This window comes from Cetorhinus maximus, chromosome 9 (assembly GCF_964194155.1).
Source record: "Cetorhinus maximus chromosome 9, sCetMax3.hap1.1, whole genome shotgun sequence".
In the NCBI taxonomy this organism is placed as follows: domain Eukaryota; kingdom Metazoa; phylum Chordata; class Chondrichthyes; order Lamniformes; family Cetorhinidae; genus Cetorhinus; species Cetorhinus maximus.
The window spans coordinates 137,920,454-137,992,542 of NC_135887.1; positions in this window are offsets into that span (position 1 = coordinate 137,920,454).

Sequence of the window (72,089 nt, forward strand, 5' to 3'; positions counted from 1 at the left end):
ATACAGAATAATGAATGGTAGCAGAAAAAATGATAAGTGCTTATATATTCCCGTAACTTTCTCCGTTCATTTTGTTAAGTGAGGTAGTGAAATCTGTCTGCCACACTGTGAAAACTGTTAAATACAATGTTACAGGCAGGCATGAGAGAGAACTGAAACCCCAATTCCCTTCCCTTACTGTCCATAATCAGTGTGTTTTTAAAAAGGAAAATGAATGTGTTTCTTAACCCCTGCGTATGCATGGTCAATTTGAATAACCAGGAGCAAGTTTTTTGGGGTTTAAGTAAAGAGGATTATTTATTCATGCATTGACACTGAAGATCTAATGTTATGTCACTTGCTCAGTACTAACACACCCACACATACATACCTTCCCTGGAGAAAAAAATACAGGAAAAGAATAGTGCACTTTTACAAGTTATAAATGAAAGAACAGTTTGACATTCATGTGGTTGACTCATCTAGGAAGAAAGTGTGCATTGAGGTCCCAATGGAAAAGATGTTTTCACTCCTGAAATAGAGTCTAGATAGAATTAACAGCTGGAGTCATATATCAGGATTTTCACAGGATTCCCTTAAAGAGATGGATTTTTAGCAGGTCGCAAAGTTAGTTGCTTGTAGTCATGTTACCAGAAGGTCAGTTTTCCCTACTGTTGGATTTAAGAAAGGACAGGCTTTGAGACCCTAAGATGTTGCAGTCTTCAGTTTTTAAAGGTGTAGATGTTGTTGCCTTTTCTGCTGCTATCTCTGCTGTTGTTGTTTGCAAACTGCTTGGTTTCCCTCAGATTCTTGGAGTAATAAGATTTGTTACCGGAAATCAGTTTCAGTCACATGATCAACACTTCTATTGTCCACCCAGAGTTATTTGAAGTTAGAAGCCATTGCTACACAATGGCGAATGGATGGGGGATATTCACACTTAATTATGAGGAAATTGTTTCTCTACAGCTCTCTTTGTTGAGTTTTGAGTTCGGAGACAGCAGGCTGGAAGTCCATTGATTTTGTGTTTTGGGTAAAGACAGATGTTGGAATTCTCAAATCCTGTCTGTGGCAGGTGGGATGGGGAGAATCCAGCGGGAGGCAAAAAACTGGAAACCCACCATCATAAAAACAAGTCACAATTCTCCCAATGGCAGGTCGGTTATCCCGCCGACTAGAGGTGTGAATTTTGCATTCATTAGCATGTCATGAATGCTTATTAAAACAGCTGCTCGCCAGGATCTTGCCAGGCCTTCCAATCTTCCAGCATACCAGCGGGAAATTACATCGGCGTCAAACCCATTTGAAAAAGGGTGATGTGTACAAGCCAGATCTCAATTCACTGGTAACTTCGAGGTGAGTGCAACATTCCTGTCATAGCGCTGTGCCAGTCTTTTTGCGATTAACGCCAATCTGTTGGGGTTGTAAGGTTGGACTGCTCCTTCCCTTTGCTTTCATTGTCCCGAGGAACAACACTGTGCTGTGGTACTCATGCAGGCCTCCACTTTTAGGGACTAGCACTTCAACCAGGGGGTGGGTCTGTGATTTGAGGAGTCGGGCTGACAAATATGAGGGGAGGCAACAGGGAGGGAAGGCTGTCGAATGGCTGTCAGTGGGCAGGGAAAATATAAGAGGGCCTTTCTGGGATCGCCCTCTAACCTCTTTTTGCCACGGGAGTGAGCAGGAGCCTGCTTAGAAAGAAAGGAGGAAGACCTCCTTGCGATGAAAGCCACTGAAAGCCACTGGCTTCATTAGCACTGTGAAAGGGCTACTCAGAACTCAGTGGCTTCATATCACAGTCGCTGCATCTCAAGAGTGACACATAGGAATGTAAAATTTGGGAATGCAGGCAATAGTGAGGGAGACACAGCTGTATCATATATGGTATTCCATCAATGAAGGCCTTTCACATGTTCTTCAAATGGACCAAAGGGCATCCACTCATTGACCATGAGCAACTGATTGGTCATTAATATGCCACATCAGAGATTGGAGCACAGAGCTAGGTTGGATCATTCATCTCACTGAAGCTTTAGCATCCCACACAGGGCTCAAGATGTTAGATATCTGTGATGCCATCTTGGTCACCTCAATGTGTGAGCTAGTTTCTCAGGAACAAGGCAGCATCGACCACCATGCAAATAGGGCAGGAAAAGCTATGGACCCTTACAGTCTCCAAACGTGTCATCTTCTGAGCTTTACTTTCTTGCTTCTTGAATCATTAACATCTTCAATGCTTCCTTTCAGAGAGCAGACAAAAGCAGATATGGATCCAGGGCTCAGTGCTGCCTTTGTCAGGATCCCAGTGCAATGAAGGAGGTGGAGGCGGTGAAGGAGAGAGAGGCGACTCTACACGCATCTCCAGCAGGAGGGACATGGTCAAGCAGAGCGAGAGCATGAACAGGAGGGTCAGGAGGAAAGACCCAGATAACGGGGGTGACTGGCCAGGCCTGGGGTTTATCGTCCAAGAGTCTGCTATTTACAAATGGGTGAGAGGCAATGCCTTGCGCATCTGTGCCTGTCCTGAAATCTAGTACATATGCCACATTCTTTGTGAAGACCTGATGCCAGTGGCTTTGAAGTGACTGCAGTGCAAAGTTTCTTGGCCTCTGGTTCTTTCCAAGGATCAACAGGCAACTTGTGTGGCATCTCTCAGTCCACAACACATTGATGCATAAAGGAGGTCACAGATGTCCTTTACAGGAAGGCCCATCATTATGTCAGGTTTGCTCTGGGTGAAGATGGCCAGGCTGTGAGATTCACCAGCTTTGCCGCCATCTCAGGCTTCCCAAGAGTGCAGGGGGCAATAGGCTGCACCCATGGGGCTATCCGGGCTCCAAGGCAGCAGCCCCTAATGTTTATAAACCACCAGGGCTACCATTCCATCACCGTACAACTGGTGTGTGATCACCGGAAGCACATACTGCATGTTTGGGCACAGTACCCTGGGAGTTGCCATAACTCCTACATCCTGAGTCACTCCCAGGTGCCTGAGATGTTCGAGGGGCCATTAGGTCTGCAGGGATGACTGCTTGGGGATAAGGGGAATCCACTGAAACATTGGCTGATGACACTGGTGTGTCGCCCTCAAAGCTGCTCACAGCTCCACACGCTCCCTTATAGAGCAGACCATAGGGCTTCTGAAGATGTGCTTCAGATGCTTGGACCGCTAAGGTCCAGTACACTCCCAACAAGGTTTCCCGCAACATCACAGTATGTTACACGCTTCACAATCTGGCTATGCAAAATGTGACCCCCTGCTGGAGTATGATCTGGAGGAGGATGAGAGCTCATCAGAGGATGAAGACCCAGAGGCCCAGGAACCTCACGAGGCTGCTGAGGGTCAGTATGAGCATGACCATGCCATGGAGGAAGGGAGACATGGGAGATGTACTGGTAATACGTTAATCGCTGACAGGTTTCCAGGAAGAGTAAAGTTAAGTGAGGGAAATGGCCACCACTCTCCTAGCCCTCAATGCCATTCCCTTTCATCTCAGGAGATGTCCAACCACTCGCAACGAGAACGAGTCCAGCATTCACACTTGCATGTTCTCACCTCATGAATTTCCAGGCCATGATCTTTGCTTTGGTCCATGAGGTCCTGTGAGTGAGCTCACTCTGGGAGCTGAGAGCTCACTTAGGAACCAGATCGATGCAAGAAAAGACCTGAAGCCTTCGCCACCATCTAATGATGTCAACACTGCTATGACTGAGATGTGGACATGCCTAGGGACCTCCTCCTCCCGTGCAGGTCTTGTCTTCTGCCACTACCACTGAGGAGACACAAATGCTGCTAGATTATCAATGCTGATGAACTGCCCTCACTCGATGGTGTTCCTTGAGGAAGAAAGGTTAGAATCGCTTACATCACACACTTCAAATAAAGATTTAAACACATCTCTCTGACATCACACAAGGGGTGCAGATGCCAGTTCAATTAAGGTTGATATCACAGGAATATGAATCTGACAGTGGGACACTATCACTGAGTATAAGCCTTGAAATAAGAGAACTCCAAAGCACAAAATCATAACACCTTCAGTCGGCAGGAACATTTACACAGTCGCCAAATGTATTAATGAAAGTGCAATTTAGTCTAGCACACCTGTGACCCAAAAGTGACCTCATATTTTCCTTAACTTTCCTAACTCTACCGCTACGTCTGGGTGCAGCCCTGACATCTGCAGCAGAGATGCAGGCAGCCTGCTGACCGCTACGTCCCGATGTCTGTGATGACCTTGGCGGACGTCTTCTGGTGGCCCGAAGTCTGGAGGGCCACGGCCTGATTAGGGTCACCTGCCCAGGGGCAGAAGCGCCCTCGGCAGCCTGAGGAGCTGGAGTGGATGGGGTCACAGGCAGAGGGGGCTGTGAGCAGCTGCACACCCTTGGAGTGTCCTGAGAGGAGGCCCCTGGAATGTCCAGCCCTGCCCTGACTCCTGCAGGAGATGGTGCACTTGAGGACGGTCAAGGTGCCTTGTCCCCATGTCACCTACATCTTGATGATGCCCACCAGGGTGTGTGGCCATGGACTGCAGGGCCGAGTGTAAATCCAGCAAGACCTGCTGGACCAAGGTCTCCATGGTGGTCGCCAGCCTTCCTAGGATGACCTTGAGGCGCGCACACAGCCTCAGACAGAATGCAGATGGACTCCTCCATCGTTTGCTCTTGTCTGCTGAGTGACTGTCGAATCTCTGCCTGATGTTCCACCACCTGTCATTGCATCTCCAGCAGAGATTTGGCTGCTGCTTCCAGAGGCTCATCACCTGACTCGGACTGAGTGGGTGGCTGGTCTCCAGCAACCCTCCGAGTGCTGGAGACCTGGGCAGTCCCTGCCTCTGACTGCTGCGGGGACGTGTCAGTGAGGTGTTCCCCAGAAAGTGAGCCCCACTGCCGTGTGTGTCTCTCAGCTGGTGGAGGGTGCGTGTGAGTGTCGTGATGCTTCTTCTGGAGATTCACCCTTTTTGTGTATTCATTCACGGGATGTGGGCTTGTTGTCCATGTTTGAACCAAGGCTGTAATGAGGTCAGGAGCTGAGTGGCCCTGGCAGAACCCAAACTGGGTGTCAGTGAGCAGGTTATTGCTAAGCAAGTGCCACATGATAGCAATGTTGATGGCCCCTTCCATTACTTTACTGATGATGGAGAGTAGACTGATGAGGCGGTAATTGGCTGGGTTGGATTTGTCCTGCTTTTTGTGTACCGGACATACCTGGGCAAGTTTCCCTACAGCTGGGTAGATGCCAGTGTTGTGGCTGTACTGGAACAGCTTGGCTAGGGGCACGGCAAGTTCTGGAGCACAAATCTTCAGTACTATTGCCAGAATATTGTCAGGGCCTGTAGCCTTTGCAGTATCCAGCACCTTCAGCTGTTTCTTTATACCACATGAAGTGAGTCAAATGGGCTGAAGACTGGCATCTGCGATGCTGGGGACCTCCGGAGGAGGCCGAGATGGATCATCCACTCGGCACTTTTGGCTGAAGATTGTAGCAAATGCTTCAGCCTTATCTTTTGCACTGAGGTGCTGGGCTCCTCCATCATTGAGGATGGGAATATTTGTGGAGCCTCCTCCTCCAGTGAATTGTCTAATTGTCCACCACCATTCATGACTGGATGTGGCAGGACTGCAGAGCTTAGATCTGATCCGTTGGTTGTGGAATTGCTTAGCTCTGTCTATGACTTGCTGCTTATGCTGTTTGGCACACAAGTAGTCTTGTGTTGTAGCTTCACCAGGTTGACACCTCATTTTTAGGTATGCCTGGTGCTACTCCTGGCATGCCCTCCGGTACTCTTCCAGAGGCCCACGCTGGTGCTGGACTGGCTTGGGGGCCTCAATCTGCTTGTGCATAGAAAGTAGAAAAGAGAGTTTCAGCTAATGAGCATGAGCTAGATAAGACTGCATGTGACTCACAATGATTATTAGGATTTGATGAAGTGATGGAGCTGTGATCCCTGTACTAGGTTAGTTGGAGAGGCCAATATCCCCTTCCCCACAGGAGCAACCGCTGTCCTCCCCAGCCAGCTCAGCTGCAGCCTCCTCAAACTCAGTGAGGGTGATGGTGTCAGCCACCCCTCCCCCCGGGTCTGCGATCTCTCGCGACTATTGTGCACCAGCTTGGCCTGTATGAAGAAGAAAAAAAGGTATGTGATGAGAAGGGTTGGAGCAGAGGCTCAGTGAGATGCATGTCCCTTGTGTCTAGTGAGCCCTACCCAGAAGGGCCAGAGGATGGAATGTGATCAACATGATAGAAGGTAAGGTGTTGATGTGAAAGTCTCGGTGAGAGTATGAGTGTTGAGATGTGTCCCACGCTAATGGTTGTGAGAGGCCCCTGAAGAGAGTAGCCATTTGAGTGCATGATGCCGTGATGAGAGTTTGATATTGGAGGGAGTTGAAGGATGACTGAGGTAACTATGGTTTTATCTGATGTGTAGTATACCTCTAAGAAAAATGTTATAAAGGAAGATCACATGATCTTGTGTAACCAAAAGTGGAGTAGTGCGGGCTAACTTTGTAGTTAGTTAGTCAGTTGGAAGTCAGTAGTTAGCAAGTGAGCAGCACATTTGTATCTGTTGAGTACCTTCTAAATAAACAGAATGTGTTCCACCTAAGAAGTACCTGCAGAACTACTCAATCTAAAGCACCAACTCATTCACCCGCAACAAGTGTGCAAGTGTGACTCACAAGTCACAACAAACTGGTAACGAGGATAAAACAAGGATAAGGTAAGGATAAGGTGAGGATAAGATGAAGATAAAACGAGGATAAAGCGGAGACCCAACAAACTTGCAATGAGGACACAACAAACCGTGACAAGGATAAAGCGAGGATAGAAGAAAGGTACAATGAATTAGCATCGAGAGTAAAATCACGGAGGGAATTAAATTAATCAAAATCGGGCTGTACCTTGCACGGTAATTTGAAGCAGAATTTCCAAAGTGTCGAAGCATTCCCTTCCCAGAATGCCTCAATTCGGAACAATTGATCCTTTCGATTCAGCCCCGGACGATTGGTCTCATTATATTGAACTCCTCGCGTTCTATTTCCAAGCGAACGACATTATGTGGGAAGAGAAGAGGCAGGTGGGAATAAAGCCCACGACTTAATTCAGATTTTGATGGCACCCAGGGCCCCAGGTTCCAAAAATGTTGATTAATTGGTCGAGCTCGTGAAGGGCCATTACCAGCCAAAGCCCTCAGTAATGATGCAACGATTCAAGTTTAATTCAAGGAATAGAGTCCTGAGCGAGGCACTTGCTCGTTATGTGGCAATTTGGAACATTGCAAGTTTGGTACATCTTTAAACGACATGCTCAGAGATGGTTTAGTGTGCGGTGTGAATGAGTACACGATTCTGAAGAGATTGCAGTCTGAAACAAATCTGGGACAGGATTTTCCCCCAGTCGGGGGGGGAGTTGAAGAGTGGGCACACAGAGGCACGCCTCTGATCGGTGCCCCCAACCGGGGGCGTGCTGCCATTTTACATGGGCGGGCCAATTAAGGCTCTGCGCTCCCAGTGCGGGTGTGGGGGAGGGGGCATCCTTAAACCCGAGAGTGCGCTCTTTCGCTCATGCGCACGAAAGAGCGACTCATCTCTCTGAGGCTAAGTGCAGCCTCAGGGAGATCGGCTCTACAGTAAAAAATAGAAAGAAAAATCCCTGACATGTCCCCTCATGTGACACTGTCACATGAGTTGGGACATGTCCCTAACTTTTAAAAACACTTTAATTAAATTGTTTAAAACCTACATGAAACCTCATCCTGCCCGTGAATGAGGTCTGATGCTTTTTCTAATTCCCGCCGGGGCTCCCGGCCTGCCCGCCAACCTTAAGGTTGGACGGGCAGGTCCATTAGTTACTTAAATGACTCTGTCAATGGCCTCAGTTGGCCATTGACAGGTCGGTGGGCGCACAGCTGATTTTGCTGAGCCCCCGCCTACCTGAAAATTGAAATGGGGCGGCGTGTTGTCGGGAGTTCCGCCCAACGTCACCGCACGTCATTTTACGCGTCGGCGAACGGGCCCCACCCCCCCCGCTCGCCAACGGGAAAATCCTGGCCTTGGATTTTAAGAAGGTGCTAGAGATAGCACTGACCATGGAAAGTGCAATAAAGAGATTCGAAAGCCATAAATGGAGCACAAAATGGCGCCGTCCTCCATCTTGGGCGGGAAGCCCCAGTCAAAACTGACGCAAAAATTCAAGGCTCTGCCGAGAAGCGGGAAACAGCCGCCGCTAGCAGAGAATTAAAAATAATTGACTTGTCAGTGAAAATAAGGAATAATCGCAACAGAAGTGGAAACATGCAATCTTATAACGATTGGCAATTTAAGAAAAATCGAATGTTTTTATTGCCATTGAAATGGACGCATAATCAGACAGAGCAAGGAAAGAATCAGGCAGATTTTCAAACAAAAGAGAAAACCCCCTGAGATCTGCAGTGTAGAAGAGCCTGAAGCAACAAATTCAGATGTTTATTCATTATTTATTTTGAAGGTAGGAGAAACAGAACCAATTTATGTAACAGTAAAAGCGAGCGACAGACCCATTCGGATGGAAGTGGACACAAGAGCTTTCACTACAGTAATTGGTGAACATTACCTTTAAATTATGGTGAACATAAATTAAATTTGGAAGAAGCTGATGCCAAATTAAAACCTTACACGGGTGAAGACATCCAAGTCAAAGGCCCGAGTAGAGTTATTGTCTATTACAGGAGCCAATCGATAAAACTACCAGTGTTGATTTTGAGAGGCAGAGGGCCAAGCCTCCTAGAGCTAAGCTGGCTGGAGGAAATCAACTTTGATTGGTCACCCTAATTCCAAAAGGAAGCTGAAAATGTTCCTGTGCTGGAAAAGGGGTGTGTAAGGGCTCAACAGCCTGAAAAGTAGCAGGTTATCTTAAGTCAGAAAATGGTAGAATAGCAAAAGGAGTTTGAAGAGATCACGCTCAATGATAGAGTTCGAGACAGGGTGAGCAACCTCCGAAAGGGAAGAGAAAACCTGCTGAAAGACTCTCACATGTGACAAAGATTCCCTCAGGTCAAAGTTTGCACCATTGGAAAAAGTATGAAAAGAAAGAAAGAATTCAGCACCTCTCCAAACAAACTGAAGGATGAGGCGGCAGAGAAGACACAACAATGTTCAATTTTCCAGGAGACAGCAAACAAATACAAAACCGAGACGGAAGAGCTGAAGAATCAGCCACATGAAGCCAAAGGGGTTTTGGAGGCAAGAGTTACAGAATTTTCTAAGAAGCAGACAGATGATGAAATTCTGGGAGACTCAATCACTGAGTTCACTCAAGTTGAGCTTGCATCTGAGAGTAGTCTGGCCAATATGGAGGTCGAAAAGAAGGCCGACATTAAAGTCAGTGTTAAAAAGAATAAGGCCCATCGAGAAAAGACACAGAAACACAAATAAGGCACTAACTCTGGCAGTATACGAGTGTACTTTTATCCATCGGCCTGGAAATCAAATTGCAAACGTCGATGCACTTAGTCATTTGCCTTTGCAAGAAAACGATGAAGATGTCCCAATTCCACAAGAACTTGTGTTATTGTTAAATTCATCACTGGTATGTGCTAGACAGATCAGAGACAGGACAAGTAGGGACCCAATCCTATCTCAAGTACGAGAACAAGTGCTTCATGGTTGGTCACAAGAACCTGTATCTGATGAAATGAAATCGCACTTTAACAGAAGACATGAAGTAACCAGCCAGGATGGTATCTTATTGCGGGAAGCACAAGTGATATTTCCTCCAAAAGGAAGGAGGCCATTGTTAATTGAATTACATAGTGCACATCCAGGAATTTCCCGAATGAAGATCATAGCACGCAGCTATCTATTGTGACCTGGGATGGATGGAGAAATAGAGTGGTTACCGGGTGAAATAAGTGCAGTGACTGGACCTCTATCTTACCCTGTGAAGGTGGAAGGCTGAGTCATAGGCAGACATGTGGATCATTTGAGGAAGAGAGAGACAAATCATCAAGAAATGATTCCACTAGTGTTTATGACCGAGTCAACATTTCCTTGATATAACTCAACATCGTACAGATGTGTCTGAAGTGCCTGTTGTATCTGCAAGAATTGAGGAAACAGATCTGCAGGTGCCCACCAAAGAACCAGATGTTCAGACAACTCCACAAAAGGAGGTTCCTAACAAAGCAGCTGAAGTTGTGGAGCTGAGACGTTCTACATGCCAAAGCAAACCTCCAGGAAGACTGGATTTGTAAATTACTAATGTGTAAATAATTTACTATTTTGAAAAGATTGTCATTGTAAATGTAAAATATGTTTCTGAGTAAAGGGGGAGGGATGTGGTAACTGTGGTTTTATCTGATGTGTAGCATACCTTTAAGAAGAATATTATAAAGGAAGATCACATGATCCTGTGTAACCAATAGTGGAGTAGCGCAGGCTAACACTGTAGTTAGTTAGTAGTTAATTGGAAGTCAGTAGTCTGCAAGGAGCAGCAGAAGTTTGCAGATAGAGTTTGGTGTAGAAACACACATGTAGCTTCTGAGTATCTTGTAAATAAACAGAATGTGTTCCACCTAAGAAGCGTCTGCAGAACTACTCTACCTACAGTACCAACTCGGTCACCCTGCAACAAACGTGCAAGTGTGACTCAGAAGCCACAACAATGATTTACCCTGGCGGAGCGGATGAGATCATTCACCCTCTTCTTGCACTAGGTGGCACTTCGGGTGCGGGTGTGAACCATATTGACCTGCTCCGCTACGGTGTCCCAGGCCAGAGAGGTGAGGCTTCTGTGCTTCGTGCAGCCATCCATAGGGTAGAGCATGTGCCATCGTTCCTGCACCCTTCTGACCAGGGCCTGGAGGGGCTGGTGGGTGAAGCGGGGTGCTTACTTCATCCTGAGGCTCTTGGCCTTTCTCTTATGGGTTGCAGACATCTCTGGTGGGCTGGAGGGGTTGAGATCATGTGTTGGACCGGCCATCAACTATGGTGCCCAGACCTTCGAGCCTGCCGGCTGATGGCGGGCGAATGAGGTCACCTCCCTACCCATCAGGTGATCCAGATCAAAACATGCCTCTGCATAATTAATGAGGCTCCAAGAACAGAATTGGGCACGCGTTCGTTCCCGTTATTACAGACGGTGGGCTGGGAGTTGCCTAAAATGCCCGCCACCACACTTCGTTTCATTTTGGTAGAATAACACCCAGAATGTGTGAATTCTGCAGATGGTTTTTTTGTCTTGGTTCGTCCATTGAAGGGGGCACCCCAACCACGGTCAATCAACTAGGAACTTTCCTGAGATCTGAGGTAGCCTGTGCCGAAATTGCAAAAGTCACCTGACCCTCGGCAGCCTTCTTAGCAGCTGTTTAGTGTCCAGTTTCGAAAGAAAAGGCAGTCCAGGAAATTCTACACTGACACGTTTAAAGTTATGAATATGATATGCCTTTCCCAGGGATTCAAAGGCAAATTGCTTTATTCAGAATCACATTGGGATATATCTACACATTGTTCTTAACATTATGAAATTATAAAACATTATAAAATTAAGTGGACCTAAAACTCTGTGGTAGTTTAGGTAACTAAACTTGAGTGGTTAAGTAAAAAGGAAGAAAGGCTTGCATTTATAATTCACTCTTTATGTCACACGTCCTCTGCTGATGCTTCATCCTGAGTCATTTTCTGGGCAGTTTCTGTCAGTGAAGGTTTAGCGTTGCTTTTCACCCTGAGGGCAGAGGGAGGAGGCAGCTTCCAAGTCTATCTCAGTTGGAACCAGAATCAAACCTGTGCTATTGGTTCAGATCAATGCCCTACGTTAGCCATCTAGCCAACTGGGTGAAGGCATCTTTATAGCAATTGCCTGTTGCCATACTAGTAGATCAGAACTTTTGAAAACTCAGTGAAAATCCACAAATCCACAGGATCAAGCCATTGTTGGGAGTGTTTCTGCATCACTGCTATCTTCACTGACTTATTCTAATTGCTTTTCCAGCATATTTTGTTATAACGTTGTCACTGGAGAATGGGGGAGCACGTCAGCCTGACCTATGGCATAACTTGCCAATACTGCTGTTGCAGATAAATTCCTGGCCCTGTATTTCCTGTAAACAAATGAAATGAGATACTTTTCAATTTGCACATCCAAATAGCCATTGAATCAATAATATTGTACAAACCATTACAATGCCAAGTGTTGCACAGCTGAAGATAGCCCTTTCTGAAAAGAGACATGTCTAAGCTTTTCATCTTGCACTCATCAGGACACTTGCAGGAATACCAATATAAGGGGGAAAAACAACAATTTATGCTATATGTGAAGAGAGTGCTGAATGATTGGCAAGTGGTGTTGCCATGGAGAAGGCACCACTGATGGCGACTGACAGTTAACTGCCAAACATTGTTTGACATTTAAACTAGGCAGGTTGACCCTGATTAGTCAAGGCATTGCCCGGAGGAATGAGTCAGTGAAAGGCTGTCACTTGTTTTGTTTCGCTGAAATAGGCACAATGTATGTACATGTCCTTTCTGTCTGCAAGGAACAGGCCCGAGTACACGCAAATGTGCAGCACCACAAGCCCGACTCTCAACCTTAAATTGGTTGTCAGCATAATTCTTAGCACACTGAGGATTATTTAGCAAATGTTGTCCAATCGTGGAATCACATCTCATGTTGGACACTGTTTTGAGTTTTGCAGGCACGGGCTGGTTGGATACAGTCTGTACCCTGCCCATTGCGAACAGGGGAAGGGACATGCAGTTTGATATGACCCAACAGTCTTCGGGACATACGGCCTACATACTTCACATCACACTGGCACTGGAATTCATATACCACATTACTCATTTGTGTGATAGGCAGAACATCCTTTTGGCTTCACTGCAGCATCCTATTAGTGGTGAATACCACCCGTGTTGCTACTGCATAGTAGCAGTGTGAAACAGCTAGCTTCACCTGCTGCTCAGATTTTTGAGATAGCTTGCCCTTCCAGGGTAATCTGAGGGAGACTGGGCACTTTTCAGGGCCGAAAGTGACGGCCTTAGGCTCAATCATGAGTTTGTGTGATATACAGAGCGAAATGATCTGTTCAGCGTAGCCATTATCCTGCAGGATGCCTTTGATGCCCCTATTTCAGCATCGAGCTTGCATGGTGAGCAAATGGCTCAGGCCCTATTTCCGAGGCTGCCGATAAGACCAATCTTATAGCGTCTGGAGCTGTAAGAATCCCAACGCGTGTATTGACCAGTTAAGGTAGGCTTGCAGTAGACCGTGGTAGAGAAACCCCTGACAGGTTTCTGAACCAGTGCGTCAAGGAAAGGGAGTTCATTTGACTGCTTCATTTCCAAGGTGAATTTGAGCGCAGGATGAAGCCCATTAAGACATGCATGGAAATTATTATTTTTTCAACAATACTCAATTCCTGTATTACCAAACAACTATAGCCCTTTCTATCGATTTCCAAGCATTGACTAGAATTCTGTTGAGCTGCTTGCATATTATGCCACCGATGACCTAGAAGCTCAAAACCTAATATCTGTTTAATGTTTTATGTCATTCTTTCGTAGATACAAGCCAAGCAATAATGCTAATGGCTCTGATTATACTCGCAACCTACTTTCTGATAGAACTGAACAGTAAAAAAAGCATAAATACGTCTTCTGATCCAGGTGCCAAATTGCTGTTGGAAGAAGACTTGGATGAATCGTCAGCGTTCTCACTTGTAAAATCTGATTAGTTTGGGCTCACTATGAACTGCTGCCTTTCAAAGGCCCATCTGCAGCTTTGTGTGCTGAAGAGAGCTGGAAATTGATGAGAGTAATAAGGCAGGATACACAGCTCAGCTCAGGGATACAGCTTAGGAAATGTGATTTAACAAAAAAAAAAAAAAAATTGGATTCAAACCACAACACAAAGCTGCAAGCAGACAGGAGTTGTCTCCTATGTATTAATTCCCATATGGCTTCAATGCCAAGATCTATCGAGGCAGAGGAGAAATGGTAGCACGTGCATTCATGATTCTAAAAGGGACTGAGAAGATTTGGTGTAAGAGGCTTACAAACCTCGTATCAAACACATATGGCTCGGCAGCTGGTTTCTTTTGACGGCTGTTTTTAATAAAGTGTAAACATGTTGTGAATAATTACCATCAAATATTGGCCAAGATAATATTTGAGATCATTAGGTGCACATTATAGCTTGAGGGAAGAAAGTATAGATTCATTCGACTATTTCCATGTCCATTTCCTTTTGTTCTGAGGGAAACGAGAGGACAATAAGAACATGCAACAGCTAAAGGTTATTTGACACATGCTCAAGGATTATGTGGCCAGGGTTTTTACCTCATTGGGCGGGAGCGGCCGTGAAGCCAATCACCATCCGTGAGGGAGTATCGATTCCACACGGGCTGGCCAGTTAACCGCCAGCCAGTGTGAGTCGTGGGCTGCAGTGGGGGGGAATGAAAGCTCCCCGAGGCACAGATCTGCCTCAGAGAGCTGAAGGTTTATAACGTTAAAAATAAAAAAAAGTTAGCAATGTTAAAAACATGTCCCCTCACGTGACCCTGTCACATGAGCAGGGACATGTTATGAATGACTTTAAAACATTTTTATTTTATTTTTTATTTCATCCCGACCATGGATGAAGTATCCTAAAAAAAAAACCCCAAAGGCCGCTTGGCCTGTTCCCCTTGCCCGCCAATCGTCAGGCTGGACGGGCAGAGAAAGATTTCAATCAATTAGAACTTTAATGGCCTTAATAGGCTTGTAAATTGTCGGCAGGCGCTCTGCCAACTCCCGCTGACCGAAATATTGCGTGAGTGGGCGATGCCGTCGGGGTGCTCGCCGACATCATCATGTGTCATTTTACGCTCTAGCGGGTCAGGCACGGGCTCACCCACTCAGCGCAGATTTCCGCCCTCTGTAATTTACAAGGTCATGACTTTGCTTGAATTATTTAAACTCCTGAGGAGGTAAAATAACAAAAGGAAACTCCAAACGGAAAAAAACTCAATACATTTTCCTGGCCATAAAAGATTACAAGGTGAAAACTGATCTAGAATTAGAGCATATTTTTGACCAATTGCATTAATTAATAGATAGCATCCCATGGTTCCAACAGAAATGAAACAACCATGTTCGGTAATGTGTTTCCATCATCCACACTTTTAGTTTCTTTCATCCATTCTCAAGCTGTGAGCATCGCTAGCAAGGCTAGCAATTGTTACTCATCCCTAATTGTAGCTTTGAGAAGTTGCTGGTGAACCACTTTCTCGAACTGTTGCAGTCCACCTGGTTTAGTTGCTTTTTATTGTCTAACAGTTTGATACAGCTGACTGGATTGGCCATTATTGTGGCTGGTTTAGAGTCAACCTCATTCCTTTGGATATGGAGCCATGTGTAGTCCAGACTGGGTAAGAATGGCAGATCTCCAGGGGCAGAATTTTCTGGTTGGTGTGCAGGGGTGGGCCCTGCAGTGATGTTGCGGAGAGCGTTGGGCGCACTCCAGTACCCCTCAGATCGTGTGTCGGTGATAGTGGTTGCATGCCGTGCTCTCCACAATCTTGTGCTGGAAAGGGGCGACGCTGTGGACGATGAAGATGTAGACGCAGTGTCTGCAGCTGCACACGATGAGTCCAGCAGTGAGTCCGAGGATGAGCACACACAGGGAAATGCTGAGGGGGTAGACGCTGACCCGGGCATAATCCAGGGAAGCAGGGACACCCGGGAGGCTTTAATTCAATGGACCTTCAGCTAGCCCACCACAGATGGACCTTCAGGACAAGCCTGGGCTGTATGCCCCATATTCAAGACCTAATTGCAAAATCTGCCTGGTTAAGTAATTAACTAAATGGCCTTGTTAATAAAGCTGAATGTCCCACAATACGCTTATTAGATTATTGGAAACCATCCACCTGCAGAACAAAAGAGGAAACCTCAGCCATGGTGACATGTCTGAATTTAATATTACAATCAAAGAAACTTAATGAAACAAAATGAAAAAGGTGTTAAAAATCACACCAAATCATAAAGACCTCATCTCGGGCCAACACAAAAGCACCAGTGATAAACCTGTGGTGTGCCTAAGGTGCCTTATGTTTACGTTTCCGGGTGCTACATCTTGGTGCTGCCCCCTCGCTGGGAGTGGTATCTGAGCCAGCTGCTCACTCTGCTGTCCTGTTGGCCTTGATGACCTTGGCGGTCGTCCTCTGCCCCGTGGAGCCTGTGCTGGACCCACCTGGGAGGGAGCTGCCAGTTCCACAGCTGGCACCTCCCCAGTCACTGCAGCCTCATCGGATGCAATGGTCACTGGGAGAGGGGCGGAAGAGCTGCCACCCTCATCCGGTGCACCCTGAGAGGAGCCCACAGAGACCACAGGTAGCTGCTGTGCCAACATGAGGTCGCTTCGGACCTCCCTGCTCACCATGGATGGATGGGCACCAAGCTGGGAAACTTGGTGCCCAAACCATCTCCCACATTGGCACTAACCAGCTGAGGTCATTGCTGATGTGAGAGCTTGCTGGTCTGAGCGCATCCCCAGGAAGCCCTGATTGGTCTCCTGGAGGAGCCTCTCCACGAGAGTCGCCACTCTCTCCATGGGGGAAGCATGGCTCTCGGCCATGAGGCTCATTGCATCGGCGATAGTCTGTGTAGACTCCTGCACCACGGACACCAAGCCAAGCATGGCCTCATGTATCACTGCCAGATGCTGCCGCACATCTGGCCGCATTTCCTGCATTTGCTGCATCGCGGACGACTCCAGAGACACATCATCAGGCACCAACTGAGCATGTGCCTGGTTCCCTGCAGTCCTCCGACTGCTGGCGCCATGGGCACTCTCTGTCTCTACCAGCTCCTCCATTGACTGTGAAGTGCCCTCACCACTGTGCCCCGGGACACTAGCCACCCACCGAGGTGACAGTATCTGTGCTGGTGCCTGCCTGGCAGAAAGGGTGTGACACTGGCGAGACTTCAGGGCCCTCAGGTATGAGAGGGGGTCTCTGCTGCTCCTCCTCCCGGCCCTGCTCCACTGATGCTGAAAGGAAGGACAAGGACATTGGATCAGTTAACGTGGAGACAATGTCAACATGTATCCCTGTCCCCCGGATCATTATGTGCTCATCCTTCCATAAGCAATGGTCAAACCATGTTGTAAACTTCAATCACTGAACATTCAGCACTGCCATGGCTGTTGGGAGAACAATGGTGACCTCACTGCTGGGCAAACATACCTGCCCAGGGCACCCCAGCCTCACCGACACCGGTGGACCTGGGCACATGGCGCCTCTCTAAACCTAGGGCCTCCTGCTCGAAACAGCTGAGAATCGGTAACTGTGCCGGCCCTGTGCCAGTCCTCACCCGCTCGGGGGCATTATGTGCATTCTGCTTCTGAAAAGGAGAGAAGAACATTGATTAGTGCGACTTGTACTAATTCTTCACGCACGGCCCACCCCAAACAGAGTGGGACATTGCAGGGCGCCAGTGCCTCCTCACCCCGCTGCTGCTGAACAGTCACACAGAGATGCCAGGACTTTACCCCCCACCCCCACCCCCTTGGCCAATGCTGCCTACATCACATTAGGCACCACACGGTTTAACCTTCCATAGCAAGGAGGTGCAAACACGTGGAGCGCAGAGGGCAGCAGATCGATCGGTGCCAACACCACCTTGAAGCTCCCCTCCCAGCATCTCATCACCCTGACTTTGACATGTCCTGGAGTTCCAGCCCTGCGCCCAGGTGTAGCTCCTCCAGGTTGTCCCCACACCAGTCATGTGGGTCTCAGTGTACCACATGCTGCGGGGGCAGAACCCATCTCTTCACCACCCTCTCAGGGTGACCTCGGCATGGCCAATATCTGCTGGCCCACCCAGCGAAGGACACATGTCGCCAATGATTCAGTGCAGTCACTACACTCAGACTTGGTGGGCGGGGGGAGGGGGTGCACCAGGGGGAAAGCCTACCTGTTGGGTTAAGTGACCAGTGCCAACATGGTGCTCACCCTTCCCGAGCGTAACAGGTTGTTGAAGTGTTTGTGACACTGGATCCAGGTGCGTCGCACTATGTCGCGGGAGCTCACCACCTCCACCACCTCCTCCCAGGCACGTTTTGTCATGTGGGGGGCCTTCTCCTCCCATCCTGGGGAACAAGGACCTCCCCCAGTGCTTCCACCTCCTCGAGGAGGGCAGCAAGGCAACCATCAGAAAAACAAGGGGCACACTGACCCCCCCGTACCCTCCTGCCTGGCCTGCTGACCAGCAGCGCTCTGGGGAGACCTTCCACTGACCGTGATTCACAGCCTCTGAAAGGCTGCAGGAGCTTTTTAAATCAGGCCCCTGGGTCACCATTGGACCCGGTGGTCATAGCAGTCCCACCACCGCCCGCCCACTCCCGCTGTCCTCGAGAGCCGTGATTCACACTGGGCGAGCCTTAATTGGCCCGCCCGCGTAAAATGGTGGCGCGGACCTGACCGTGGCCGCCTGCGCCCGCTCTGCTCCGCCCCGCCAGCCAGAAAATCCTGCCCCAGATCTTAGCGAACCAGATGGGTTTTTAACAACAATTTAGAAGTTTCATGTTCATTGTTGATGAAACTAGCATTTTAATTCGGATTTATTAATTAACTGAATTCAAATTCCTCTAGTTACTCTGGTGGGATTTGATCTAATGGCTCTGGACTATTAGACCAGGCCTCTCGATTACTAGTACAGTAACAGTGCCACTGTGCTAACGTCCCCTGTTTACTTCACCCTAAAATCAAAAATTCCTTTCCACAACCGAGTATCTGTCCTTCTCTGGGATTTCCTTTAATTTTTCACCAAAGTTACAGTGACCAATCAAAAGAATCTTCCAGGAATGTCCTGATAAAATGCTGCGTACTGCAATGTATACAGTTAATACCTGGATAACAAGCAAATCAGGTCCTTTGGAAACACGCTCCCTCTTGTTTCTGTTATTTAATATTAGATACTGCAAAGGCTATGGGCCCTGACAATATTCCAGCAATAGTGCTGAAGACTTGTGCTGTCGAACTTGCCACACCCCTAGCCAAGCTCTTCCAATATAGCAAACAAATCTGGTATCTACCCGACTATGTGGAAAATTGCCCAGTTATGTCCTGTACACAAAAAACAGGACAAATCCAACTCGACCAATTACTGCCCCATCAGTCTACTCTCCATCATCAGTAAAATAATGGAAGGATTCATCAACAGTGCGATCAAGCGGCACTTGCTTAGCAATAACTCGCTCACTGACGCTAGGAATAGTGCGACGAGTAACCTCCCTCCTGATTCCCCAAAGCCTGTCCACCATCTACAAGGCACAAGCCTGGAGTGTGATGGAATACTCTCCACTTGCCTGGATGAGTGCAGCTCCCACAATACTCAAGAAGTTTGACACCACCCAGGACAAAGCAGCCCGCTTGATTGGCACCACATCCACAAACATTCACTCCCTCCACTGCTGTCGCACAGTAGCAGCAGTGTGTACCAGCTACAAGCTGCACTGTAGGATTCACCAAGTCTCCTTAGACAGCATCTTTCAAACCCATGACCACTACTACTATCTAGGACCAAGGCAGCAGATAGATGGGAACATCACCACCTGGAAGTTCCCCTCCAAGTCACTCACCATCCTGACTTGGAAATATATCGCCTTTCCCTTGTTACTTTCTTCCTGCTTTTACAAATAACTTTCAAAACCCTTCTCTTTGATAAGATCACAATTTTCATTATGATCCAAGATAGAATGTCAATTCTAAATTCCAGTCCATTGGTCAGAATTGCTTCCCTCAGTCCCAGAAATGTTTCTGGTTTTATCTTACTTGCCGAATATTTATTTTCTCTGAGTTCTTGACTTTGTTCATTTTCTTTTCTCATTATTTCTGGGCAAGTTTCTTCTGGAATCCCTCTCCTCCGGAATCCCTCTCTTCCGGAATCCCTCTCTTCTGCAATCCCTCTCTTCCGGAATCCCTCTCTTCCGGAATCCCTCTCCTCCGGAGTCCCTCTCTCCTGGAATCCCTCTCTCCTAGAATCCCTCTCTTCCAGAATCCCTCTCTATAATTCCAAGACTGCAAGATGGTTCTGAAGACCACAAAGATCTGTCTTTCTCTAAACATTCCCAAAAGCAGCAAATATGCAGCTAAGCTCCGAGTGTGCTCTTCCTCTTCCCGACAAGAGCATTGTTGAGGTAGAAGCTGCCATGGAAACTTTATCCATTGACATTTTTTTTCAGAAAATTCTTTTCAACCTTGTTAATATTCTGCATTGTAGACCTTGGGTTTTCATTTTAATTTTCCCCCCAAAAAAATAAAGCTAGAGGAATTCTAACCAAATTGCATGATGGAATAATAATAATGGAAGGGAGTGTTGTCATTCCAGATAATTTAAATAAATTTGGAAGAAAACTAAGATAAATTCCATATCACCTCATAACCAGTTTAATGAGGTTTTTATTTAGGCTCTGACTGTTGTGATAATGCTTGAATAAATGGGAGAGAAGGTTTACTTGGTCAAAATCACAGATAGGAAAGAAGCAGATAAAACTCAATTACTTGGTAGTGGAAAGCTTAAATGTATGCTTCCAAAAAATCAGATATGCCTCAGTGATACAAGTATTATTTGCTCCTCGCGCATTGAATGGAGAGATAACAATGGACTTTGTTAAGCTGCCAATAAATTTCATACAAGACTATCCTTTAAAGCAATAATTATAAAAGTTCATGACATGGCTGCCAAACCCTGTTAGCTCAAGGATTATTGATCATGAATGACTTGAGGCAAGGACAATGGTAAATGTAATGTAAATTAGACAGTCTACATCATCACAGCTGAAAGATCACATGACGACAGAGTATGCTAAGAGATAGTACTAAGTGAAGCCTCATGCTAAACCTTATCCTGTACATGTTTAGAAGAATGTTTAATAAAAGTTAAAGTTTACCAACAGCCCTGCCTCCAGCAGCCTCTGTTGATGCTAACCAAGGACAACCTCAGCTCAGGCCCACAACGATGATAACAGAGTAGACATTGTACAGATTTCAGGCTTTATACTGTCTACTTATAGTCCTAATGAGATAATACTGTTGCACTTCTAGTGAGTAGAATTTCTTCTTGTGCTTCAACCCTATTCTAATGCACAACATAGTTTCTTTCATCAAAATCATAGAACATGTAACTTCACTTGACAAAGGTGCACACCATTCTGTGCTATCAAATCAATGTAAATGAAGTCACTTAAAATGAAATTGTGTCGCCTTTTATGTAGGATGTTGGAATCACTCTGTGGGAAACGACAGCCTCACATGGCACCACGCCTCTCAGGTTTGTACCAATAGAGTTCTTCTAAAACAGGCTGAATCAGCACTAAGAAGAGTACATCAAATAGGGCCCGGAATATAAAGTTACAGAAAATGAATCTTGCTTTTAACTGGTAGTAGAGGGGGGGTCAAGGACTGTGTGGTCTAACTTAACATAAACATCACTGGCTGCTTTTGGCAGAGTATTAATATTCCAGAGCATTTTACATTTCATTAATGTCCTTGCCCAGTGTTAAATATGAAGTAAGCATGTGTAACTGCTAAATGACTGGAAGGCAAAATAAACATTGGTTGTATCCCACAAAAAAGCATGACAAAAACAGCTTTATGACAGCATTTTTGGTATTAGAAATCAGTTTTGCTAAAATTCCCTGAATTGTTTTGTAGTTCCCCATTTATTTCTCTCATCTTCACACATTCCCTTCCAACATTTTGGCAAAACAACTGGGATGATGGAATTCATTAAAAGTAAAATTGTCAATCTGCCTTTACATTGAACTGACAGGAAGGATCTTTTTGAAGTGGAGATGGACAGTGCAAAACACTGCAGTCCTGTAACCAATCTAAACACTAGATAACTTAGTAAGGAGATCTCCTGTGATTTTGCACCTGGTAAATCAATGAATATGGCCTCTCTTCCCCTTACCTGTCGTCTTTGTGTTATTGTCTCTTATCCTCTGGTTCTGTCTCAACTTTTGCCATCCTCCCTAACTTTTGATTTCTAACTTTGCCTTGTTCTCAATCTTACCTTTTCTTTAGGAGAGGGGCTCATCGATGGTGTGTAAAGAAACAGACATTGATGGTGGTAGGCTGCAGTTGTGGTTGTAGGAAAAATGTGGTTCACAGCAGTTTCCTTCCTACCTGATTTTCCTTTGAACTATCTGATCTGGAACCATTTACCTCACCCTCCACTGTCACTCAAATCTTCAAACACTCCATTTGATTCCTACTCACGTTTATTAAGGACATCTGTCTGAGGTCAGAGATTACCTTCACCATCAATGTTCTTTCTTCCTCCCTCCTTAAGTTTTTGAAGCTTGCTAAATTGATTCATTCTTTTTAAAAGAAGGGAATCAAATTTTAAATGGGGTAATTTCACTATCTGCCTGCCTCACTGTTCCCTCTCTCTCTCTCTCTCTCTACCCATGTACCAAAATGATGTGTTACTGGGTCTGTTGATCTTAGCTGGGAAGGTGATAGAGGTGTTACAACTGTTCTTAGCATTGTTGGTGTAGGACAAGGATAAAAGAGAGCTACAGTTCCCCCACTGATGGTTTCAGTCAGTTCCTGGATTGGGTGTGTATATGCTGGGTGAAGGACAAGGTTAGTCTTGGCAGTGATACCCCTCCATGATCAAGTAGTGTTCTGACACATGAAGGTTCTGGGGAAGACTGGATACATATTCAATGTACAGAGGGAATGCAAAACTATAACCAAGCACTTTTTAGTTCCAGCCAGAGAGCAGGCTATACCAGACCTGGTTATGTGCAAAGACACAGGACCCTCAAAACATTTAAGTATTTAGATGAGCACTTGAAATGCCATAGCATACAGGGCTATGGGCCAAGTGCTGGAAAATGGGATTAGAATAGATAGGCGCTTGATGGCCGGCACGGACACGATGGGCTGAAGGGCCTGTTTCTGTGCTGTATAACTCTATGACTAATTAATGACCTCATTGTGAAGGTGTCCCTAGGTAGCAGTGATCATAATATTATTGAATTTCACATTCAGCTTGAGAGAGGGGAGTTTGTCTAAGTCTAGTACTTTAAATTTAAATGAGGGGCCATAACCTCTGAGCTCCCCAGCGTGTTGGGGGGTTACCCCAAAGATGCACTGGGGAATCCCCTTTGGAAGTTCTCAGGTAATTACCCAGAAGTGCAAACTTCTCCTGGCCAATTGCCCTGTACTGGGAAACATCCAAAAATGTGATTTAAATCACAAACTTCAGGTGGTTCCAATTGGTTTACATCAATAGTTACCCAGAAAAAGTTAGATGAATTAAAACCACTTCTAACTTCTAGTTAACTATTGTACAGACCTAGACTGACCCTCACAGGAGCCCCACCACACCCCTGACCCTCAAGAGGACTCCCCCTACCTCCCAACTAACACCCCCCACAGGGCTTCCCCACACCCTGACCTCCCAGAGGTTTCCCCCCACCCCCTGACTACCTATCCATGGGAACTCCCCTTACCCCCAAGGGGACACCCCCCACTTGAACAGGACCCCTCACCTTCACCACCTGCCCAGTGGGCCCGACTCTCACTCTTCCCCTCCCCCCAGGCCCGTCCAGACCCAGGACCCGACATTCTGCCCCCCACACCTCTCCGCAAAGGCCCAACCTGAGGGCCGATCCCTCCCCCCCGAGGCCTGACACCCTTCCCACCACTCCTGCGGCCCAACCCGCCTCCTCCCCCCAACAGGCCTAACCCAACCCGACCCAAAGCCCTCCGACCCCCCACCCACAGAGGCCCGACACCCTTCCCCCCACTTCCCCAGAGGGCCGACACCCTCCCGAGGCCCGGTACCATAACCACCCCATAGGCCCGCCCCGACCTCCGACCCGACCTCCGACATCCAAACCCCGCCCTGATCTCAGGTACCCCCCAGTCCCCAAATCCTATCCGCTTACTTTCTCCCCAGCCCATCAAATTTCAATGGACCATTAAACTTACCTGGTTTACGGCAGCTAGTGCTGTAAACAAAAGAGGGGGAGCGTGGCCTCCTTCACTTGCCCTCTCCTGACGTTGACGTTAAGCCCCGGGGCGGTGGGGGGGTGCGCTGCACTGCCTGGATCTCGCCCGTCTTGAGTCAGAAGGCGGGATAGGATTGAAAACAAACTTGAGGTAAGTAATTGGGCACAGAGTGCCCATCCAACTCTGACCGCCACTCCGAGGGCATGAAGACAGAGCTGGCTGAAGTGAACTAGGAAATTAAGTTAAGCCATAGGTCAGCGGAGATATGGTGGTAGACATTTAAGGAGATATTTCAGAAGAGTCAGAAAAGATACAGTTCAGTGAGAAAGAACCGGGGGGTAGATGGGAAAGTGGGATCCGATACACGAGCAGATCAGCCATGATCTTACTGAATGGCAAAGCAGGTGCGTGGGCTCGATTGGCTGCTCCTGTTCCTATTTCTCGTGTTCTCATGAAAGAAAGACTCTAAGGGAAGGACACTTGTGGTAATCTGACGTGTAATGTACCTTTAAGAAGAATATTATAATCAAGGATCACAGGATCTTATCATCCGAAGACACAGCGGCGTGGGCTACCTCAGTAGTTAGTCAGTAGTTAGTGGTTGAGAGTAAGAGCCTGTAATGTAGAGACAGGGTTTTAGTTGTAAATACACAAGTGTAGCTGTTGAGTTCCTTTGTAAATAAACAGCATGTGTTCTACATAAGAATTGTCCACTGATCTGCTATCGCTATGGTACCAGCTGGGTCATTCGGAAACAAGTGTGCAAACCATATCCATTAGCCCAACTAAACCAGTGACCAAGGATCCAACAACACTGTTAAGAAATTAACCCAGTCTATGAAAGGGTTAAAAAGTTAAATCAAATAAAATACAGCTAAAAACCTCACCTGTGAGAAACAAATATATACATTATTTTCAGTGACACAGAGAGACAGACAGAGGCCTTGAGAACAGGCTTTACCACACAGGGAACCATACTTAAGCTGATAAAATTGCACCTGCTACATGTTTTGATTCAGGACAAAGAGGTTTATCAGTATAACAGACAATCGTATGCTATTCAAAAACCAACAGATTTTCTTTATCTTCCAAACTGAAGTAAAAAAGTCAGTCCAATGTCACAGGAACGCAGTTGAGTGGAGACATTAAGAAAGGTTTCCTTGTAGCTGAGCCAAAGACAGCAAAAACTACACTTCATACTCTTAATTATAAGTATAAAACTAGTCTGTTATTGGGATTTGGGATTTGAGGTTTGCATTTACTGTATTTAGATTAATTTCTCTTGCATTTACACATTGTCGTATTCAAAACATTACTATAAACGTAATCAAAGATTTAAACTTATAATTAAGTAACGATTATAAGCAGGTTGTAGATTCATTTTGTATACCTCATAGACCCTAACTCTTCTAGAATTCTTAATTATAGGATTCTATATATTGTAAGAGAGGTTACTCAATAAGAGAAACTATTCTGGTATAGTGTACAATGGTATGTTCTTCCCTGAGGTAACTTTGTCCTGTCTAAAAAGTCCTGGAAGAAAGGACATTTTATCTTAACATCAAATCACTATCTAACATAGCTGATTAAACTCTTACGATGATTTAGAATGTTTTCTTAGTTGAGGTGTTAAATTAGCAATAAATTCAAAAGGAAAGACTTACCCTTGCCGTTGGGGTGGTTGTGGTGTGAAGATAACAGAGCTCAAACAGCACACCATCTGTGGCTACATGAAGAAAATAAAGATAGTATCAAATTGAAAGAAAAAGCATATAATCCTGTAAAGATGAGTGGCAGGTCAGTAGATTGGACAGACCATAATGAGCAGCAAAGAATGGCTAAAAGATTAATAAGGAGAGAGAAATTGGGGTTCGAAAGAAAACGAGCTAGAAATATAAAAACTGATAGCAAGAGTTTCTACAGGTACTTGAAAAGGGAAAAGTGTAAGTAAAGTCTGCATTGGTTGTTCAGAGATTGAGAATGGGAAATTAAGGAAATGGCTGATCAATGGAACAGATATTTTGCGTCTGTCTTCACTGTAGAGAATGCAAATGACACCCCAGTGTTATGATCCCAGCTGATGTTGCTACTGGACAAGTCATATCCCTGGGCGGAGCCTGGTTTAATAGGTCCTAACTTTTATTTTTAGTTTAGAAATGTGGAGCGCGGCTACTGAAGAGAGTCATGGGCCAGAATTTTCCAGCCCCTCACACCAGCGGGATCTTCCGGTCCAGCCGATGTGAATGGAGATGACAGTTGCTCGCTGGACCCGCCGTGGGGTGGGGGTGGAAAATTCTGGTCACAGAGTCAGCTGATGTACTTTTAACAAAAGAATAAAACATTTAGTAAACAAGAGAAAGATGAGTTACATTACACTACCCCTTCACCCACAACCATACGTTTACACATATATACAGATTCGTAAGAATAACACAAGTTACAAAAACTCTATCTTATACTCTAATGTTGACAGTAAGTATACAGTCCATGCCAATGGGCGACCTGTGGTCAGACACATCACACTCCAAGATCAAGTGATAGATGCCACCCCAAACAGATGCTATGCATCTCTCATCAACTCCCCCCAGACACTTGTCACACTCTGAACCAACTGGTCCCATGGAACTCCGTCTTTCTCCCAATCTCAACGTTTGAAGAAGTCACTTTGGAATCTTCTCCCAAACAACACTTTCACTTTGTCAGCTTCCACAAGGAAACTTCTCCAGGGACACAATCTCTCCTTCTGATGTTCCTTTCCCCTGGATCACCTTCCATGCATTTTCTCTCAGATACTCAGCCTTGCCAACAGAACACCACTGCTACACAAGCCCAGAGTAAGGAGTCACCAACCTTTGGCTGCCTCCTTGGATATTCTGGCTTCTCGCCTGGCCATTCTACCTCAATTCTGCTCCCTGCAGCTTTCTCTCTATAATTTGGAGCCTTTTCCTCTGCTCCTTACTTTAACTCCACTGAACAGGACCTGTTTCTGATTCCTGTTCTGTTCCTTGACTCAACTTAAAGGTCTTCTTGGGACCTTCTTCTCTTTTTCCATTTAGGACCTGCTCCCTGTAGTTCCCTCTTCCAGTAGACTGCTGACAACTTAGTATCTCCCTTGAGACCCAGTCACTATTACTTTAACTTTAGAGCAACTCATCTAAGATTCTTAGCCTTATTTTCCTCAGCAATCTGCCAGTATGTCCAGGGAGACTTAAATTGCTCCCTTTACCATAAAGCCTAATCACCAACTGAACACAAGCTGCTTTCTGTTTCACTGGGCAGAATCTTCTGCCTGTTGGGTGGGCTGGTTGGGAGAGGGCGCAGGCGGGGGCGGAGCCGATTGCTGCCCGCGATCAGCTGCAAGCCACCATTTTACATGGGCGGGCAAATTAAGGCCCGCCCAGTGTGACGAGCGCCAGGTAGCGCTCAGCACTACCTGTGCGGGCAGGGGGAGGAGGGAGAATGGGGGCTTGCGTTCATTCAGACATGCGTGCGAAAGAGCGCAGGAATCTCCCTGAGGCACAGAGCCGCCTCAGGGAGATCAAGTTCAGATTGAAAGTTTGAGAAAAGAAAAAGATTTAAATGACTCGGACATGTCCCCTCATGTGACAGTGTCACATCAGCTGGGACATGTTTATGAATTGTCAAAAATGATTTTATTTATTTAATAAAATCTTCAGGAAACCTCATTACGCCCGTGGATGAGGTTTCCTGAAAGATGCGAAGGCTGCTTGAGCTCTTCGCTTGCCCCCCCCGCCAACCTTAAGGTTGGACAGGCAGCCTTGTCAATTACCTAAATTGGTTTATTAATGGCCTTAACAGGCCTTTGACAGTTTGGCCAGCGCGCGCCTGCCGAACTAAAGATCTGAATGATGCGCGGTGATGTCGGGATGCACGTCTGACATCACTGCGTGTCACTTTACGCGTCGGCGTGCAGGGCCCACCCCCACACATTGACATGGAAATTCTCCCCTCTGTCTCTGTGGGCCCCCTGTTGCTAGGTAACAACACTGTTTTTCTTACTTTGTTTTAACTTTCCAAAACCACTTCAAGGGTCATAAAACCTCATTAAAATGCTGGTATACAAACCAACCTTCAGACTTGCTCACTCCATCTCACAGAGAAAAACCCTAAATGAAACCAGACCCCAAGTTTCACCCTTGTAACCCACAAATAAACATATGAATTAAACTTAAACCTATAGCTTATTCCTAAAATGCACAAATACACATATAACTTACTTAAAACTAACTCTAGTTCCTAACGCCAGAAATAATTGTGAATCAGGAGGTGAAAGGGAGGGAGGAATTTAAAACAATCATCAAGAAAAGGCCGCTGAGAAAATTACTGGAACTAAAAGCTGACAAGTCGCCGGGTCCTGATGAACTTCATCCTAGGGTCTTAAAAGAAGTGACTGCTGAAATAGTGTATGCATTGGTTTTAATTTTCCAAAATTCCCTAGATTCTGGAAAGATCCCATCAGATTGGAAAACAGAAAATTTGACTCCTCTATTCAAGAAAGGAAGGAGGCAGAAAGCAGGAAACCACAGGCCAGGTCCTTAACATCTGTCATAATGAAATTGTTGGAGTCCATTATGAAAGAGGTTAGAGCAGGGCACTTAGAAAATCTCATGCCATCAAGCAGAATCAACATGGTGTGGTGAAAGGGAATCATATTTGACTAATTTATTGGAGTTCTTTGAGGAAGTAACAAGCAGCATGGATAAAGGGGAGCCTGTGGATCTGCTGTCCTTAGATTTCCATTTGACAAATGCCACATCAAACGTTACGATGCAAAATAAGATGGTGTAGGGGGTAACATATTAGCATGGATAGAGGATTGGCTAGCTAACAGAGAGCAGAGAGAGGGATAAATGGGTCTTTTTCTGGTTGGCAATTTGTGACTAGTTGAGTGCCAAGGTATCAGTGCTGAGGACTTAAGTATTTATATTGATGACTTGGATGAAGGGGCTGAATGTACGTTGCTAAATTTGCAGATAATTAGGAAAGTAAGTTGTGAAGAGGGCATTAGGAGTCTGCAAAGGGCTATAGTGAACGGGCAAATATTTTCAAATGGAATATAGTGTGGGAAAATGTGAACTTGGGTATTGTTCGAAAAGTATAATAATAGTCATAATATTATTGTGATTTATTGTAAAAGTAGGTTAATAGTGGGGTTTGGATAGTTTCTGTGTGTCTGGAGGGGATTTAATTGAATTAAAGACAGCTGGTCTGGAGGTTTGGAAGTATCAAAAGAAATTAGGTAGAGAGGGGTTTGAAATGCTAAATACATAAACAAGGCTGACGTCTTAGAATGTAAGGTGTGTGGAGAATTTGCATTTTTAGATAAATCGGGGCAGTTTGAATTTGAAAGTGTTAGTAGGATGTTTACACCTAGCCAGATAAGCTAGGCCAAGCAGTGTGTTTATTTTTCCCAAAGGTTACTGACAATATTAGCAGCATGAAAAGCTTTATAATATGGGAAAGTACATTTTCAAAGACATATGGGACAATGGAATTCATCGATTAAAAAGAGAGAAGACATATATAAGGGAGAATGAAAGGCTATGTTGGGAATGGCCCTGTGACATCTAGCAGAAGTTTGCGAAGCAGCCTCCAGCCATGTTTGCATGGGTCTGCTACATCCAGCCCTTAAAGGTGATAACTGTGCTGGCCTGTCTTTCTAACTTTAAAATCTATTTTGGACTGTTGCCTTACAAGGGGGTGTATTTGGGTGTCAGGTTAGGTAGGAATTTTAGTATTTACTATAGTATTAAGTAACTGGAATCTTATGTGTTTGAAATCTTTTCTTTTGTTAATAAATATTTTAATTTAAAGCTTTAAAACTCTAAAGGTCTTAGTGGACTCGTCACTTCTGATTTCAGTGCCCAGTCTTCTCATAATAAATACAAATTGCAAAACCGTTGTGACCGCGGAACCAAATTTCCCTTGTAGATTTGGGTCTGCCTGGCACACATCACTTGTCGCGTCATAACACCACCTTGGCATAGAAAAGCAAAATAAATTGTATAATTCTGAGGTACAGAGGGATCTGGCTTTCACAGCAGGTGAAATTCAACCCAGTGAAGTGTGAGGTAATGCACTTGGGAAGGGCAAGCAAAGCAAGGGAATGTACAATAGATGGGAAGATATTGGGAGGGGTAGAGGAAGTGAGGGATCTTGGAGTGCATGTCCACAGACCCCAGAAGGTGGCAGGACAGGAGAGTAAGGTGGTAAAGAAAGCAAATGGAATGCTTTCCTTTATTGAAAGAGGTATAGAATACAAAAGCTGGGATTTTGTGTACAGTTCTGGTTGCCACATTACAGGAAGGACATAATCGCTCTGGAGAGAGTGCAGAGGAGATTTACAAGAATGTTGCCAGGGCTTGAAAATTGCGGCTATGAGGAAAGATTGGATAGGCTAAGATTGTTTTCCTTGGAACTGAGGAGGCTGAGGGGTGACCTGATGAGGTGTGCAAGATTCTGAGTGGCCTAGATGCGGTAGACAGGGATGCTCTGTTTTCCCTAGCAGAGAGGTCAATGTCATGAGGAAAATCTACTTCACTCAGAGGGTGGTAGGTGTCTGGAATTCGCTACCTGGTTTGGTGGTGGAGGCAGAAACCCTCAACTCATTTAAAAAGGCACTTGAACCTGCACCTAAAGTGCTGTAACCTGCAAGGCTACGGACCAAGTGCTGGAAGGTGGGATTAAAATGGACAGCTAGCTCTTTTAATTTTTCTTTTTCGACCAGCACAGACATGATGGGCTGAATGGCCTCTTTCTGCGCCATAACTTTTCTATGGCTCTATGGTACATGAATCAGGAAAAGTTAGTATCCAGGTACAGCAAGTGATTAGGAAGGCAAATGGAACGTTGTTGCTTATTGCAAGGGGAATGGAATATAAAAGTGGGAATTTTTTTCTGCAGTTGTAAGATCACATCCAGACTAATGCATTAGAAACAGTTCAGAGAAGGTTCACTCAACTCATACCTGGGCTTTGGCGGGTGGGTTGGGGAGCTGGGTGCAGGGGTGGTGAGAGTGGTGGTTAGCTTACGAGGAAAGGCTGGGCCCTGTATTGATTGGCATTTAGAAGAAGGAGAGGTGATCTTATTGAAACATTTAAGATCCTGAGGGGGCCTGACAGGCTGGACACTGACAGGATGTTTCCCCTTGTGGGAGAGACCAGAATTAGGAGACACTGTTTAAAAATAAGGGGTCGCCCATTTAAGACAGAGATGAGAAGATTTTCTTTTCTCTCAGAGGCTTGTGGAACTCTCTTTCCTGGAGAGCAGTGGACCCAGAGCATGAGTAGGTCCTTCTGCCCTTCAAACCTGCTCCACCATTTGATAAGCTCTTGGCTGATCTGATTGTGGCTGTTGAGTCTGGGAAGAGTGTCCTCTGCAGTCACCGTCGCCGTGAAGCACAGTGCTCCCTTGCCCTACCCTCCTGCTTGGCCTGCTCACCAGCAGTGCCCTGGGGAGCCCTTCCACTTGCCGTGTTTGACAGCCTTTGAAAGGCTGCAGGAGCTATTTTAAACAGGCCGCTGGGTTGCCATTGGACCCGGCGCTCATTGCAGTCCCGCCGCCGCCCGCCCACTCCCGCTGTCCTCGGAAGCCGCGTTTCACGCTGGGCGGGCCTTAATTGGCCCACCCACATAAAATGGGGGCGTGGACCCCATCTGCCCGACAGGCAGAAAATTCTCCCCAGTGTGTCTATTTTTCCCAAAGATTATTGGTAAAATTAGTAATATGACAGATTTTTATTAACAGAATGGTAAAGTCCAAAGAGATTGTGAAACAATGGGAATTTGCATTCAAAGGGGAAAATATGTATAAAGAAGCAAAGGCTTTGAGTAAGGGTCGGCATTTTTAAGATCTAACAAGTGTGAAAAGCCTTCAGCATCTATGCCTCAAGTTGCTGTCTACAAGGGCTATGGTTAAGGAATTTCACTTTGAATTGGATTGCCCAGGGCATCATGTTTCTTTGCCTGGGTCTTTTAAAATCTGTGTTTTACTGTTGCCTTAACAAAAGTGTAACTAGGAGTTAGATTAATTAGAGGATTTAGAAGTTATTATAGTAGTAATTTGTAGACATATGTATATGCTTAAAAATATTTCACTTGTTAATAAATGTTTAATCTAGTTTTGTAAAAACCTGTAAGACTTGGTGGTCTTATTACTACTGAATTCAAGGCACACATCTCAAAATTTATACAAACTGCAAAACAAGTTGAGGAAGTTGTTTTAAGTTTCCCTTTGGGATTTGAACAGCTCAAAATTTATCATTAGCTGTGTCATAACACTCTAAGGCATTTTTAATATCTCTTGCATTTCTGTTTGTAGGTAAAATATAACCAGTTTTGGTGTGGACCACCGTGTGCAGCTCACCGGGTGGCAGGAACATGGAGTGTGGACAACGTCGGGACGAAGGGAGAAGAATTTTGACCAAAGACATTATTGCTGGGCCTGAAATTGGACTTTTAATAATGAAGACAGTTTAACTGAACAGGGGCACACATGCACACACACAGACACACACACACACAGATAGGCAGACATGTCAGGATATGTCATTAAGGTGGTGGCCAAAACTAATTGTAACCAGACACTCTGTCTACGACAACTCTCCTAAACAATGGCCTCTCTGGGTATGTGTAAATTGCTCTCTTCCTGCCTCATCAAGGTACAGACTGCTGGTATGCAGGCTGGAGACTATACTCTCGCTTAATGGGTTAAAGGGGGGGGATGGTGGTGTAGTGGTAATGTCACTATACACCTAATCCAGAGAGCCAGGCTAATACTCTAGGTACAAGGGTTCAAATCCCACCACAGCAGTTGGTGGAGTTTTAATTCGATTAATAAATTTGGGATTGAAAGCTAGCATGAAGCTATCACATCAATGCCCTTTGGGGAAGGATATCTGCCTGGTAACCAGTTACCTGGTCCAGCCAACATGTTACTCCAGATCCACAGCAATGCGGTTGACTCTTAACTATCCTCTGAAATGGCCTAGTGACTCACTCAATTCAAGGGCAATTAGGGGATGGCCTTGCCAGTGATGCCCACATCCCATGAAAGAATACATTTAACACAAGGTTTTCCACATAAAGTTTGTTTTGTGTCATTGATGCCTAGCCTGAATCTTAGAGCGAAGTGAGACCCGGTTAAGAGTCTGACAACAGGTATTTTTGAGTTAAATATAAAGGGTTAATTTTATTGCGCTAAAATCCATCCAGGTAAACATATTAAAAACATTATAAATGTACAAATACATCCTACCTCCCACTAATGCACACACTCCGCCAAACATGCAGAAAAGAAATACAACTTTACAGAGTATAGGATGTCAAACTTGTTCGAGTAAAATGCAAATAAAGAAGTAAAGTTAATAGCTGTTTCACTGATTGAGCCTGGAATCTGTTTTTCCACTGAAGTAGCTGCTTCTCAGTCATGGCTGCTCGTCCTTTCTCCTGGAATCCCCACTGTAAAAGATCCAGTGGTTTTGCGGCAGGGACTCTGTTTGCTGCAGGAACGTAAACAGTTTTCTCAGCAAAACAGGGTGCAGACCGAGATGCAATGTCGTAAAGAGAGAGAGAGAGAGAGAGGGAGACCATTGATCAGTGTGGCAACCTGTGTGTTCTCGCTTCGAGCCCAATCCCAGCACCCACACAAAAGGTTGTGTCACATGACCTCCCTCCATGTTGGTTGTACATTCCAAAGAATAGAGAGACCACTCATGTGTTGCATAGCTCCCTTTTAGCTATTGTTTCATTGCTGAGGTGATTAATTGTTTTTTAATGTTCCAGCCATTAACTCCTGAGTGATCCACCCTCCACCTTGACGAGATAGCAAGGAGCTGTTCACACCTCAAGGGGCTGCCATTGTCTCTGTTGAAGAGTCCATATGGACCTGAAGTGTTAACTGTGTCCCTCTCCGCAGATGGTGTCAGACCTGCTGAGTTTTTCCAGGTATTTTTGTTTCTGCCATTGTCTCTGTTGGGGTCTCCATAGACCTTTGTGCGCCCATTGAATGGAACATGGTGCAAATTAGCAGCCACTTCAAATCAGTGTCCCCTGTTTAGCAAAAGTGCTCTTTAAATAAAAGCTCTCTCTCTCTCTATTTTATATATATATATATACAATTTATAATGACCAGCTGATGAAATTACAAATTAAGATTGGGCCTGAATTTCCTCAGGGTGGTAACCAGCGTCGGATTGCCACTCCAGGCCCAATTTCTTACCTTAATTTTATTTTCAATCCTATGTCGCCCGACCTACCGACTCAGGCCAGGTGAGATCCAGGCAGGGCCTAGCGCCAAAGTCCAGCAGAGTCAAAGGGAAGGAGGCCGCGCCCCCTTTTTTACAGCACTGGCTGTCGTAAACCAGGCAAGTTTAAAAGTCCCTTGACATTTAAAGGCCCCGGACAGGCCAGGGAAGGTAAGCGGATAGGATTTGAGGGGTGGGGCATTGGAGTTCATGGGGCATTAGAGGTTGGGGGTTGTCGGAGGTCTTGGAGGGGGGTGTTCGGCCTCTGGTCGGGTTGAGCCTGGGGGGGCGGTGGCGTGGGAGGGGGGCGGCGTGGGGCAGGGGAGGGGACAACGGTGTTAGGCCTCGGGAGGGGGAGGTAGAGAGCTTTGGGGGGTGGGTGGGGGGAAGGGTGGGGGCTGGTCTCATGTCGGGATGGGCCTGAGGATGGTGGGGTGAGAGTCACGCCTGGCACATGGTGGGAGGAAAAGTCCCTGTGGGGTTGGCAGGATTCCTGTGAGAAGAGTGGCTGGGGGTTTGGGGGAGTCCTGTGGTGGCTGTTGGGGGGGGGAGAGGGCGAGTGTCATTGGGGGGGGCCGGGGGGGGGCGGTAGTCGGGGTCCGGGGTTAGACCCCGGCGGGGACAGGGGGCGGGAGGGGTGTTGGTCGGTGGGGGTGGGGGAGTCGTGTGAGGAGTTGGTCTGTATCTGTGCAATAGTTACCCAGACTATAGAAGAGGTTTTAATGCTTCTAACATTTCCTGGGTAACTATTGGTGTAACCCAATAGGAACTACCCGAAGTTTGCGATTTAAATCATATTTTCGGATGGTTCCCAGTGCAGGGCAATTGCCCAGGGGAAGTTTGCGCTTCTGGGCAATTGCTGTGCAAACCCTATCTGTGAACCTCCAAAGGGGATTCCCCAGCACATCTTTGCGGTATCCCCCAATCCGACGCTGGGGAACTTGGAAACGACAGCCCATTCTGTACAGCTCATCTTCGTAACACAATAAACAACATCATTCCATCTGCCTTCCTAATCACTTGCTGTACCTGCATATTTTGTGATTCATGTACCAGGACACCCTGATCCCTCTGTACCACCGAGTTCTGCAATCTCTCTCCATTTAAACAATATACCGCTTTTCTGATCTTCCTGCCAAATTGGACAAGTTCACAATTTCCCACATTATTCTCCATCTGACAAATTTTTGTCCACTCACTTAACCTATCCTCATGCCCTCTTCACAACTTACTTTTCTACCTATCTTTGCATCATCATCAAATTTAACAACTGTACATTCAATTTCGTCACCCAAGAGGGAGTTTAGTTAACTTCACACAGAAGCAGGGTTGGCGATTAAAGACTATGAGCTAAATGTTTGGGAATGGAGGCAGTCAGAGCCTGAACGTTATGAAGCTGGCCAGTGTGCCGGCTTCCTGACCCCCTTCCCCAACATCAGCCATTTTGGCCGATGCAGGTCTGAGGCCCAGAGAGGCCTGCCCTCCCGTGAGCCTCTCCAAAGCCATTCATTGGACAGGGACCCTGTCACCGTGCCAGTTCAGGGCTGGCTCGTATGAAAATCTAAGTTTCCCACTGGAGGTGAGTACGGGATCAGAAAACAACTCCTGCTTCCCGCTTCCATGGGGAAAATTCAGCCCTGTGTAACAAAATTGAATTTCTTAAAATAAAGTTACCATAAGACCATGAGACACAGGAGCAGAAGTAGGCCCATCGAGTCTGCTCCGCCATTCAATGAGATCATGGCTGATCTGATAATCCTCAACTCCACTTTTCTGCTTTTTCCCCATAAACCTCGATTCCCTTACTGATTAAAAATCTGTCTATCTCAGCCTCGAATATACTTCATGACCCAGCCACTGCAGCCCTCTGCGGTAAAGAATTCCACAGACTGATTACCCTCAGAGAAGAAATTCCTCCCTTTCTCTGTTTTAAATGGGCTCCCCCTTAGGCTGAGATTATGCCCTCTGGTCCTAGAGTCTTCCATAATGGGAAACAACTTCCCAGCATCTACCCTGTCAAGTCCCCAAAGAAACTTATATGTTTCAAATGGTTGCCTCTCATTCTTCTAAACTCCAATGAGTACAGGTCCAACCTACTCAACCTCTCCTCATAAGAAAATCCCTCCATACCCGGGATCAACCTAGTGAACCTTCTCTGGACTGCCTGCAATGTCAGTGTATCTTTCATTTGACAAGGGGACCAAAACTGTTCACAGTATTCTAGGTGTGGTCTAACTAGTGCTTTGTAAAGTTTTAGCAAGACTTCCCCATTTGTATACGCCACTCTCTTTGAAATAAAGGCCATTCCATTTGTCTTCGCTATTACCTGTTGAGCTTGTATGTTAGCTTTTTGGGATTCATGCCCAAGGACCCCCAAATCCCTCTGTGTTGCAGCTTTCTGCAGTCTTTCTCCATTTAAATAATATTCAGCTCCTCTATTCTTCCTGCCAATGTGCATAGCCTCACATTTTCCCACATTATATTCCATCTGCCAAGTTTTTCCCACTCACTTAACCTGTCTATATCCCTCTTTAGACTCCTTGTATCACCCTCACAATTTGTCTTCCCACCTATTTTTGTGTCATGCACAAACTTGGCGATAGTACATTCACTTCCTTCATCTAAGTCATTCATATATGTTGTAAATAATTGAGGCCCCAGCAGTGATCCCTGTGACAGTCCACTAGTTACAGGTTGCCACACTGAAAATGACACCCCTATCCCAACTCTCTGTTTTTTTATCAGTTAGCCAATCCTCTATCCATGCTAATATACTACCCCCATCACCATGGGCTCTTATCATATTAAGTAGCCATATGTGCAGTACCTTATCAAACACCTTTTGGAAATCCAAATATATTGCATCTGTTGGTTTCCCCTTATCTATCCTGCTTGTTACTTCCTCAAAGAATTCTAATAAATGTGCTAGGCATGATTTCCCCTTCATGAAGCCATGCTGACTAAGCTTGGTCATATTAAGTATTTCTAAATGTTCTGCTTTTAAATCTTTTATAAAGACTCCAATATTTTCCCAATGACAGATGTTAAGCTAACTGGCCTATAGTTACCTGTTTTTTGCCTCCCTTTTTGAATAAAGGTGTTACGTTGGCCGTTCTCCAATCCTCTGGGTCTTTTCCAGAATCTAAAGATACTTGGAAGATTACTACCAGTGCATCCACTATCTCTATAGTTACTTCATTTAATATCCTAGGATGCAACCCACAGTATTTATATGGCTAGTCCAGCTCAGTTTCTGGTCAATGGTAACCCCCAGGATGTTGATAGTGGGGGATTCAGTGATGGTAATGCCATTGAACATCAAGGGGCGATGGTTGGATTCTCTCTTGTTGGAGATGGTCATTGCCTGACATTTGTGTGGTGCGAATGTTACTTGCCACTTGTCAGCCCAAGCCTGGATATTGTCCAGGTCTTGCTGCATTTGGACATGGATTGCTTCAGTATCAGAGGTGTCGTGAATGGTGCTGAACATTGTGCAATCATAAGTGAACATCCCCACTTCTGACCTTATAATGGAAGGAAGGTCATTGATGAAGCAGCTGAAGATGGTTGGGCCTCAGACACTACCCTGAGGAACTCCTGCCATGATGTCTTGGAGCTGAGATGACTGACCTCCAACAACCACAACTATCTTCCTTTGTGCTAGGTATGACTCCAATCAGCGGAGAGTTTTCCCCCTGATTCCCATTGACTCCAGTTTTGCTTGGGCTCCTTGGTGCCACACTTGGTCAAATGCTGCCTTGATCTCAAGGGTAGTCACTCTCAGCTCACCTTGGGAGTTCAGCTCTTTAGTCCCTGTTTGAACCAAGGCTGTAACAAAGTCAGGAGCTGAGTGGCCCTGGCGGAACCCAAACTGGGCTTCAGTGAGCAGGTTATTGCTAAGCAAGTGCCGCTTGATAGCACTGTCAATGACCACTTCCTTTACTTTACTGATGATCAAGAGTAGACTGCTGGGGCAACTGGTTGGGTTGGATTTGTCCTGGTTTTTATGTACAGGACATACCTGGGCAATTTTACACATAGCCAGGTAGATGCCAGTGTTGTAGCTGTACTGGAACAGCTTGGCTAGGGGCGCGGCAAGTTCTGGAGCACAAGTAATCAGCACTATTGCTGGGATAATGTCAAGGCCCATAGCCTTGGAAGTATCCACTGCCTTCAGCCGTTTCATGATATCACGTGGAGTGACTTGGCTGAAGACTGGCATCTGAAGACTGGCATCTGTGATCTGAAGATCTGTGATCTGAAGATCTGTGATCTGGCATCTGGCATCTGAAGACTGGCATCTGTGATGCTGTGGACCTCCGGAGGAGGCCGAGATGAATCATCCACACGGCACCTCTGGCTGAAGATTGTTGCGAATGCTTCAGCCTTTTCTTTTGCACTGTTGTGCTGGTCTCCTCCATCATTGAGGATGGGGATATTTGTGGAGCCACCTCCTCCAGTGAATTGTTTAATTGTCCACCACCATTCACGACTGGATGTGGCAGGATTGCAGAACTTAGATCTGATACATTGGTTGTGGGATCGCTTAGCTCTGTCTATCACCTGCTGCTTATGTTGTTTGGCACGCACGTGGTCTTGTTTCATAGCTTCATCAGGTTGACACCTCATTTTTAGATATGTCTGGTGCTGCTCCTGTCATGCCCTCCTGCACTCTTCACTGAACCTGGGTTGATCCCCTCGCTTGATGGTAATGGTAGAGTGGGGGATATGCCGGGCCATGAGGTTACAGATTGTGTTCAAGTACAATTCTTCTGCTGCTGATGGCCCACAGCGCCTCATGGATGCCCAGTCTTCAGTTGCTAGATCTATCTAAATCTATCCCATTTCGCACGGTGGTAGTGCCACACAACATGATGGAGGGTATCCTCAATGTGAAGGCGGGACTTCATCTCCATATTGACTGTGAGGTGGTCACTCCTACCGATACTATCATGGGCAGACTCATCTGTGACAGGTAGGTTGGTGAGGATGAGGTCAAGTATGTTTTTCCCTATTGTTGGTTCCCTCACCACCTGCTGCAGACCCAATCAGCACCTATGTCCTTTAGGACTTGGCCAGCTCAGTCAGTAGTGGTGCCACCGAGCCATTCTTGGGGATGGACATTTGAAGTCTCCCACCAGGAGTACACTCTGCGCCCTTGCTGCCCTCAGAGCTTCCTCCAAGTGATTTTCATCATGGAGGAGCATTGATTCATCAGCTGAGGGAGGGCGGTACATGGTAATCAGCAGGATATTTCCTTGCCCGTGTTTGGCCTGATGCCACAAGACTTCATGATGTCCGGAGTCAATGCTGAGGACTCCCAGGGCAACTCCCTCCTGACTGTATAACACTGTGCCGACACCCCTGCTGGGCCTGTCCTGCCGGTAGGGATGGTAATGGTAGGGTCTGGGACATTATCTGTAAGGTATGATTCCGTGAGAATGCCTATGCCAGGCTGCTGCTTGACTAGTCTGTGAGACAGCTCTCCCAATTTTGGCATTAGCCCCCAGATGTTAGGAAGGAGGACTTTGCAGTGTCGACAGGGCTGAAATTGCCGTTGTCGTTTCCGGTGCCTAGGTCGATGCCCGGTGATCCATCCAGTTTCATTCTTTTAGTTGGTTTTAAAACTTTTCCAATCCTTTGGCTTACCACATGCCACATTGTATGTTTTTTTTTCAATTTGATACTGTCCTTAACTTCCTTGGTTAACCATGGTTGGTTTATCCCCTTCCTTGAATCCTTCTTCCACACTGGGATATATCTTTATTGTGAGTTATGAACTATTTTCTTAAATGTCTGCTATTGTTCATCAACCGTCTTGTCTGCTAAGCTCCTTCCCCAGTCCACCCCAACCAACCCTGCCCTCATTCCATTGTAATTCCCCTTATTTAAGTGTAGCACATTTGTTTCCGACCCAAATTTCTCACCCACAAACTGAATACTAAATCTTACCATATTATGTAGTAAAGAGGTTCATGGGCACATTCGTGTGATTGGTGAAAAGTAAGGGCGACGTGGGAGGGTTGTCCAAGGTAGGATAATTATAGATGGGTTCTGGTTAACGTGCATTTGGTGGCCTGAATGGAGTTTTATTACTTTAGATCTCTTTATCTTTTGTAGCTGTGTGGCATCCTGCACCCTGCTGTAAGCTCAACGTCAGTTTGGTTGAAACAAAAACAGAAAATGCTGGAAAAGCTCAGTGGGTCTGGCACCATCTGTGGAGAGAGAAACAGAGTTAACATTCTGAGTCTGTAAGACTCTTCTTCAGAGTTGAGTCTTCAGTTTTGTCGACTGTTTTGTGCTGATTGTCTCTGAAGAAAAGCAAAGGGTGGGATTTTCTGGCCCCGCCCACTGCTGGGATCATCCGATCCCATCAAAAGTCAATGGACTGTTGGCTGGGCTGCTGAATCTCCCGTGGCATATTCCTACTTCGACAGGGCTGGAAAATCCCAGCCAAAGAGTTTCTTGGCGTCATCAATAAAATGTATCCACTCAACCACCGCTAGCAAAACAGATTAAAGATTGACCTCAGTGCTGTTGTGTGGGAACTTGATGTGTGCAAGCTTGGCTGCTGTGTTTGCTTACAAAAATTACAATGTCAACTCTTCAAAAGTAATTTATTGGCTATAAGGTGTTTTGAGATATCCTGAAGTCACGGAAGATGAAATAAAGATGCAATTTCTTTCTCTTTCTTTATTACAGATGCAAAATCCAATGATGCAAACCTTGGCAAAATTTATGGCATCTCTTAAGCACGATGCCATGTTTTCAGCTTGGGCGTACCCCAACACCTTTATTCACCGTCTGAATAGCTCAGTGACACCTTTTAAAAGCAGAAATTTGTCCTTGGGATTATGGATTGCGCTGGCCAAATCATACATATTCCTCATCTGTATCCCTCAGACAGTGATGGTGACCGTTTTCCTTGGAGCTTTAGGAGTTCTTATGATGATGGTGTTCCTTAACGATAGTGAATTTTAGGATTCTGATGCAGCAATGATGAAGACAGGACAATAGATACCCAAAGCAGGATGATGTGTGACTTGGAGGTGATGGTCTTATGACTTTAAGCCTGTGTGTTTTCCTCTCATTTGTATTGAGTTACTGGAGAACTAGTTTTGCAATTAACCATAATCGTGGAAAATTGCTCAGTGGATATGGTAAGAAATACGCACTGCATTCCATGTACATTTTTAGATTACTTTACACAAGTTAAAATTCTATTTTGCATTTATTTGCAAATATAGTATGATTTCCTATTAATTTGGGACTGGAAAGTGGATGTGTGGTAACTATGATTTTATCTGATGTGTTGTATACCTTCAAGAAGAATGTTATAAAGGAAGATCACATGATCTTGTGTAATCAATAGAGGGGTTGCGCGGGCTAACTCTGACGTTAGTATGTAGTCAGTTGGAAGTCAGTAGCCTGCAAGTGAGCAGCAGAAGTGTGTAGCTAGAGTTTCGTGTAGAAGCACACATGTGTAGCTGCTGAGTACCTTGTAGATAAACAGAATGTGTTCCACCTAAGAAGTGTCTGCTGATCAACTCTGTCTATAGTACTAACTCGGCAATCCCACAACAAGCATGCAATTGGGACTCAAGCCTCAACAGGGTCATATGCAGAAGATCCCATTTATTGCTCATTCCCCTTGCCCTGAGAAAATGACAGTTGACCTTCTTGAGGGTTTTAACTGAGTGATGTGCAAGGCCAATTCAGAGGGCATTGAGCACTAACCACAAAGTGTGGAACTGTGTTTTTAAGGCTATCTGATATCTTTTGTGCTCATTTTCTTTTCTAGTGTCTGCCCACTGATGATTACATTTATTGAATCAATTTTTCTATTTCAACTCAAAACCTCTGGGATTGCTGGTCTAGTGACATAACCATTCTAAGTATTGCACCTCCAACATTCGCTGAAGGTAAAACTCAGGCAAGTTACCGTGAAGCACAAACACCCAAGCTTATGTCTTCATGCACGACCACCTGATTGCATACCATGGAGCCCTATAAATGTTTACATCCACGTTCCCAATAATTTGTGTCCATCTCAAGCTGTAGATACCAACAGTTATCAGTTTTTAGATTTTGAATTATTCACCAATAAGGCAATTGCTGAAAACAGCCCTTTACATATTTCAGACCTGTAAAATTCTACAGGACAAACCAACAACTAAGAAATCCAAGCACCAGTGTGACTGATGGACTTCAAGTCAGGATTGGCAAGGCTAGGATTGGGTTGATCCTAGAATCACTGACTCAACTCTCCAGTTATGTAGCATAATCAATACTATACATTGCAGAGGTGGGCTTACAAAGAAGGGCTCCAGAATGATGCTCACTCTGTTGGGGAGCGTGCCAGTGCAGTTGGGCTACAATATTGTAACTAGTTTTCTATGATGTGTACTTACTGCTAGCAATCACGACTCATACCTCCACATATAAACTGGGTAAAGGATCTCCAGCACCTTCGAATGGATAATCTTGGATACATGCTGTTCCAAGCTGGACCAGAATGTCACAATGAACAGAAACTGACAATGGGCTACGCATTCTGACATGTATACATTAAATCCTTTAGATACCAAAGCAGCTTCTGTGAAAATTGTATTTAACAGAAACAAAGTAGACTTTGAATTTCAGTAATTATTGCAGAACGTTAGTCAATATGAGCACTTTTTGAGAATTCAGACATGGAAGTCAACATGTCTGATACACAGCCTGAAGGAATTCCTGTCTACTGAAATTAGTGGTGAGAAAACAGTTTATCCTCTGTGTTAGGTATACTGCCTTCTGTGCCAAAATTCCCACTCTGCATTCTCTTCATGTTAAGTTCTGTAATGGGAGTACAAACTCATAAAATTACACTTTATGCCTCTTTTTAGTGGCATGTCAATTTTACTTTTATCAACAAGCGATAGTTAGAAATGACATTTTTAGATTACCTCTACCAGGGTGAATGCTGATAAAATATTGCATCCAAACATGGTTCAGAAACAACATCAATTCAGTTAATTCAAAGATACATAGCGAATAATTTGATGAGCTAGTAGTTGAGAAATTCAGTTGATAGGCAGCTCCTGTAAAGGGTTAACATCAGGCGCACCCGGTGCTGATATAACCACTGATGTAACTAGGATGCAATGTCACATGATTGAGAGACTGAGATCTGGTGGGAAGCAGCTGTATAACCTTGTGTAGAGCACTGAGATATACATAGATCTGTAAATAAACAAGGATTTTTTTTGATGAATAACATCTATGGTAGCATTCTAATGGTAGCAGGGTTCGTTTAGAGTTTGCCTATCAAGACCCCAAACTTGACAAAACATGATGGCAGCAGACAGAGCATAAAGACCAAGAAAAACCCCAACAGAAGGCTGAAGACCTGAAATACCTACAACTCTCTGGAAAAAGGACACGAAGCAATAAAGAATGAAGACTCACCCGAGACCAGAGCATCATAGGTGCTGCAGATACAAGCAGACACACAGACCAGGAGTCCAGACAGGAGTGAGGACAGCTCACAATCTTCAACCTAAAATACTGAAGTAACAGCAGATCCAGAGCTTAGGGTAAGCATGGAGTCTACATTGCCACTTGCAGAACCATTCCGAAGCGCTGAAGGCTCACAACAGGTTCAAAACTGGGACAATTGGAAGAAAAGATTCTCCAGATACAGAACAGCTTCAGGTTTGCATAAGAAGGACCAGAAGGAACGGGTCAGTGCTTCACTCTACATAGTAAGAACAATAGCAGACGATGTTATTGCAAGACAGGGTGTCAATGAGGCTTTGAGCTCATATGGGGAGGTCCTCCAGGCATTTGATTTGTACTTCAATGTACAAAAAAAATTTGATCATTGAGTGAGTGAAATTTAATAAAAGGGGGCAAAAAAAATCAGGCAAATCCATGGATTCGTTTATAAATGATCTGCACAAACTGACGGAGAATTGTGGCTATAGAATCTTTGGAGATGAATTAATACGTGATCGGAAAAAGGTTGGAGTCTTAGATAAAACCCTATCAAACCTTTTGCAAATGAGGGCAGATTTAATTCTCACAAAGACAATACAAATAACACGTCAGACCGAGCTTAGGAAGCAAAACAGACCAATTGTTCATGGGGAAAGTAACATCCCTTGGCAAAAAAATGAGTGAAAACATTTGAAATGTTGATAAAAAAAGAGAAAGCGCAGTGAAGCAAAAGCCCCCAAAATTTGGAAAAAGCATGCCAACCGTCAACTATCGAGACAGTCTCAGTGTGATGGGGAAAACCCTTCACACGCGGGAAGAGTATCCAGCAAGGGGAGCTGTGTGCCACAACTGTGGGAAGTTAGGACATTTTAAAATAGCCTGCAGATCCGAAATTCCTCTAGCTCATAGGAAGGAAGAGATAACAACTAAACCAAGTAAAATCCAAGAAGTGGAAGAGCCACAAAAAACAAACCTCCTGAGGAGAAGTTAACAAAACAGAAAGTAATTATAGGAGCATTAAATTAGAAGTTGATGTTCATGCCACAGAATTAAAGCTAAATACTGGGGCAGGTGTTATATGATGAATAAAATGGCTTAAAAACATCACATTAAAGGCATCCCCATCCAGTTGCAAGGTCCAGGAGGGCCAATATTAAAAGAAATACGCCAACACTTGGCAAGGTTAAGATACAAGGATGAAGGAATTATTGAAACCCTGTACAATATACAGAACCAGGAGTCATCACTACTGAGCAGAAAGGCATGCTTGTAGTTGAATCCGATTTACAAGGTTGAAGAAGTTGCTGATGAGTAATCCAGTGAGGTATTCAAGAGTACATTCCCATCCCTATTCTCAGGCTTAAGAAAGCTGAAAATGGAATATCACATAACCTTAAGAGCAGATACTACATCTATATGTCTCTTGACTGTGAGAAAGGTTCCTCACCCACTCTTAGACAAAGTCAAGAGGTTGATTGAACACACGTTACACCAAGGGTTCATCGCTCCAGTTACCATAGCAACAAAGTGGTATTTTGGAATAGTCACAGTGCCAGAGTTTAATGGTTCAGTTAGAATGTGTGTGGACCTGACTCAATTAAACAATTTGGCAGAGCACGAGATCCGCCTGCTGGCATCAGTGGATGAAAGTCTCACCAAATTAGCAAAAAGCACCCTCTTCACAAAATTGGATGCTAACAGTGGCTTTTGGCAGCTGCATCTGCACAAATATTCCAGGTTGTTCACTATTGCTATCAGCCCATTTGGTCATTATTGTTTTGACAGGTTACCATTCAGAATTGCTTCAGCACCTGAGATATTCTAAAGAGTGATGTCTCAGACTCTGGAAGGTATGGAAGGCATATGGACGACACTCTCGTACAGGTTCATCAGGAGCACCTGACACTGAAGCAACTATGGTGCAATGTCAATGTCAGAGACTGAGATGTGGCAGGAAGCAGAAGTACAACCTTGTGTAAGGTACTGAGACTTACACAGATCTGTAAATAAACAAGATTTTTTTTCACGAATAATGGTTCTGATGAGAGTTGTACATTTTTATATTTTTGTGAATATGTTGTCTGTGCAGAAAGCTGTGGATACGTGTGTGTCCAGAGTTAATTAAACATGAGGAAGTTACTAGAGACAGATTGTCTGTGAGGCCTAAAAAGATGAAAGATTAAAGGTGTTAAGCTTGTGCATTTTTAATAAGAGTTTAAGGCGGGTTTGATTTACAAGTAAACAGGTTGGATCTGAAATTAGCATTTTGAGTTAAGCTGGGGAATTGATTTTTCAACTGTTGAGTTTCAAAAGGGAATTCCAAGGTGTCAAGGAGCCTTTGCATCTTTCAGGAGTTCCATGAGCAAACAGGGGAAGGTATATTGTCATGAAACTAATATTTTTTTTCCATTATATTATTGTGGTTTATTGTAAAGTAGGTTTATGGATGTGAGTGTAGATGGTTCTGTCTGTGTGATTTAACTGAATTAGAGTCAGATAGACTGCAAGCTTGAAATTATCAAAATAAGTTCGGGGTAAAAAGCATTTGAAATGCTAATGACTAAACATGGATGAGGTCTTAGCATGTGGGGTGTGAAGGAAATTTGCATTTTTAAATAAGTGAAGGCGTTGTTTGGGTTTCAAAGGGATGATAGGATGTTTACAACTAACAAGATAAGTAAGGCCAAGAAGTGTGTTTATTTTCCCCCAAAGGTACTGACTATATTGGGAACATAAGAGACTTTTATGTTATGGGAAAAGTAAATTTCCAAAGACATATAGAACAATGGAATTTACAGATTGAAGAGAGAGAAACATATATAAGGAGGAATGGAAGGCTATGTTGGGGGGCCCTGTAAGATCTAAAGGAACCATGTAAAACAGCCGTGGGGAAGCTTCCAGACATCTTTGCAGAAGTCTGCTGTGTCCAGTAACCAAAGGTGGAGGAAAATCTTTGGAATTGCACTGTCAAGTGGGTGCTGTGGTAAACTTGCTGCCATGATTATTAAAGCTAAGATCTATTTTGGACTGTTTCCTTAAAGAGGGCGTGTAGCTGGGAGTCAGGTTAATTAGGAATTTTGGGATTTGTTATAGTATTATGTAACTGTAATCTTATGTATGTGCTTGAAATCTTTTCTTTTATTAATAAATGTTTTAATGTAGTTTTCAAAATCTCTAAAGGTGTCAGGGCTCTCCTTACTTATGAACTCAGTGTACAAATTTTCTCATCATAAATACAAAGTGCAAAACCATTGTGATAGCGTGGCCAAGTTTCCCTTGTGGGTTTGGTCAACTTGACACACATCAGCTGCCACGTCATAACAAAACTGGGGGCTCTTTGTGGGATTTTTGAAATTCCTTGATTGGTTTGGAGTTGGCGAATCTTACGACGACGAGTACAAGAAGCACAATGAACTCGGGAGTTGGGGTGAGGGATTTTAAAGTGGTGAGGCTGCAAAAATGGCGTTATCCATAGCTAAGACTTTTCTGGGAGTAATACAAGTTGCAAAACCATTGTGATAGCATTGACAAGATTCCCTTGTGCATTTGGTCTGCCTGACACACACATCACCTGCCACATCAAGCCAAAAATCAATTTTATTGACCGAAAGTAGAGGCAAAATAGAAAACAATTTTATATTTGGAGTATTGGAGTTTCAAAGAGGTGTTTGAGGATAATGGAGCCTGAGATGAAAGGGGGAAAAGATATTTAAGGAAAGGGATGTTTAACTGCTGGGAGTTGCCGTGGGGGGAACACACTGAAGGCCGATTTCTTTGTGTGTGAGCTGCTGAGAAGCTGTGAAAGTTTTGAATTGGAAGCAGCCGCCCAGTGTGAAGCCAGGAGAGTCTTTATTTCAGGAAACAGTTTGTTTCTGAACCTCCTTTTGGAATTCCACATCATAGTAGACATGTCTGAGAAGTCGTGAGGTGTACCTTTATTAAAGTGACAACAATTCCTTGACTTGGGTAATATTTACTGGATTTTTATGGTTAAAATCTAGAAGGGGCGGTTGCCAGAAAGGTATTTTAACTGTGTGCTTTTGACCAAGTATGTTTTTTGGTGGTTGTTCTGTTTTAACTGTGTAAATTTATCACATGTGATTAAGTTTTTTTTTTTCCCTTTTTTAATGAATCTTTTAATTTTTAAAATTCTAAAGGTGTTACTGGAGTTTTATGCTTTTTGAGGTCAGTTGCTCTTCCTGCTCGTTTTCACAATTAAAAAAAAAAGGTTTATGATCAGCGAGACAGACTTCACTCTGGGGTCTGGTTTGCTCAGCAATAACATCAGCTGTGGTCTTAACACAATCTATAATAGCATTCTTGGAGTGACAGGCAAACCCTAAAGAAACCCCATTTAGAGCTCAAGATGAAACAGTTCAGATTTGCATTAATGGTAAATCAAACTTAACAACTGCACTGCAACAAGGTTTGTGAACTGACCAGAAAATATGTTTTATTTTGTACAAGACATCTCAGAGTCACAGCTCCTAGTTATAATTTGGAATTACCCACCTACTTATAACGATATGGAACTAAAGGCAAACAAATCATAAAGAGTCGTTAAGTCTAAATATCAGCTAGGTCTACTCGTAAATTCTCATTTTGTGGTTGTGGGTGGGGGAGGTGGAGAGGTTGTGGTTTAGGGAGGTGGAAAGGTTGTGGTCGGGAAACAGATTGTGGTTGTGTATGGGTGAAAAGTTAAAAGAAGCCAGGCCATTAAGGAGAGCACAGAAGTGGGGAAAAGTGAAGGCACGGGGAGATGGGAGTGAGGTGGAGATCGCAGTGGGCTAGAGATTGTGGATGAGGGGGTTGCTGGATCTATCACAGGGAGAGGAGCATGGGAAGCTTGTTGGGACAGGGAGAAATACTCCTGCACTAATACCTACCCCATGGATTGAACTCTTCTCACCTCCTTTTAGCTGCCAGGTTTCCCAGGACTGAAATGAGCAAGAAATAAAAAGCCAATGGAAATAGAGGTACGCAGAATCCTTTAAAGCTTTTAATGGTCAACTGATCATTGCTCCTGAGGGTACATTGGTCACCTTCCCCCATTTCCCACCTGTACCTTAATCACTGCTCGAGGAGGAGTTTACAATTACCCATCCCACCGTCCCCCCACCCCCACTCTTGGTTTCTGCTTCATCACAAATATATTCTTCTCTCTGTTCATACTCAAATCATATGCTATTTGCCAAGGGACAAATGTGGCTGTTTAGTCTGCCAATCCTGCTTTTGTACTGATTTGCTGGGGGGGTGGGGAAGATTGACTGAGGATTACATAATCGGTGTATCTTCTTTCTCCACGAGGAAGGGTAATGCTTTCTCTTGGCAGTTTCCCTGAGGGCAAAGCTGAGATTGCACTGAAATCATTGACGCAGCCTGCAACATTTCTCATGGATCACCACTGTCCTGCACCTCCACATGGTTCTTTCACTAAAATGATATTAAAAACGTCTGTAACATCACCATAAATTCTTCAGAGCAAAATGTTTCCCAAGTTACTTATTCATCCACAAACCTGCTATTATGGATGATTACAAAGCTGCATTTTTCACCTAAGGTGACTCAAATTGGGTTATTCCATTTACTCACAAGTACCCAAGGGACACAATAATGCTCAGTTTCATTGTTGAAGACAACAACACTTGACAAAAACCACTTTGGAAATTAAAGTATGAACTGCAATCATCTGTAACCAGATCAACGATGTTGAACCTAATAGCTTATAGCAGATGTGCCCTGTGAGATTGTCTCCACTGAATGTCAGTAGATTACATGTTCCTAAAGTGTAGTTGCTGGATGTTGTGAAAAATATTATAAAGCAAAGTTTTTCTTCAGATGTGGAACCCTATGAGGAAAACAATAAGGGACTGAAATCCAGGGTCAGTAATTGGCAGTGGGAAATGACTGTTGCCTACATCCTTGGGTGCCAACCCTATCACAAGTCTCAGGGAAGAGGTCATTGGATGCTCATTGTCTCTTACAGTGCAGTAGTGACTCCCATCTAGGTTTGCAAAAGGGGAAAAGGCACAAGGGCTCTCCACTATGGGCATTCAGAGACCTTTGCTGAGCCAAAGAAAAAGTGGCTGCAAGTTATCTTCAACCCCACAAGATGGAAACAATTAACTCTGGTAATTGCTGTTACCTATTCTTTCAGCTGTGAGGTGATATGATTTTCCAATGGCGTTTTCTAAATTGGTGAAGAGTTGAGTTCCTGGAGTAGTATGGCATGTTCCCCTGACATCCGCTCTTGATACCAGAGAGCAGGCAGAGCCTACAATGTGGGGAGCCAAAAATAAAATGGAACCTGGGTATGACCTGGTTCCCTTTAAGTATTTGTCCAATCTACTTCTTCCACCCTTCAGGCAGTGCATTCCAGATCATAACAACTCACTGTAAAACATTTCCTCATGAACTGAATCTTTTACAAATCACCAAAATTCCCCTGACATCGGTATTCTTGCGATTGTCCTGATGATTGCAAGATGAAAAGCTTCGACAAAGTGTCTTTTATCAGCAACATTAAGGTTTTGTACTACCAAACGACTAAATCTGTATCGCTGAAAAAATACTTCTTGTCCTCAGCGCAGTGCCCTGACCAATCAGAGTCAAGCTGCCTGGTTTAAATTTTGAACAATGCTGGGCAATTAACTGGTAGTCACCATTAGCTGGTGCATTCTTTATGGAAATGCTTCTACTAGAGACTACTTTCCAACCAATCAGCACTCTCTTCCCATACAGTATAAAGCTGTTGCTTCCCCTGATACTGATATTCTTGCGATTGTCCTGATGAGTGCAAGATGAAAAGCTTCAACAAAGTGTCTTTTATCAGCAACATTAAGGTTTTGTGCTACCAAACGATTAAATCTGTATCCTCTGGTTACTCAGTCTCTGCTTTTCTAAACAATTTATCCTTATTTACTCAAGCAAAACTCTATATAATTCTGAACACCTCTATCCAATTTTCCCTTCACCTTCTATGTTTTAAGGATGAGAATCGCAGCTATCCCGGGATCACCATGAAACCGAAGATCTTCAGACTTGTACAGTCCCAGCATATTTCTTCTTGGGTAATTTTGGATCTAGCATTGTGTAATGAAACAAGGCTAATTAGTAACCTTATAGTAAATGATCCTTTGGGGAAGTGTGATCCTATGCGATGGAATTTCACATTACGTTTGAGAGTGATGTGGTTAGGCATGAAACTGGAACCTTAAGTTTAAACTAAACCAATTACAAATGCATGAGAGGTGAATTAGTTATGGTACATTGAGAAATTATATTAAAAGATATTGTGGTAGATAAGCGGCTGCAAACATCGAAGGAATAATTCATAATTCAAAATGAATAGATATTCCTTCAGGGATTAAAAGATCCATCGGAAAAGCAGCATAGCTTTGGGTTAACTAAATAAGTTAAGATAGTATTAGACTAAAAGAGTGCTTATGACGTTGCCAAAAATGTTGTAAGCCTGAGGATTGAGAAGGTTTTTAAAAATTAAAAAGGATGATGAAGCAAGTATAAAGAGGGAGAAAATAGAATTTGAGAGTAAACCGGCAAAAAATATAAACACAGATTGTAAGAGCTTTTACAAGTAATTCTTAAGGAAGAGATTAGTGAAAGTAAACATGGGTCCCTCAGAAGCTGAGACAGGTGAAGTTATATGAGAAATCGGTAATGGCAGATATGTTAAACAAATAGTTTGTATTTATCTTCACAGCAGAAGGCACAAGGAACATACAGAAAGCAGGTGGAACTAAGCTTCTAATAAGCCTAAGGAACTTAAAGTTATTACTATTAGTAAAGAAAGAGTACTGAGAAATTATTTCTAAAGAGGCATTTGGTTCATATGATTTGGCAGAGTCAATACAGTTTTATGATGGGAAAATTGTGTTTTGAGAAATCTATTATAATTTTTTGAGGGTGTAACTAGTAGATAATGGGAGACCTGTGATTATAATAATTGGATTTTCAGAATGCTTTCAATAAGGTGCCACACAATAGGTTATTACATGATACTAGGCATAGACGCAGAGAAGTTTGGCTGTAGAATCTAGATCTAGATGTCACGGTCTCAGCATTAGCGGGCAGGCATTTTGGACTGAGATGAGGAAGCATCTTTTTCACTGAGAGAACTGTAAATCTTTGATATACTCTACCCCAGAGAGTTGTGGATGCGCAGTCGTTTAGTATATTCAGGGCTGAGATCAATAGATTTCCTGACAGTAAGAGAATCGAGGAGATGTGAGTAGAATGAGGAAGTGGAGTTGATGGAAAAATCCAAGCACGATCTGATTGAATGGCAGAGCAGGCTCGAGGAGCCGGATGACCGACTCCTGCTCCTATTCCCTGTACTCTGCCGCTCTCCTGCACCCTCACCTGGAAATCCCGCCTTGGAGACCTGATGGCCAATCTAATTGTCCGGCATCTCTGCCATCCCAACAGCGCCACCTGGAGCGGGGCCAGGGAGAGCAGGCCGCCACAGGCCCTGCCCGCGACCTGTAAAATTTCAGATAGGTTAGGGTCGGGCAGGAAGGCCACCAGGGGAATTTTACAACCCCCCCCCACCCCCCACTCTCCACCTTCCTCAGCTCCCCCCGACTGCAAACCTGCCAGCTGAAGTCTATAAAAGTCTGCCATAAAGTTTGTGCATAACTTTGTTTTTTGTACAATATGCCTCCATTGGTAAGGGTCAAGGATCACATATACTTTGCTCACAGCTATCTAACCTGTCCTTCCACTTTTATACACCCCTCGGTTTCCCTGTTTCTGCAGCCCCTTTAAAATTGTATCATTTACTTTATATTACCTGTGCTCATTCTGTCTACCAAAATATATCGCTTCTCTCTTCTTGTTAAACTATCATTGCTCTTCCCATTTCATCAGTCCGTCTATGTTGTCCTAAACTTTCTTGCAATCCTTCCCATCTTTTACCACCTTTTGAAGATTTGTGTCATCTGCAACTTTTAAAATTTTGTCCTATATACTCAGGTCTAGGTCATTATATTTATCAAATTCTCACCTCAAGGAAACAACACAGTTACTTCCCTCCAGTTTGAAAGCAGCCATTCATCACTGCTCTCTGCTGCTCTCTGTCCCTTTGTCAATTATGTATCTCTGCTGCCATGGTGCCTTTAATCTCATGGGTGTTAATTTTGCTATCATGTCTATTAGGTGGTACTTTATCAAATGCCTTTTGAGAGGCAAAGCATCCATGTCACTGACCTCTTCAATCTAATTAGTCAAACATAATTTGTCCTGAACAAATCCATGCTCATTTTAATTACTAATCCAGGTGACAATCAATTTTGCCTCAGATTTGGACTCTCAGTGTTTCACTTACACTGATGTTAGACTGACCGGCCTGTAATCACCAGGTTTAACCCTCTTCCCTTTTTTGAACAAGGATGTAATATTTGCTACGATCCAGTTCTCTGCCACCATCCCATATCTTCCCAGAGCTTCTGCATAGGAACAGGACTAGGTCAGTCAGCCAGCCTGTTGAGTCTGCTCCACCATTCAATTAGGTCATGGCTGACTGTCTACCTCAATGCCACAGTCTACGAGGGACCATAGAGCTCTCACTATTAGAGACAATTGGTTATATAACTTGAGGGGCACCACTATGTAACAAGTGTGGGCAGGCAAGGAGGCACATTCCCACATTTTCCTCAGCCCTAAGAGGAATTGAACCCTTGCTGTCGGCATTATTCTGAACCAGATGATAGCCTTCTAGCTAACTGAGCTAACCAGCCCCCCTATGAGAGGCAGACCAGACAAAAGCACCTGAAAGACAGGCACCTATGGGATTCACCGGGGTGAGTAGCAATGGGATTTTTTTTTTGTAATATTGACGTGTTGCTGGATAAAGTGACTGCGTGAAGCTGTTTGCTGTTAGACCATATTGAATGATGCTGGCCAAGAGGAGTCTGAAATGGATGGATTGGTGAGTCCACGATGGGGTGGTGAAGTTTAATTTAAACAAAGTGAAGTCTCACTATGTGGTCCTTCTTGCTCTGTTCAGTTGCATGTGGTGGATGCGGTTTCAACCCTGCCTCTTCCTCCTCCTCCTCCTCCTCCTCCTCCTTCTTGAGGTGCCCTCCAGATCCGAGGGGGGAGTGTCTGGGCACACCACATGAACACCGTCTCAGGCATGTCCCACAGAGATTTCCCCGGTGCGAGCTAGGCAGTGGAGCCATTGCTTGAGGAGACCAATCTCTTGCTCCAGGTTGTTGTGGATTGCTCCAGGACTCACACTGAAGGCCCTCGACCTGGGATGGCAGAGGGGTGTAATCAACTTCGCCTAGAGGGAGTTACCTTTGTTGCTGAGCATTGATCCTCTGGTCCATCTTGGAAGCTGAAAGTGAGTATTGTGGACAGGCACAGGATAAAATCATTAATGCCAGGATTGCAGGCGTTCACCCAGATGTATTTGTGTGTGTGGTCACACACTGCTGGCATACAGATTTTTAAAAAAAAATTATTCTTTCATGGGATGTGGACATCACAGACGAAGCCAGCGTTTTGCTGTCCATCCCTATTTGCTCTTGAACTGAGTGGCTTGCTCAGCATTTTCAGAGGGCAGGTAAGAGTCAATCACATTGCTGTGGGTCTGGAGTCACATGTAGTCCAGACCAGGTAAAGATGGCAGATTTCCTTCCCTCATGGATGTTATTGAACCAGATGGGTTTTTACAACAATCAATGATAGTTTCATGGTTCCCATTACTGAGACGAGCTTTCAATTTCAGATTTTATTAAGTGCATTTAAATTCTGCCAGCTGCTTTGGTGGGATTTGAACCTGTGCCCTGTGCCTCCTGTGCCCCCTGTGCCCCCTGTGCATTAGCCTGGGCCTCTGGATTGCTAATCTAGTGACATTACCACTAAGCACTGTCTCCCCCACACAATAGCCCTCATGGTTCCTGTATCACTCCCCGATGTTATGGGTAGAGGGGGATGTTGCAGAGCCATATGTGTGTAGTCGATGACCATCAGGAACCCACTGTCCTGGTGAATGCAAGTGCCCTTTCATCCCAGTGAGCCCTCCTCAGAAAGATGAAGATGAAGTCCCCTCTCCTCATGTACAGTGCTGCCGTGACTTCCCTGATGTGTATGTGCATGGCAAACTGCAAGATGTTACTGATATTACTTGCTCCCACCTGGAAGGATCCACTGGTGTAGAATGTTAAGGTGACAGTGAACTTCAGAGGCACTAGGAGGTTTGTGTTGAGCAAATGTTAATTGTCACTTATCAGCTCAAGCCTGGATATTGTCCAGGTCTTGCTGCATTTGGACATGGACTGCTTCAGTATCCGAGGTGTCGCGAATGGTGGTGAACATTGTGCAATCATCAGCGAACATCCCCACTTCTGACCTTATGATGGAAGGAAGGTCTTTGATGTAGCAGCTGAAGATAGTTGGGCCGAGGACACTACCCTGAGGAACTCCTGCAGTGATGTCCTGGAGCTGAGATGACTGACCTCCAACAACCACAACCATCTTCCTTTGTGCGATGATCATTGACTCTGTTCTGCCTGTGCTCCTGAAGAGAGTGGGGATATGGGGGGGGCGGTGAAGTGAGGTGTGGGAGTGGGGGTGGGGGGTGGTGAGAGGTGTTTTTGGCTGTCTTGCCAGCTACCTCTATTCCTGTCGAAGTATATAGCATCTTTACATAAAGTTACCACATCTTCAGTGAGCACCCCAAAACATAAGAACATTAAGAGCAGGAGTAGACCATTCAACCCCTCGAGCCTGCTCTGCTATTCAATCATCCTGTGCAGCTGTGTGATGATGAGGGACTCTGTGATCTATGGGCTGTTCCCAGGGACACATTAACAATAATTCTAAATGTAGTGAGTAACATGCAGCATTGGAAGAAACTCTTTTTTTTTCAACTTAATGTCAAATCTGAACGGCCGTTTAATGTACTTTTATGAATTTTATGAATAAAGTATATTTTTGAAGAAAAATGGCCTTAACTCCACTTTCCTGCCTGCCTCCCATAATCTTTACCTCAGAATGGGTGCATATCGGGTGCACAGCAGAGAAGGGGAGGCTTCAAACTGCAGCTTTGGTTAGACACTCTATGGTCAACTGACATCACTGGTTTTCATGATTTAAAACATTCGATAATTAGCCCGTATTTTAAGGGGTGCATAATGCAGAGGGTGTCGTCAGTGTTCAGGGGTATCCAGGATACAACCTTGTCTTGGACCATCAGGTGAGCTGACTTCTTCCCTGAAGATGACCTGTGCCCTACATTCTCCCTGGTGTTCAAGTTGTTAGACAGAAAGGAGGTTTCCAGTATGGGGAATCCTTCCCGTCAGCCCTGGTAACTCTTAACATAATGGGGCTGAGTTTTCCTGGCCCCTTGATGGTGATCTCAGAGGCGGGGAAACCAGGTCAGGAGAGCTCCCTGATGCATCACCGCTGGTGGGGAACTTGCCAAGGGCAGGTTGTAAATGGGATAGGCTGCCTGTCCCATGGACCTGAGCAGCCAATTATGCTTGTTAAGGCCCCAAATCGGGGTAGTTTATTGCCTCGCTGCCTGCAGAGGCCACCAACCCAATGGAGCAGCCTCCCTGTGGCAGACTGGCGAATCATCGGAGCCACAGGCTCCAAGCCCCATTGACAGGGTCACCAGCTTTAGAGACCACACTCACGGCTGTAGCCAGAGCAACGGAGGGGCTTCCCCGTCACCCCTATCAACCTTGTGCCCTGGATGTGCATGTTTGCGAAGCCCAGCGAGGGCACATCTATGTTGATGCAGTGGGGCTGCCGAAATTCCAGAGCTGGAGACCCTGTAATTTGGCCTCCAGCATTTTGAACCAGACTGCCATCCTGGAATTGGACAATAAGCTTTGTGGTGGCCAATTCAGAGCCTGCCTGCCCCCCCACTAGATTGCGCTGCTGGTGTTGCTGCCGGCAAGTGCAGTTTCGGACTTCCCGCAATTTGTTCCCAACATCAGGGAAGAAGCGGCACAATCCAACCCAAGGGGTCACATCTGGAGCAGATGAAAGTTGTGATTTCCAGAGTACAACCAGACTAGGTGTGAGAAGTGCTCATTGTCATAATGACGTGCAGTAATACTTAAGAATCAATCAAATGGAAGAACTGTTTAGGACAAAGTGTACGTAAACCCTGTCTGTTGGATTTGAAGGCTGAGGGTGTTAAATGTACTTGTGGGGATTTGCAAGTGGTTTGAAAGTGGTTTATGAAAGGCCAAGAACAGGTAAGTGATAATGCTATAGAGAGCTATGACACTGGAAGGTTGTGATGCTTTTTCTTACCTTGGTTGTCCTGGTAATATCATTTAGCTCTTTTCAAGTTGCATTTTGTAGCTTAATGACCTTCACATTGAGCCGCCTGTTGCTATTCCACTTGGGTTACTTTTTGTTAGAGGCCTCCGAGCCTGACTGCCTTCCGCTGGCTCATTTTATTCAGTAGCCTTTGAGAGATTTCCTTCCAACGTGCCTTTTGTTCACAAATTTGCTGTCTTGCTCAGTTGAGTTGCTAGAGGACTTTAAGTCCTAACACAACATACAGTTTCTCACCCAGCATCAGAGAAGCATCAAATCACAAGTGCTTTTCATGCAGCTCACTCCCAGAATTAAAATGAGCTGACCCTGACTATATACACTGGTCTGCTTGTCTGTTCTTAGGCAGTCCCTCGGGATTGAGGATGACTTGCTTCCTCTCCGTTTTGATGGGTTCCGAGACGGCTGATAAGCCCAATGTGCTATCTGCAGAATCTGCCCTATGTGAGGTGCTTGGAGGGTTGGGTAGATGAGTTGTATGGAGATTTGTGCACTCTCTCTGAGGCCTCAAATTCACCTCTGTGTGTTCCCGGTGGAGCCTCATTGATGTGTTCAGTGCCTTCCCAAACGAACCTTATCCATTTTGGTTGGTCACAAGCCAGGGACTCCCATGATTCAGTGGGGATGTTTGACCTCTTCAGGGATGGTCTAAGGGCAGTCCTAAAGAGTTTCCACTGTCCTCCTCGGAGTCTCCTGCCTTGATCGAGTACTGAGCAGAATAGTTGCTTTAGGAGTCTGATGTCAGGCATGTTGGCTTGGGAGAGGATGCTGCTGTTGGACCGCCTATTTTGCCATCGGATCTGAAGGATCTTGCTGCAGGTTGTTCAAGTTTCCAAAGCATATAAGAGCACAGGGGTCACTACTGCCCAGTAAACTATGACGTTAGTCTTGGGTTTGAGATCCTGATCCTCAAATAATCTTTTCCCCATTCAGCTGAAGACTGAGTTGACACATTAGAGGCAATGATGAATTTTGTCATCTATGTCAGCCTTCATTGTGAGGAGGCTCTCAAGGTATGGAAAATTATCCCCATTTTCCAGGATCTTGCCATTGATCTTAATTGACGAAGGGAGGTGTTGGGCTGTGGGAGCTGGTTGGAAGAGGATCTTAGGTTTCTGGGTGTGCAGTGAAAGTCCCATTTTCACAAATGTTTTGGAGAAGGAATCAACAATGACCTGGAGCTCAGTTCCTGAGTGCACACATACACATGTCATCTACATACTGAAGCTCAATGACTGGGATTGGAGTGATTTTGGTTTTGAATTGAAGGTGGTGTAGGTTGAACTGTTTCTGGTCTGTTCTGTAGATTATCTCCATGTCTGTGGGTCATTTTCTGGAGGTGAGGTGCAGTATTGCAATAAGGCAAATGGAGAAGAGAGTTGGTACAATGCCTTGTTTGACTACATCTTTCACTGAGATAGTATTTGTGCTGGTCCCAGTGATGAGAGCCATGTCATTATGGAGTAGGCGCAGGATGGGTACAAATTTCTGAGGGCAGACAAATTTGAAGAGGACACCCCATAAGCCTCATGGTTGAAAGAGTGAAAGGCTTTCATGAGGTTGATAAAGACCATGTACAGCAGTTTGTGCTGTAACTTGTTTCTTGGATTTGCTACAGTGAAGATCATGTCTGTTGTTCCTCCACCTGATGGGTGTAAACAGCACTGGGACTGTAGAAGAAGCCATTCAGCTGTTGGGAGGAGGTAATTGAGGAGGATCCTTGCAATCATCTTCCATGTTGATTTAATGATCCTGATGTGATATGCTATCAACGGCAGTAGGTAGAGCACAATACTCATTTTACATCTTCTGCCAGTGTCAACCTGACCATTCAGTTCCAGCCTCAACCTTGGGAGAATCGTCCGCTACGTCAGGTGACATCTTTGCCCTTCACGTTGCAAGGGCCGTGTTTTATCTGTCAAATGATGTGCATAAAAAAATTAGCTCGGAGCTGCCAATCCAGCATTTCATTAGCACAACTGTACATTTCCAGAGAAAGAGGAGAGAGTTTATGCTACAATGGTTAATTACAAAGTTTCAGTTTGCGAGGCATCGGACGTCCAACACTGGATGTAAACCAATGTGATATGATGCCAAATGTATGTTCTCCTGGGCCATAGTCATCAAGAATAGTAGAAAATCATAAATTTACAAAAGCTTTTGGATCCAAAGCTTGCACTGGGAATGTGAGGTTAATACTCCATCTATCATCAATATGTATCTTATCATTTTTAACATTATACGAATGCCCTTTCCCAAATTAACCTTGTCAAGCTTTCAATGACAATGTCATAAAATAAATGAACAATGGTATTAGGAGCCATCAGCACACCATGGCCAGAGGACAAACAGTACATCTGCATAATGATAGTGCTCAGTCCTCCCCATCATATGTTAGATCTGGATAGATATTGGATGTCCAGAGATTGGTTCACATTCCAACTAAACACATACTAAGGATAAAATGAGTTCAATTTTAACTATCAATATAAAAAGACATTTTAGCTGCATGAGTGATGTATTTAGATAGTCATATTTAAGAAATACTCCATTATATCGTATTTGCAAGGCATATGTATTGAAGTGCAGATGAATATTACAGCACTGTGTTTCCCTCCATATGCCTGTCATCACCAAGAACTCACATTTATATAATGTCTGTAACGTAGAGAAACAACTCAGGGCAGTTTGCATGGAGATGACAGGTTAAGCAGAGGAGGAACTGAAAGCACTGACAAAGGGAAGCTTTTAGGGAGTTTTTGAGAATTAGGGACGAGATAATAAGGCAAAATAGACTTTAAGGGAACTACAAAAAGCAGGAGAAAAGTGGCAGAAGGAACAGTTTTTAAAAGCGGACCAGGGAACAAGGGCTGATCCAAATCAAAGAGGGGAGTATGGCCTGGGATATATGACTGGAAGAAATTCCTCAGATAATATGGAGTGAGATTGTTGAATGACTTCAACATGAGTGCTATCACTGAATATGGAAGTGTCAGCTGTGGCTCAGTTCATAGCACCCTCACCTTTGAATCAGAGGGTTGTGGGTTCATGTCCCACTCCTGGAAACCAAGAACGGTGATTGTACTCGAAAGAGTTGCAATCTGTGACTGTTGATAACTCGAAAGAGTTTCAACATGAGTGCTAAGACCTTGAAGCTTGTATGTAAAGATAAAGGTGATGGGTGTTAGTATCTAATAGGTTCTGTTGGTGGATGTTAAATACCCCAGTAATTGAATGCAATAAGGTGAATAGGCATTGGCTATTGATTAGTTAATAAGACTCAGATGTGTATATAACAAAGCATCATACAGCACTGAGTGTGAAGGTATTAGAGTGGAGAAGTGAATCTGTGTTAATGAATCCTAACCTCTGTCTTTGTTACAACCAGGCTTGGGGCATTTCTTTAGCAGTGGCCATTGAGGAAGCAGAGCCCTGAATTAACTGAAGCATGTGAAGATGGAGTAGGAAGAGATACCAAGAGATGGGGTAACCTAACATATTTGGGGTAGATTGTGAGCTTGGGGATGAGTGTATATTCATGGTGCTGGGGCTTGCAATCAGGTTTGCCAGCACTTGTACCAAATTTGATATGGAAAATCTTGGTAAAATTTTACTCATTGGTGTTATTGAGGTTTGAATTGTTCAGTATATGGAAACACTCACAAATGGCCTTCAGCATATTTTAGATCCTCAGCACCCACGATTTCCTGTGGGAAAGACTGCTTGCACATTCTGTGGTGCTGAAAACAGATTTAAGTGTTGACTGGCAGAATTAAGATCAATTATTTAAGGTTGTTTTACAAAATAAGCTGAAAATTGTATCTCAAGTTAAATCTAGGTTTTCTGAGTCCCTCTCCCACCACTTTGAGGCTGAGAGTCAATCTGAAACTTGATGTAGGCACCAGCTGCTACTTATCCAATGCAGTGGGGGAGATTTAGAAATCACCTTTTCTCATCTACAAGATCTAGGCAAATGTGGACAAAAAAAATCCAAACCATGTTTAATAGGAATGAACCAAAAGCAAAGTACTACAAATAGAGGAAATTCTGAAACCACTAAGCAGGTCAGTGAGTGTTGTTGACCTTTCATCAAAATCATATTTAAGAGGAATGATCATCTTTCCTCTTGGGAACATATGATCGTAGGACTCGGGAGCAGGAGTAGGCCATTTGGCCCTTTGAACCTGCTCTGCCATTCCATAAGACCAAGACTGATCTGACTGTGGTCTCCATTCCATTTTACTGTTGCACTGCTCCCTCCATAACCCTTGACTCCCTTGTCTATCAAAAATCTATCTACCTCATCTTGAATAAATTCAATGGTCCAGCCTCCACTGCTCTCTAGGGAAGAGAATTCCACAGACTCATGACAGAGGAATAATTCCTCTTCACCTCAGCCTTAAAAGGGAAACCTCTTATTCTTAAAACTGTGTCCCCTAGTTCTAGGTTTCCTCCAAATGGAAACATCCTCCTGGTATCCACCCTGTCAGTCCTCCTTAGGATCTTGAACATGATCACCCCTCGTTCTTAATTCCCATGGGTAAAGCTCTCTTGGATAAATATGATTCAACTTGCACTTTAACAATTGCAATTCTGCTACACTTTGTAACAAAAATCTGTTTTTCTCCTGTGTAAATCTGTTTGTTGCTTTTCAATGATGAAGAGGGCATATGAGAGAGAGCTTTTGAAATAAAAGGAATTGATAATTGCATTTTGACAAAACAATGGCAGATGAACAACCTAACATTCCAATAAGGAAAGGCCCAAATTCAGCACGATCATAACCTCTTCATACTAAGAATTAGCAATTTATGGAATACTGTTATGGACTGTTTTATTTAAACTAACATTTAAACATTGGAAATATTTGGATTCATTTCTCCTTCAGCTGAGACTGAAATGAAAATAGTCACTTTTTGCATGACTCTGTATATTCTTAGTATGGAGCCCTGAGTAATGGGAGCTGGGTGAAAACGTTTCAATCAGTCATGACGCTAGTAAAAGGTTCCTCAAATGCTTGAATTGGAATTAAAGGTGCTGGCTTAATCACTGTTGTAGTTCCCCTATCACCTGATATATGTGACATGTTCTACAGAATTTGACTATATCCCTATGCAATCCAGGCCAATAAAAATGTTTTTGTATTTTTGCCTGTTGGAATTTCTTAAGCTGTTCTCAGTATCTCATTTCTATATCCAGATGGTACAACAATCTGATGCACTTCCAACCATTTTTCATCTGCTGAAATCTGATACGGCTGCCACTTTCTTATTAACACATTACCCTTAAGGTAATAACAACATTCTGGAATACATTCTGCCTCTGTTTCAGATTTAGCTGTCTGAGGCAATGACATGGTGGTATTGTTGCTGGACTAGAAATCCAGAGACCCAGGGTAATGCCCTGGGGACCAGGGCTAAAATCCTGCCATGGCAGATGGTGGAATTTAAATTCAATACAAATCTGGAATTTAAAAGTCTAATGATGACCATGAAACCATTAATATAAAAACAAAAAACTACTGCGGATGCTGGAAATCCAAAACAAAAACAGAATTACCTGGAAAAACTCAGCAGGTCTGGCAGCATCGGCGGAGAAGAAAAGAGTTGACGTTTCGAGTCCTCATGACCCTTCAACAGAACTGAATCCATTGTTGATTGTTGTTTAAAAACCCATCTGGTTCATTAATGTCCTTTAGGGAAGGAAATCTCCTGTTCTTACCTGGTCTGGCCTACATGTGACTCCAGGCTCTCAGCAATATGGTTGACTCTTAAAGCCCTCTGACCAAGGACAATTAGGGATGGACAATAAATGCTGGCCTAGCCAGTGATGCCTGCATCCCATGAATGAATTTTAAAAAGGCACTGTGGAATGCAGGACATTAATTTAACACCCCCAGCAATGCCATGTTGCTGAGCTTTAAAAATTGTAAAGGATTAATTATACTGAGTCCATGCCCATCTCTCGGGAACTTCCCAGCTTCTTTAGCAATGCAATTCCAGTAGGCAATTTGTGCCAATTATGTCTGTAATTTTGTACTACTTTTCATAGATCTGTCAATTAGTTAATGTTTTAACATCAGCAACAGGTACCATTTTTATATAAAAATGAACTCTCCTACACTTCTGCCATCTCCTGTTTCTGCACAACAGTCTGACACTAAATCAAAAAAATAGATGTCAAGCTGTTGCACCTATTTCCATTATTTTTAATGAGAAATCATCACAAGTCCAGGGGTGTGTAGCTTGGATTCACAGCTCTGGTTAATTCCTGTCAATAGTTTTATTCCCTACATAAAAAACAAAGTACTCTCAAACTCATCACCAGTACCCGATTGTCAGTAAATCATACTGCAAAGTCATCTCGAGCTGGCAACAACCAGCAGTCAACTGCATTCCCATAGGGAGAAAAACCAAATGGAAATCAGCTACACTATCACACTGAGCACTTGTGAATACCACATGCTTAAGTCAGGTGACAGAAATGGTGTTTCCTTCAAGAGATCTGCAAAGATGGTTGTGGTTGTTGGAGGTCAATCATCTCAGCTCCAGGACATCATGGCAGGAGTTCCTCAGGGTAGTGTCCTCAGCCGAAGCATCTTCGGGTGCTCCATCAATAATCTTCCTTCCGTCATAAGGTTGGAAGTGGGGATGTTCGCTGATGATTGCACAGTGTTCAGCACCATTCGCAGCTCCTCAGATACTGAAGCAGTCCATGTCCAAATACAGCAAGACCGGGACAATATCCAGGCTTTCACTTTCATGCCACACAAGTGCCAGGCAATCTAACCATTGCCCCTTGACATTCAATGGCATTACCATTGCTGAATGCCCCACGATCAACATCTTGGGGCCTACCATTGACCAGAAACTGAACTGGACGAGTCATATAAATACTGTGGCTACAAGAGCAGGTCAGAGGCGACAAACCCTGTGGTGAGTAACTCACCTCCTGACTCCCCAAAGCCTGTCCACCATCCAAAAGCCATAAGTCAGGAGTGTAATGGAATACCCTCCGCTTGCCTGGATGAGTGCAGCTCTAACAACGCTCAAGAATCTTGACACCATCCAGGACACGGCCTACTTGATTGGCACCACATCCACATTCATTCCTTCCACCACTGACGCACAGGGCAGAACCTTGCCCTTGGATGGCGGGCGGGCCCCACCGGCTTGGCAGTGGGTGGGCAGCTGACCCCCGCCACTGAAGTGGGGCCTGCTGCCACTTTTAAGTGGGCGAGCCAATTAAGGGCTGCCCACCAGCCTGCCCGACAGGAAGCGCTATGTGCTCCCTGTTCCGGGAGGGGAGGGAATCTCCATCTGTCAAAGTGCGGCATGCGCGCGAAAGAGCTCACTGCTCCCTGAGGCAAAACCCTGTCTCAGGGAGAATACTGACAGTGGAAAAAACTTTAAAAATAGAAACATTAAAAAATTATTAACATGTCCCCCCCATGTGACAAGGTCACATGAGATGGGACATGTTAATAAAGACCACATAAACTTTATTAATTTTTTACAATATGGACATGAAACTTCATCCTGCCGATGGATGAGGTTTCATGAATAATCTGGAGCCCACTGGGGCTCCTGGCCTGCCCGACAGCCTTAAGGTTGGACGGGCAGGTCTTTAATTACTTTAACTAGCCTGTCAATGGTCTCAATTGGCCATTGACAGGTTGGTGGGTGGACAGCTGATTTCGCTGTCCCCCTGCCTTCCTAAAAATTTAAAGGGACCGGGATGACTTCGGGGATTCATGCCGACGCCATCCCGCGTCATTTTCCCCTCGGCGAGCGGGCCCCACCCCCAAATCACTGACGGGAATATCCTGGCCACAGTAGCGGCAGTGTGTACCATCTACAAGATGCGCTGCAGGAACTCAGCAAGGCTCCTTCAACAGCACCTTCCAAACCCACAACTGCTGCTACCAAGAAGGACAAAGGAAGCAGACACATGGGAACAACACCACCTGGAAGTTCCCCACCAATCTACTCACCATCCTGACTTGGAAGTATATCACTGTTCCTTCACTGTCACTGGGTCAGAATCCTGGAACTCCCTCCCTAACAGCACTGCGGGTGTACCTACACCATATGAACAACCACCTTCTCGAGTGCAATTACAGATAGGCAATAAATGCTGGCCTAGCCAGAGAAGCCCACATCCCATAGAAATGAATAATAAAAAATGATTAAAAAAGAGAATCTAACTTCCTCTATTGCACTTTGTACATTAATTCACTTCTATAAATGTGCCTCTTCAATGAACTTGCTAGGAAATAAAACAGAAACCCAAGCATTTGTGTTCCAGGCACATCTTTATAAATAATTTTTATGATCTTATTCATGTATTTACTTGGTAAAAAGTTATTTTGTTTTTATAAGAATTTATTGCAAAAAGTATTAGAATCTCAGGTTTCATCCTGGATCGCAGGTATAGTGCATTTTCGTTCTTGCACGTGATATAACACCTCCCGCAAGGGAGTAGATTTATGAATCTTAGGCCATAAGACATAGGAGCAGAAATTAGGCCATTTGGCCCATCGAGTCTGCTCCGCCATTCAATCATGGCTGATGAGTTTCTCAACCCCATTCTCCCGCCTTCTCCCCGTAACCTTTGATCCCCTTACCAATCAAGAACCTACCTATCTCGGTCTTAAATACACTCAATGACCTGGCCTCCACAGCCTTCTGTGGCAATGCGTTCCATAGATTCACCACTCTCTGGCTAAAGAAGTTTCTCCTCATCTCTGTTCTAAAAGGTCTTCCCTTTACTCTGAGGCTGTGCCCTCGGGTCCTAGTCTCACCTACTAATGGAAACATCTTCCCCACGTCCACTCTATCCAGGCCTTTCAGTATTCTGTAAGTTTCAATCAAATCCCCCCTCATCCTTCTAAACTCCATCGAGTATAGACCCAGAGTCCTCAAATGTTCCTCATATGTTAAGCCTGGGATCGTTCCCATGAACCTCCTCTGGACCCTCTCCAGGGCCAGAACATCCTTCCTGAGATACGGGGCCCAAAATTGCTCACAATATTCTAAATGTTGTCTGACCAGAGCCTTATAAAGCCTCAGCAGCACATCCCTGCTTTTATATTCTAGTCCTCTCGAAATCAATGCCAACATTGCATTTGCCTTCCTAACTACCGACTCAACCTGCAAGTTAAACTTAAGAGAATCCTGGACTAGGACTTCCAAGTCCCTTTGCACTCCAGATTTCTGAATTCTCTCCCCATTTAGAAAATAGTCTATGCCTCTATTCTTCCTACCAAAGTGCATGACCTCACACTTCCCCACGTTGTATTCCATCTGCCACTTCTTTACCCATTCTCCTAACCTGTCCAAATCCTTCTGCAGCCTCCCCATCTTTCCTGAGTATTAGCTGACCATAGCTCAATGTGAGAGGCAGTAAGGAGTTAAAACTGTATAATATGTCGTCATTCTGATGGTGCAAAGACGAGAAGGCAGAGACTTAAGATTTTGAACAACAGACACAGGGTGGGGGAATGTGAGGAAGAAACGTTTTTACACAGCAAGTGGTAATGAGATGAAACTCGTTGCCTATGAGGGTTGTGGAAGCCGAGATGATGAATTATTTCACAAGGAAATTGATAGAAATAAACTTGCTGGGCTACGGGGGTAGAGCTGGGGTGTAGGACTGAGTGAGTTGCTCTTCAGAGAGCTCTTCTTGGGTGATGGGCCAAATAACATCATTCTGTGGTGTAAGACTCTAACATTTCTCTTCCTGTGCTGGTCCACAGATTTAACTCACCAACTCAAATGGCCCCAAATTGTTCAATCACTCCTGATGGTGCAAACCTGGGACCATTCCACCCTGAAGCTAAGTGTGGTAGCAGGCGGGTAAAACAAAGTTTTACCTGTTGGCTGCAATGGCAGCTTTTTACAGCGTATCACCCCAAACCAGCTGCATTAATTATGCATTCCCGGGATATACACTGTTTCGATGGCGGGCGGGCTCAGATTCTCCTTCCACACTGTCACCTCGCTGCTTCATCACGCCAGACACCACATTTAAAGTACAGCCGCGCTCAGTTCTTCCAGCCCAGGACTGCAACAAAGAAAACATGGCCCTGAAAGGGAAGAAGACTGCAGCCCTCGAGCCTCTTTTGGATGCCGTGCAGGCCCATTGTGATGCCCTACACCCCTGCTCTGGTCATAGGAGGGGCATCAACATTACCACTCCAGCTTGGTAGACGATGGCAGTGGTGATCAGTGCCAATGCTGCACAGGAGAGGTTGGCCATCCAATGCAGATAGAGGATGAATGATCTCATCCGTGCAGCCAGGGTAAGGCAACCATCTCATCACTCTAAACTCACACACTCAAGCCCATCGCACATTCACTGGCATCTCACTCACTGTCAGCTCAAGGGACCTCACCACCCATTCTCACACACACACCCTCACATCTCCATCTGGCCTCATCTCCTCTGGAGACTGCCTCCTCAAACCTGACCATTTTGAAGCCATGTGCACAGATCAACATGTGCCCCCACACACACCCTGGGATACCCTCCATCCTCAGTACAACCCTCATTCTGCAGCCTCTTCCCTTGCCAGAGGCCACTTCTTCCCCTTCCCCAAGCAAGCCCCAGCCCTTTAGCCGTTGAAAAGCCCCCCACATACGGCTGATCTGGTAGGTAGAGACCTGCTGTGAGCCCCCCCTAAAAGTGATGTGGTGCTGTCTGTGAAACCTGGCGCTGGTGACAGCGAGTGCTGCCCGAAGCAAGGTAGGGAAAGAAACCTCAAAGTACCCAGCTAAGTACAGCCCGCCATGTGCACGCCTTATATACACTGTTGTGAAACACATCGGTGTGTTTTCCCACCGAAGTGGGCGGACAATCCAGCCGGGGTGGGGTCTGAATCCAGGGGGATGTCCTTATAATAATACGCTGATGTATTACAATGAAGCTCCCGATGTCCGATGGCGGGGAACGTGGCCCACCATCGGCGGGTGGAGTGGACGATTGCAAACTGGTTCCATGACGTCATGAAACCGATTTTTGGCCTTCTCGCCATGTTGCCTGCTCACACCACAAACCACACCCGACATCAGCGGGCACAGAAAACCCCGGCCTCAGTCTCTGAGCTCTCAGACCATTCTTGTAAATCTTTGCACTTTCTCAAGTGTTTCTAAGACTTTTTTTATAGTATGGAGGCCAGAACTGTGCACAGCACTCCCAGTGTGGCCTGAGCAGGGCCCTATACAAGTTTAACATTAGTTCAGTACTTTTGAATTCTGTACATCCAGAAATCCCAGTGCTTTGTTAATGTTCTTAATTTATTAACTAACCTGCAGTTTTGCTTTTTAATGTTCTGTTCACCTGAATCCCTAAATCCCTTTGTTCTCCTACCCAACTCATTTCTTATTTTCTCAATGTGGATGATGTTTCTACTTTTTCTAACTAAAGTGCACCACCTCATTTTTCTGTTCATTTGCCGCTTAGTTGCCCAGTTTTCTAATATCATATGTTTTGTTGAAACCTTCAGTGTCACCACCCTCTCTCCCAGTTTTCTATTATCTGCATTTGTTGATATCGAGTTATGTGTTCCTAAATCCAAATCATTAATATCAGTTACGAATAACCTATGGTCCCATATGTGGGCCCAGCACTGATTCTTGGGCAGCACCACCTCCAAATGTCCTCCAAGCTCAATAACTTCCGTTTGCCCATATTTACTGCATAGTAATTTTTAGCTAATGAAGGAAGATGTCCGGTCTCTGTTTGGGAAGGCTCCGTGTAAAATGCGTTTGGGTAAACTCAATGCAATTGCCAATAAATCTAGATACGCAGCACAAATTATCACTCTAAAACAGAGTTGCTAGCATGGTGGTTAGTATTGAAAATAGGAATGAAAATACGTCTATTGTAATAGAGTAATGTTTCCCATGCTTATCCTGTGCTAGTTTCCAACCTTTGATTTGACCTATTGTGCAAAGTTCACAAAATTGAACCATTGGCTTGGATTTTGTGGGAGGGATAGGATTGGGAGGGGTCTGATAGGAAACCAGGAGCATTTGCTGCTGTTACACCGAAACACTTCAGGACGGTGGACACATTGTGCAGATTATAATGCAGAAATCCTGACATTGCAGGCTATCACTTACTGCTCCAACACAGGCTGCACTGTACCCTCCCTACCCCTGGGTCAAAATCCTGGAACTCCCTCCCTAACAGCACTGTGGGTGTACCTACAGCACCAGGACTGCAGCGGTTCAAGAAGGCAGCTCACCACCACCTTCTCAAGGGCACTTATGGATGGGCAATAAATGCTGGCCCAGCCAGCGACGCAAACATCCCGTGAATGAAGAAAAAATAAATCCCCAGTAAAGACCCTGCAAACAGTTGCAGGCCCACTGCACAGTGGTGGAGGTGAAATTCTCAGCAGAGAACTGGTTAGTTCTCACAATGGGGTTTAACGTTGAGGTCTGTGGCACGTGCCCATTGGCCGCGAACTCCCGGCCAATGTCGGCACGTCTTCGTGAAGGCGTGAATCTGTGCAGCTCTTCAACACTTTTGGAACCATACAGGGGATTCTACAGCCCGGTTTGCTAAACGGGCTGTACCTTAAAGCAGCAAAATAAATCGTTTGGGGTCAACCGCGTGGGACCTCCCCAGACAGCCTCAATCCCTTTTCATGGTTCCTGGCACGGTTTGGGTCTACTTGCGGGAGCTTGTGGTCTGTGGGGTGGGAAATAATGTTCAACTGCAGCACTTAAATGTTTCAAAGCGCAGCTTCATTTTTGAAGGCTGCACAAGCAGGAAATACTGGAGAAAGGCACGGTTCATCTCCATTTTTGCTGGCGTATCATTAAGAGTGTGAGTCAAATAACCTGTAAGGCCTATGGATTGAATTATTTTTGCTGTGCACCGTTGAAGCCGGCTATGACAGTTCTCTCGTGTTATCATTAGTGGAATCCCCAACTCGTGACAGAAACCCATCTTGGTGAATGCCCAGGCTTCCTCCTTACTTAATCCCAATTTCCAAAAGGCTGCCTTGTCCCCTCACGCATTAGTGAGCATGCCAAAACAGTAACAGAGGGAGAGGCGGAGAAAGCTGCTGTTTCTCAGTGCGACGCCACACCTAGTCAATCCCCCTGGGCGGTGGCTTAGTGGATTTGTCATTGGACTAGTTATCCAGAGACCCAGGGTAATGCTCTGGGGACCTGGATTCAAACCCCACTATAGAATTTGAATTCAATAAAAACCCGGAATTATAAGTCTAATGATGAATGTGAAATCGTTGTTGTTTGCGGTAAAAACCCATCTGGTTCACTAATACCTTTTAGGGAAGGAAATCTGCCACCCTTACCTGGTCTGGCCTACATGTGACTCCAGATCCACAGAAATGTGTTTGACTCTTAACTGTTCTCTGACATGGGCTAGTGAGCTACTCAGTTGTATCAAGCCGCTAAAAAGTCAAAAAAGAATGAAACCGGACGGACCACCCGATATCGGCCTAGGCACCAGAAACAACAACAGCAAACTCAGCCATGTCGACTCTGCAAGATCCTCCTTAACAACACCTTGGGGTTTATGTCAAAATTGGGAGAGTTATCTCAGGCTAGTCAAACAGCAACCTGACAAAGTCATACTCACGGAATCATACCTTACAGATAATGCCCCACACACCACCATTACAATCCCTGGGTATGTCCTGTCCCACCAATAGGACAGACCCTGCAAAGGTGGCGGCACAGTGGTATACAGTCGGGAGGGAGTTACCCTGGGAGTCCTCAACATTGACCCCGGACCCCATAAAGTTTCGTGGCATCAGGCCAAACATGGGTAATGAAACCTCCTGCTGATTAACATGTACTGCACCCCCCTCCAAAATCCTGGAATCCCCTCCCTAACAGAGGCGATGGCATAGTATTATTGTTGCTGGACTAGTAATGCAGAGACCTAGGGTAAAGCGCTGGGGCCTGCATTCGAATCCCACCATGGCAGACGATGGAGTTTGAATTCAATAAAAATCTGGAATTAAAAGTCTAATGGTGACCATGAAACCAGTGTCGATTGTTGTAAAAACCCATCTGGTTCACTAATGTCCTTTAGGGAAGGAAATCTGCCGTCCTTACCTGATCTGGCCTACATGTGACTCCAGACCTGCCGCAATGTGGTTGACTCTTAAATGCCCCATTTACTAGGGCAACTAAGGATGGGTAATAAATGCTGGCCGGGCCAGCGACACCCACATCCCATGAACAAATTAAAATAAAAAGCACTGTGGGCGTACCTACACCACATGGACTGCAGCAGTTCAAGAAGGCAGCTCACCACCACGTTCTCAAGGGTAATTAGGGATGGACAATAAATGCTGGCCCGGCCAGCGAAGCCCACATCCCATGAATGAATTAAAAAGACTACAAAGTTGGAAGTGTGAAATGCTGGAAAGTTTATCTCAAAACGTAGCACAAGAAGAAAGATTGATGATTGCAAATGCAAGAGGGCCCCACTAACACCCTTAGCCAGCGACTTCATTTACTTCTACCACTGGGAGTGAACATGGTTTTGCCTGCTTAGTGTTGTGTTTCAACAGTTGGTGTATTTTAGAAATCTGATTTACCACAGTTCCATGCAGAGATAACATTAGTTTCTATGTATGCAATAGGTTTAGTTACAAGAGTTTTGAAACATCTCTGTAATCTCCAATGTCTGCACTATGCTTATCCCAGATCTAGCTTCTAATAGTTTGTGTGGTAGTGTTTGTTTACTGTGCCCTGAATCCACACCCAGGCTTAACCAATTGAGCACAGTGACCAGATCAGTTACCAGACTCTCAAAATCCAAAATAGAACCAATGAACCACTGAACATTACACTTAAATTCAAGATATATTTCTGTTCATATATTGCTGATGAATTTGGTTAAAATTCTTGCAGAAATCAACAACAGGCATAAATATTATTTTCCCATTGGCTGGAGTACACCTGATCCATGCTCGCTTATAATAATTGTGTCCGTCTTCACTGAGGAAGATACAAGAAATCTCCCGAATTTGAGATCAAAGGAAGAATGAAGAATTGAAGAAATTTGTATGGGTAAGAAGG